The sequence below is a fragment of the Girardinichthys multiradiatus genome, chromosome 4 (genome assembly GCF_021462225.1).
Source record: "Girardinichthys multiradiatus isolate DD_20200921_A chromosome 4, DD_fGirMul_XY1, whole genome shotgun sequence".
In the NCBI taxonomy this organism is placed as follows: domain Eukaryota; kingdom Metazoa; phylum Chordata; class Actinopteri; order Cyprinodontiformes; family Goodeidae; genus Girardinichthys; species Girardinichthys multiradiatus.
Genome location: NC_061797.1, coordinates 13061589 through 13133407, shown reverse-complemented (window position 1 = coordinate 13133407; position 71819 = coordinate 13061589). Strand labels below are relative to the sequence as shown.

The 71819-nt window shown below is 41.0% G+C and overlaps 3 protein-coding genes across 5 annotated transcripts; all 3 read left to right on the top strand.

Moving 5' to 3' along the window:
* Nucleotides 1-48: 48 nt before the first annotated feature.
* On the top strand, nucleotides 49-14532 carry onecut1 (one cut homeobox 1). 2 transcript variants are annotated; one of them, XM_047363818.1, is made up of 2 exons: nucleotides 49-2318; nucleotides 8129-14532. In XM_047363818.1, the coding sequence occupies exons 1-2, from the start codon at nucleotides 1250-1252 to the stop codon at nucleotides 8416-8418; spliced, it is 1359 nt and encodes a 452-aa protein (XP_047219774.1). In that variant the 5' UTR covers nucleotides 49-1249; the 3' UTR covers nucleotides 8419-14532. The 2 variants fall into 2 exon arrangements, with proteins under 2 accessions (XP_047219774.1, XP_047219772.1); XM_047363816.1 differs by having other exon boundaries at nucleotides 50-2333.
* Nucleotides 14533-20213: 5681 nt separating this feature from the next.
* fam214a (family with sequence similarity 214 member A) lies at nucleotides 20214-60990 on the top strand. 2 transcript variants are annotated; one of them, XM_047363174.1, is made up of 12 exons: nucleotides 20214-20321; nucleotides 46763-46947; nucleotides 47722-47918; nucleotides 49905-50030; nucleotides 51096-52941; nucleotides 53102-53227; nucleotides 54404-54492; nucleotides 56559-56655; nucleotides 56788-56946; nucleotides 57117-57185; nucleotides 59507-59706; nucleotides 59798-60990. In XM_047363174.1, exons 1-12 carry the CDS (start codon nucleotides 20291-20293, stop codon nucleotides 59949-59951), a joined length of 3279 nt encoding a protein of 1092 aa, XP_047219130.1. In that variant the 5' UTR covers nucleotides 20214-20290; the 3' UTR covers nucleotides 59952-60990. The 2 variants fall into 2 exon arrangements, with proteins under 2 accessions (XP_047219130.1, XP_047219132.1); XM_047363176.1 differs by lacking the exon at nucleotides 57117-57185.
* A 4006-nt stretch (nucleotides 60991-64996) lies between these two features.
* LOC124867648 (cAMP-regulated phosphoprotein 19-like) lies at nucleotides 64997-70854 on the top strand. The gene is made up of 3 exons (XM_047364198.1): nucleotides 64997-65232; nucleotides 67646-67768; nucleotides 69406-70854. Exons 1-3 carry the CDS (start codon nucleotides 65176-65178, stop codon nucleotides 69574-69576), a joined length of 351 nt encoding a protein of 116 aa, XP_047220154.1. The 5' UTR covers nucleotides 64997-65175; the 3' UTR covers nucleotides 69577-70854.
* Nucleotides 70855-71819: the final 965 nt, after the last annotated feature.

Genomic DNA, 71819 nt, shown 5'->3' with positions numbered 1-71819 from the left:
ACATGTGAAATTGATTGTCAATCAGTGTTGCTTCCTAAGTGGACAGTTTGATTTCACAGAAGTTTGATTTACTTGGAGTTATATTGTGTTGTTTAAGTTTTCCCTTTATTTTTTTGAGCCGTGGTATATCCAAAATAATAAACAGCTGAACATTAGAGCAGATGTGAGCACTGTTACCTTGCAGCAAGAAGGTTTCTATGTTCTCCCGATGTAAGTGTGGGCTCTCGCTGGGTACTGAGGCTACCTACCATGGTCCAAAAACATTACAAAATTGCACTTAGTTATTGGTGCCTGTGTGCACAATTGTCTGACCTGTACGTCACTGTGTCACCCTGTGATAGATTGACAAACTCTCATTTCAAATATATTATCCTATAGTTACTAGTGATAACTCTCATTTCAGACATCCGAAATAAAATAAAAAACAGAATTTCAGATGTTACTTATTTACTGTAACTTAGGACATCGAATAACTTTCAGATATCTGTTTAATGAGTAGCAACAGTAATAATTGGTATACCTGAAATGTTGATTGCTTATAGGTAGAGTGCTATTCTAGATATCTGAAATGTATTTTTTTGTGGCTATAGGAACACTTTATTCATGAAAATCTTCCAATATCTTTGTAATGTATCTATTAAATGTTAAAAGGGTTTGCCATGTGTGCGGAACGGCGTTTGATGCTTCCCTTCCTTAATAAGGAGCGCGACGTCACAGCAGTGGGGAGGTGTGTGTGTTTGTGTGTTTGTGAGAGGGGGGGGAGCATGGGAGGAGATCGGTGTGCACAATGCGCATGTGCAGACGGTGAGATCTGTGCTGCGCTGGAGCAAGGACTGGACACACCGCTAGAGAGATGGCGCGGCACCCGACCGGAGTGCAAGGACAGCTGGTTGGCGACGGGGGGCTTGAATTACAAAGAGAAGCAAATATACGGTTTTAAAAGCAAAACCAAAAAAAAAAAAAAAAAAATATATATATATATATATATATATATATATATATATATATATATATATAAAGAAGAAAAAATAACCGATTTTGAGGAGAAGTTTCATTCCGGAAAGCGACGGCAAAGAGGTAGGAGAGTAATCAAATATTGTGACACAGAAGAGGTGGTAGAGGCGGCTGCTGCAAGGAGGACACCAAAAGCAACAAAAGAAAATTTAACTTTACTGGACGTGTGGACTTCTGGACATCAGCTTAGAGCAGTAGGTCAGATAGATGGTTTGTCCACAGAGCTGCGCGGATCATGAACGCACAGCTGTCGATGGAGAACATAGGCGACCTGCATGGAGTGAGCCATGACTCCATCACTGGTCACGGAGAGCTGCTGAACGGCCACAGTCCGCACTCCCGTCCGAGCCCCCGGGGTCTCAGCCACCGCGCTATGGGCATGGCGACCCTGCTGGACAGCGGAGACTATCACCCCAGCCATCCCGGGCACTTGCATCCAGCCATCAGCATGTGCGACGCGCCCCCTGGCATGAGTGCCAGCACCACTTACACCACTCTTACCCCCCTGCAGCCCCTGCCTCCCATTTCCACCGTGTCCGACAAGTTTTCTCCCCATCATCACCACCACCATCCCCACCATCCGCACCCCCACCCCCACCAAAGGATCCCTGGAAACGTCAGCGGCAGCTTCACGTTGATGCGAGAGGACCGGAGTTTGGCGCCTATGAACAGTTTGTATCCCGCGTATCATCACAAAGATCCCTGCATGGGCCAAAGCCTCTCCCCGCTATCTGGTTCTGGGCTGGCCAGCATACACACGTCTCAGGCCGGCATCCCTCCATATGCTCATCCCGGCGCCGCCATGCCCGGCGAAAAGATGCTCACACCCAGCGGGTTCGAGGCTCACCATCCGGCAATGCTTAGCAGACACGCTGAGCAGCACATGAGCTCCTCCGCGGGCATGGTGCAAATCAACGGGCTCCACCATCACCCGCACGCCCACCTCGGCGCACAAGGGCACGGCCAGGGGCTGGGGAACAGCCGGGAGCAGGCTTCCGGGCCTGGGCACCAAGGGGGCGGAGGCGGGGGTGGAGGTGGTGGTGGTAGTGTTTCTGGGGGACAGATGGAGGAGGTGAATACCAAAGAGGTGGCGCAGAGAATCACCACGGAGCTGAAGCGCTACAGCATCCCTCAGGCCATCTTTGCCCAGCGGGTCTTGTGCAGGTCCCAGGGGACCCTGTCCGACTTGCTGAGGAACCCCAAGCCCTGGTCAAAGCTCAAGTCCGGCAGAGAGACCTTCCGTCGCATGTGGAAGTGGCTGCAGGAGCCTGAGTTCCAGCGCATGAGTGCGCTCAGGCTCGCAGGTGAGCGAAGCCTCGGTAAAGCACCTCTTTTTTATTTTTCATTGTTTTGCTTTCATCCTCTGAATTAGCCGCAGAGAAAATCAATATGTAACCGAATATTTGCTCCTATGCTGAACAATTTGCAACTCATGTGGGTTGTGAGGTAACATTCACGTTGTTTTAATGGAAAACTACCTGTCTGTTAATTCGCAGAGGGGTCATATTCAATACAAACGTTCCCTCCAGGCTGACTGTTCCTCATAAAATGAAGAGATGATCTAAACTTCAATCTTGTGTGCAGAAATTAAAGGTTATGAGTGTAAAGCTAAAAAATGTCAACATTAGTTGAAAGATTATTATTATTATTATTATTATTATTATTATTATTATTATTATTATTGAAGCGAGGAGTGTTTTGATCTCATCAAGCATGCAATGATTCATCATAAGGAATTTAAAACTCGTGTGCTTCATCATTGCAGAAAACCTTTGCCGAGGGATGAGTTCGAGCCCTCTTTTTACTGTTTCTAGACTAATTTGGGGCTTGTGTGAAACAAGTGCTCATGTCATTTTACCTCCAAAATATCGATCGTAGCACTGTGTTCGTAAACTGATCTGTCTCCCAAGTCGTTATAAGGACGTGTTTATTTTGGTGTCGATGCAACTGATCAGCTCCTTTTTTGTTGTTGTTGACCGTCTACTTGCAAATGGACACAGATGAAATAGTGTGTGTGCTTTTGCGTTCACGTATTTCTGAGAGTGGGTGATAAACTAGATTTAAATGTCAACTGGAGTTGATGTCATGCATAATTTAGCAGGTGAAGATTGCTTTGGCCCTGGCTTCAAATAATAGACAAACCCCGTTTAGACAAGAAAAAAAAAGCGTCTTAGTACAGAATTCAATAGCCGGGTTCATGCTGCGCTCAAGAACTGAATCTGACTTCACTGAAGTTTGTGTAATTAACAGATGGACCTGTGCTTTAATTTGCCTTTCAGGTATAGGTACAAGTCCATTAAAGGTGAGGCCCAAAAATTATGCGTGGGTTCACAGACAACATTTTTCTATAGCCCATAGCCATACAAGCAGTATATATATATATATATATATTGCCTATATGTATGTATACATATATATGTGTTCGTGTGTGCTCGCCTTTGTAAGCGAGTGCAATCGCAAAGTGAGATAGGTTGCATTTCATTATTATTATTTTATTATTGTATTATTATTATTATTATTATGTAAAGGCTGTTTTTATATTTGACGCAAATTTCACAGTTTAAGTTATCAGTCTATAATTCGATCAAAATCATCGTGTAGATTATCGATTTTGATGTAAGCGTTCTTTCAAAGCTTGGATTATTATTGTTTAGCAGTAGAGGAAAATCAGAAGCTCTTTTGCGCCTATTCTTAATTCTTTCGGGCTGCGATGCTTTATTATAGCCTGAATACAAAAATTGTTAGTTAAATTTTTTTTTTTTTATATTTAAAACAAAAAATGTATTAGCATAATATAATGTTAGCTAGGATATAAAAATGGAGTTAATGTATTATATCAAATAATATGTTTAAAAAATATATCTAGAAAAAACGAGGAAAATATATAACACATAATTTCAAGATAATAGACAATGAGCTAGGCCCATGTTATTGATCCGGCCGTTGTCAGGAGAATCTGTTAGTGTGCTGAAGTAGATATGATGTACTTTTTGATTTTAGGCTTCTGAATTCAACCTCGGGTCGTTTCTGGTTTCCCCACGTAAGCAGTAATATGCGACGTCAGAGTAGAATACAATAGAATAGGATTAATTCTAATAATGGAATTATCTGTTGTATTTAAAAAGATTAATAAATTGTTATTCCAGTTCATTTGAAAGCACAGATAGACTATGCTGTACATTTGCAGCATTTTTCTGCACACAGGTCTGTTTGTTGTGTACAGGCCCAGTGTGTTTTCAGTGTGTGGAGTTATCTACGTGTTTGTAATGATTAGCTGGGAGCAGCAGTGGTGCTGTTTGAGTCTGTCCGTGTGTGATTAGGCTGATAATGAGGCCGTTGTTAGGTCCCCCAATGTCCTGGGAAAACTATCTCTCTCTGTCCCTCTTTCTCTCGGCCAGGCCTCCTCCTTGCACAGTGGCCGTGGCCGCTCCGTGCTGGCTCCTGCTGCTGTCTGAGTGGCCTTCACTCCTGCTGATTTATAGCGGCCCTTAACACAAGGGGCTCCGACTCTCTGTTAATATTTACCAGCGCTGGAGACACCGGGCTACTCATACACACCATTATACCTCTCTTTATGGTCATGCCAATAGGCGGCTGTGCTGCACTTTAGCACGCACTGACGCTGCCAAAGGAAAGGAGGTGTTAACTTTCACAAAATTCACTTAGTTTAGACTTCATTTAAAGAAAAATGCTGACAAACATCATATTAAAAATAAAGTATGAACGCCTGAAGTTTTAAGGAAAACTCTATACTGATTTTAGCATTCTCCGCTCAATGTAGCTAATCTCTCTGTATGTGAATCGCTTATTTAGTTGTTATTTAGTTAAAGGTTTACTAATGAAAGTCTTTAATCAGTACTTCAATTAATTAGTGCTGCTTTAAAGAATGTTTTGTGATAAGAACTTTGCCATTCATTAATTTCCCCCCGGTGAGTGCTTGTTGGCTTCCGCCCTGTCCCTTTAGCAGCCCGCGTCTGCCCCCTGTTGGTGTTACCCTATTGGTGCGCTTCAGTTTACCTGGCTGTGCTGTAGCTGACTGAGTAAAACGAAAACAAAACTCAGAAAGTTAAACAGCAGCAGAATTGGAACAATATATTTGCTTTATATTTTAAATAAATGTTCTCTTGTCGCTTAGATGAGATGTTTCAGTCGTATCTTAGGCCTGCCGGCGTCCTTGCTTTTAGCACCATGGACAGCGTTCATCATTCCCTGGCTCAGGGGCCTTCTATTTCAGGCAGAGCCCACAGGGCTGATGTGTTTATATGTGTTGGATTATAAACGACTATTTAAACTTAGTAAGAGGTGAGGACTGTCACAAAACCTTTTGAGAAAGTTTATTTGTTGAAGCAAAACTTAAGGTTTTTGTCCATCTTTAACTATTTTAGCCACAAACGTAAAGTCAAACTTGGTGGCAAGCTAAGCTACCTAACCTAAAGCAGTCATTGGCAATAAAAGGCACATCATAGCTGTGGTTGAGTTGAAAAAAGTTTGTCTATAACTATTTCCGTAAGTTTTTATGACTTAATTTAAACTGTATTTATTTAGATTTTTTTTAAATGGAGGGCAAACCAGATTGTTAAAAACGACAGGAGTTGGTTAGTCAGGATTTTACCACCAAGAAGGACCTACCACAGGAAGATGTATAAAACGTATTTTTGTGCACTACTGACTGTAATTGGGAAACTGTATTCATATTAGTCAGGTGTATGTGATATTGATCTGAGCTCGTGAGTTTTAAATTAAGGAAGTTCTTTCTGGATTGCAAAGGTTTTGTCCTTTCATTTGATTAATAAAATGTAAATAAGAACTGACAGATAGTTCTTGTTTTCTTAAAAATCTAAGCTAATATTAAACAGAGCAGTTAAAACCTAACTGAGTAATTGAAGAAATTTATCTTATTTTTTGTGAGAATTTAACAGCCCTTTTTAAAAACCTAACTCATTGATATAAATGCCTTTAACTGTTAAACTTATATATTTTTCAAATACAATGTATGCAAATGTATTTAGTTTTATTAGCTACAGAGGTTGGACAATGAAACTTAAACACCTGTCATTTTAGTGTGGGAGGTTTCATGGCTAAATTGAACCAGCCTGGTAGCCAGTCTTTATTGATTGCACATTGCACCAGTAAGAGCAGAGTGTGAAGGTTCAATTAGCAGGGTAAGAGCTCAGTTTTGCTCAAAATATTGAAATGCACACAACATTATGGGTGACATACCAGAGTTCAAAAGAGGACAAATTGTTGGTGCAGGTCTTGCTGGCGCATCTGTGACCAAGACAGCAAGTCTTTGTGATGTATCAATAGCCACGGTATCCAGGGTAATGTCAGCATACCACCAAGAAGGACGAACCACATCCAACAGGATTAACTGTGGACGCAAGAGGAAGCTGTCTGAAAGGGATGTTCAGGTGCTAACCCGGATTGTATCCAAAAAACATAAAACCACGGCTGCCCAAATCACAGCAGAATTAAATGTGCACCTCAACTCTCCTGTTTCCACCAGAACTGTCCATTGGGAGCTCCACGGGGTCAATATACACGGCCGGGCTGCTATAGCCAAACCTTTGGTCACTCATGCCAATGCCAAACGTCGGTTTCAATGGTGCAAGGAGTACAAATCTTGGGCTGTGGACAATGTGAAACATGTATTGTTCTCTGATGAGTCCACCTTTACTGTTTTCCCCACATCCGGGAGAGTTACGGTGTGGAGAAGCCCCAAAGAAGTGAACCACCCAGACTGTTGCATGCCCAGAGTGAAGCATAGGGGTGGATCAGTGATGGTTTGGGCTGCCATATCATGGCATTCCCTTGGCCCAATACTTGTGCTAGATGGGTGCGTCACTGCCAAGGACTACCGAACCATTCTTGAGGACCATGTGCATCCAGTGGTTCAAACATTGTATCCTGAAGGCGGTGCCGTGTATCAGGATGACAATGCACCAATACACACAGCAAGACTGGTGAAACATTGGTTTGATGAACATGAAAGTGAAGTTGAACATCTCCCATGGCCTGCACAGTCACCAGATCTAAATATTATTGAGCCACTTTGGGGTGTTTTGGAGGAGCGAGTCGGGAAACGTTTTCCTCCACCAGTATCATGCAGTGACCTGGCCCTACACCATACTAATAAATTATTGTGGTCTAAAACCAGGTGTTTCAGTTTCATTGTCCAGCCCCTGTAGATCTGGACTTTGGCTAGGCCATTCTAACACATGAAGATGCTTTGGTCTAGACCCGCTCTGGCTGGATGTTTAGAGTCCTCCAGAATGGTGAACCTACACCCCAGTGTCATGTCTTTAACTGCCTCAGGCAGATTTATTTCCAGTATTGCCCTGTATTTAGCTCCAACCCCTGTACATTGTAACTGTTTATCTTATCAGTGGGTGTTGTCTTCACCAGGACCAGGTGCTGCTGTCTACATTGCTCTGAGAAAAATGAAAGAAAGTGAAAAATCCCTCTGTGATTTCATATTTCTCTCAATAATTGCTGTGTTAGAAAAAAAGCAGCACAGCTTCCAGCGTTCAGACAGCTGCAGGATTCCTTTCGGTTGTTAAATGTCAAAGAGAGCCCTCAGAGGCATAAAGATCAGCTTGTCAGTATGTGTGGTCTTTTAGAGATCGTTGAGCATTGTGATTCTTGGAGTGTCCTTTGTTTTTCAGGAGTATAGCCACATAACATATGAAACCCCTGATCAGCTGATCACTGAGCACTTTCTGTTTACATCAAACACTGCAGCACTGCAATTCACACATGTTAGACTTATTAATCAAATCGGCAAATGCAGGTCTTGTCTGGCTTGTCCAGACACATTAGAGGTCAACCACTTGTCAAAACCAATCTGAGAAAAAAAACAGAAGTGCAATGCATTTCTAACATAACCTAAAAAAAAAAAAAGAGTAAATGGTAACAATGGTAATATTGGAAATCTTTTTGCATTCAGCTGCTATTTGGCTTTTATTATTAAATTAATGTGACTGAAGTGTAATCTGCAGACATTTAAGCTTACACAAGCCAGTTCGCTAACAGCATTCTGACCTGATTCCTGTTTTCTTTCCATCATATGTGCTTCTCTCACTGCTGCTGTTTTGTCTGTTTTCGTTCTTCGCAGCCTGTAAGCGCAAGGAGCAGGACCACGGCAGAAGTGAGCGAGGGAATGTGACCAAGAAGCCCCGGCTGGTGTTCACAGACGTACAGCGGCGGACGCTCCACGCCATCTTCAAGGAGAACAAGCGTCCGTCCAAGGAGCTCCAGCTCACCATTGCTCAGCAGCTGGGCCTCGAGCTGGCCACGGTCAGCAACTTCTTCATGAACGCTCGGCGCCGGAGCCTAGACAAGTGGGTGGACGATGGCTCTGGTCACGCAGCCAACACGGGGCCCAACGCCTGTACCAAAGCCTGAAGTCGGACTGACCGACCAACTCATGGACTGACTCAACCTCGGTGGAAAAGCTTTAAAACCTTCTGAGAAACAAAGAAAACTTAAAGACCTTGCAGCAACGTTTTGCCCTTAAACCTGTACTATATTGATATTTATAGTATCCAAAGATGAAAAACAAACCAAAGACTTCTTGTTTGACCTGCTTTACAATGTTTGTTTCAGCAACACATTTTTGTGTAACATACTGCAAAAAGACTTCACTCCCTTTCACACTCATACATACACACACACACACACACACACACACACACACACATACACACACACACAGGTCTTTAGCTTTACGACACCTCCTCACCTCCCTACTGTGTATCAGTTTATCATTTGCCATCCTTATCTCTAATCTGATTGGTTGGTTTTAATGATGGGTCCCTAAGTGGAGGTTTAATCAGCCTATTGGCAGTCTGGTCTGCAGCTGTCCACAGCCTGAAAAAAAAAAATGTTAAAAAAGAAAGAAAATAGGGATGAATGGGAGTTCCAGCGGGATTGGCCAATCAACTCTAAGGGAAAAAAAATCATCCTGCAGGAGCGACTGGATTGTTCTGCAACTTTGTTTGGACCAGTGGCTTTGACTGTCTGACTCCCTGTATGTCTGTTTTTCTGTTGGTCTGTCATTCTATCAAGCATTCCAGACAGACGGGGACAGGAAATGTCCATTGGTAGACTGCTAACCCAAACCCAAACAGCCTAGACCAAATCAAAATGGAGAAAACCCAGAGCTCAGACCATGTAGTGGTGCTTTCATCCAACATAGTGAAGCATTGACTTATGAAAATAAGAGAAACCTATGCCCTCTTCAGTCTCAAGCTTCTTCTGTGGTGCAGAAATAGTTAACAAAAATCTTTACTTACCAACAGAAATCAGCAACACCAATAACCGACCCATGCCTAATTATAATATGCTTAAATTTTTTCCTGCGTTACTCCCTGAAAAAACCTGTCATTCCTGTACCCCAAGCATAAGAGTGTGAATGCTTATTATTGACAAAATTTCCCAATTACAGAAATATGACCAAAACCTGAATACTGCTGCCTTGTTGCTATCCCATTTTCAACTTCTCACTTAGTCAAAGCATTCAAGTGTGCAACATTGTGAGATGAATCTGTGGCTGTACATGTTCAGCGCTACTTTATCTCTTTAACTGTGTTTTCTGTGCCGACGTGAAAGCACAAACTGCTGGCTCTGTGTGTGACAGATAGCCTCTGATAGTTTTTTTAAGGACAAATTATGTCACCACTTTGATAATCAGGACTGAGTGTCACTCCATCATCCCCTCCTGCTTAACGTGGATTTGATTTTATCTCCTCATCAAAGATGTACGGCAGAGGAGATGATATCAATAATCGAATCACTTTCAGGCACTTACACAGCAATGTCAACTCTTCACCTGAATACAAAGCATACCCCCGGCTCTTTACGGAAGTTTGCTGCCAAGTTCCCCCTCCCTCTCCCTCCCTCCTCCTGGGAAGTTATGCATTTCAGCACTCAGACGAAAGCACCACATGGGCCTGGCTCTGGGTGGCGCAGCATTAAATGTATTAAGCTGCGCCCCTCCTCTTGACTGGGGTTAGCAGATCTACATTCATCACAACAAAGCTTTGAAGGAGAGGCCAGCAGAAGCTGCTTCTTCTTCTTCTCTGAGAGAAAAACCAAAAATATGACAAGAGACAAAAAAATGTTTCAAGACCTGGTGATGTTTTTTTTTTCTTAGTGTGAACCAAAGATGCTACCTCACTCAAGTTCCATATGTGATTTCTATCACTTTTGATGATACCAAAGATAACCAAAGATTTTTTCTAATTGCACGGCCTCTGTGAGTGGTGTTCAAAGAAGTGTGATGTATGTGTCCTGCCCCCCTTTTATTTCCCCCTGCGTCTTCGCACCTGTCCTGTCCTTCTCCCTGTTCCAGACCCTCCAACCTGCAATCAGCCCTTGCATCCTCTTTTTACACGTGCTTTTGCTTAATTTGTGCTCTTATTACAGCTCTATAGATAGCCCTGCTGATGGAAGTAAAGGCAGACATGCTGATCCAGGCCGTTGATGCACACAACTGTCCCTGCAGCTGCCTGCAGAGTAGACTTGTAGTAACATGATCTTTGTTAGAGAAGTAATGCATTTATGCCTACTGCTTTTTTTGACATAAAGGCCAGTTAAACTGTAAAAGAAATGCATTAAGTTAAATTTGTAGCTTGATTTATCACTTTTTTTTTAGTAACATGTGGATTTAACTACATTGTTGTGAACATTTATTTACCCCCTTCCTGTTTTCTTCTGTTTTTGCTTTTTTGTCACTCTTAAATGTTTCAGATCATCAAACAAATTTACAATCAAAGGTAATTAAATATCAAACAAAGATAACGTGAATAAATACAAATGCAGTTTTCAAATTAGGATTAATTAGGGGAAAAGCTATCCAAACCTACCTGGCCCTGTGTGGAAAATAATTGCTCATTAAACCTTATAGCTGGTTATCCTAAGAAGTTAAATAGAAGAAAAATTGACATTTTCTCATTTCCTTTTTTTAAGCACTGGATTGTCATGTACTGGATGTCTGAGAAGCTACACCAGCCTAATAGCTTGTTGTGCCACCCTTGGCAACAACAACTGCTATCAAGCATTAGTGATAGCTTGCGAAGAGTCTTTTATATCGCTATGGAGGAATTTTGAACCTCTCCTTTTTGCTGAATTATCCTAATTCAGCAATGGGATTTAAGTCCAGACTTCAAAAATCTTCATTTGTTTTGTTTTAGTACAAAAGAACGCTATTGGTACTATGTTCTCTTGTGTAATGTTGTGTTAGTTTTGTACCAAATTTTAGAGGACACACACCTCCCCAAAGGTTTCACTGTTGTCTTCTCAGTCCACAGAATGTCTACCCAAAAGTCTCAGAGTTCACCAAGATGTTTTTATCTGAAACGTGAGGGGGCGTCTGTGCTCTTTTTTTTTTGTTTCTTATCGTTTGTTGAATGTCGTCAGATCAGGACATGATGAGTTGCTCTTTGAGATCTTTTAGCCATACCACATTTTGAGTCTTTTTTTACATGATTTCTGGATTTTACAGGTATATTTTTGCATAAGCCTGGATGGTTTGGATATCTATTTTTCATTAATAAAGCATTTTATATTTACGTAGCTTATATTTGTTTGATGTAAAAATGTTTTTAATTATCTAAAACATTTCAGTGTGACCGAAAAGCAATAAGAGCGGTGAGGTGAATAGTTTTTCACATTACTGTTGGTTATTTTCTTTCTACTGGCCCTGCCTTTTATGGTTGCATAACAAACAAATAAATCAAACATCTTCACATGACAACACGCAGACAGCCTGACATAGACATGTGCAGAATTATTGATTCAACTATAGGCAAATATGTTCCTGAAAGTAGAAGCAGATGTGTTGCAATCTTTCTAAAACAAAAAAAAAAAAAAACTCCCAGGACGAGTGCCTTGCTTGAACCAAAGTGTTAAACCGCTGTTGACCTCTCACTTTTGACTCTGTGAATACCTCAGCCTGTAGAAGGGCCACAACTGAAGAGACAAGGAGTTTTTTTTTCTTTCTTCCTTTTATTTGACGTTCTTTGAATCACACCGTGGTGCTTTTGCCAGCGCAACCATGCAATGAAAACATACCAAAGGACTTTCTGTTGTCCACTTCTACAGATCAAACCAAAGGTCTTTGTTTCTCGCCCCCCCCCCCCCCCCCCCCCCCCCCCCCCCCCCTCCCTCCATCCCTCCGTCTCTCTCTGCTGTGTGTAGGAAGGTCCAGCACTCTGGCCGTGCATGTCTTTTACCAGTGTCTCTGAATACCTCATAGTAATAATTCCTTTGAGTTCTGCATTGAGACGTCTTATCTGTGAGTAAGGTAGAACTCCACCTGTCTGGTGTTTGATGTTGTTACGTCAAAAATCTGTATGATTATCTATTTTCGAGCTGTTATTAGCTGGTTTTCTTATTTTATTTTTAATTAACAGAGCAGAAGTGCTCTGTTTCAAAATACGGAGGACAAAGTTTCAGGGTTGATGCGAAACTTAAGGGATGGAAGATGGAGAAGAGTATTTTTTATCAGACATTGGGGTTTATGCCAATATTATGATGTAGATGATTACTTTTACAGGGTAAAACCAACTGCTGTGATGTTGTGTTCCTACTTTCTCTTCTACCTACTACTGTGTTGTGATTTTAATTTAATTGCATTTTTGTATGGGTTCTTTAATTTATGGATTTGTAGAAGCTCTAGATTTGTACATAGTAGGGTTGTTTTGGGAGGGGAAAAAATGAAACAAAAAAGACATTTTATGTTTTATGTTACAGCCTTATTTCCAATGTTTAGATCTAACAGAGGAGTAGTTTTTGTTGGATTTTTTTAAACTACTTCCTAGTCAACATTTCAATGTGTGTTTTGAACACTGCCAAAAATCCAGATGGTCCTTTTGCCGGTGCCGACAAAGTCAAATAGAGCCTACTTTGTTGGATGGCTGGCAAATAAGCAGTGTGTGTGTGTGTGTGTGTGGATTTTAAGTTTCCTTTGAATGTTTTGAGAGAAAAAAAAACCAGTTACTTTATGGGTAATACTGCACATCCAAAGATTTTTAAAACGAACCAAAAATTGGAGAAAAAATATGTATAATGGAAAAAAATAGAAAAAGCACTGGCATTTCTGAGGTAGATTTGTTGAGTTTTTCTCTGCCATTCTCACGGGTATAGAATGTAGAAGGCGTAGGGCTATGTAGGCAAGCTTACTCTACCGTGTGGGAAATCTCCTGTTAAATGTACAATCTGAAAACATTTTTGAAACCAGGGCTGCAAGCCCTGCTCACTTTGCTGTCTTGTGCACGGAGTGAGGTGGAGCGTGGGCTGGGGCAGCCGGTCTGCCAGGGGCTGTGCCACGGAGCTGGGTCTGTTTTTATTTGCCGTGGCTCACCGCCATGCTCCACCAAGTATCGTGCTCGTGAGCAAAGTCTAATAAAACGGTAAAGAACCTTACCAAAGCAATTTCTGTGTGAGTGTGTATGAAGGCTGACACTTAGATTGACTGGGCAACTGAGATTTCAGATACTGCAGAGGTGTGCAAGCTTGGATGCATGCATCTCTTGGTGGGATGTTTTTTTCTGTCTATCTTGTGTGTTTGCACTGCATATAGTCAGACTGTTTCTGAAGTGCTTGCATATGTGTGGCTGATCACTGCGGCTCAGACCAGAGGATTCACTATTAGTGATGTTTCCTCGCCTCATCCTCAGACAACGCAGAATCTAAAAGCACTGAATGTAGGAAGAGGTGAAATCAGAATGTTTTGGAGCCATTACATCACAGGATGGGAATTATTGCATCAGCAAAGTACAAGCAGTGAGGTTTTACTCAAAAAGGAGTGTATTTATATTGAAACCGTTTGATGCAATGTTTACCTATTCTTTTCTTACTTTATATCTTATTAGTTTTGTCCCAATGGAGCTCCCATATGATGGATAGCTTGACTACAAGTCTCATAACAATACTGCAGCGCCTAAGACAATCATCTGGATCTTTTTACGCTGGTGAACTAGTTTCTCACCCACGGAGGGGTGTCCTCGAGCTATTCATAATCAAAGATGCTTGAAGTGTTTTGATAAACAATCTATTTGTTCTTGCATCCATATAGGATCAGATTACAGTCACAGTCCATTTCTGCACTTGCATTTCAAAATGAAATCCTAATCGATCTGCTCGACCTTGTTCTCCTTTTTTATTTTGCCCTCCCCCCCCATACACAGCGTTTTTTTTTTTTTTTTCCGTCTCTGAGTGTGTGTGAGTGTGAGTGTGCACGTGTGCCAGAGAGGCAATACTGTCAGTGTTACTCTCACATGTATAACTCCGTGTCCCATGACTTGATTTGTCATTGCCGTTTCCCCGAGCTTTGCTACTGCTTTCTCAGTGCCGTGCAATATCATCTGTTGTGATTGCTAAGCAAAATAATTTTGAAAAAAAAGAAGAAAGAAAATCGACAAGCAAGTGATGATGTCATCCAGCTTTTTCAGTGTTCAGATGTTTCAACATTTCTGTAGTCACAAAAGGTAGAAAATAAACTGTTGGTATTTCCAACGTCTGAGGCTGCGGCTCTTTTATTACTTTTTCTTTCTTATTTGATTTTAGCTGATTGTGTTCTGTCTTTTTTCTGCTCAGACAGATAAATTGAATCAATAAAGCTCCAAATCAGATAAGAAAAAGCAGAAGATAAGGCATGCAAGTATATGAGTCTGTCTTGGATGGGAATTGAATAACTTTTTTCAAACAGTGTCTTGCTAAAGTTTTCATACCCCTTGAGCTTTTTCACATTTTGTCACATGTAAAGGAGAAGGGAAATTATACATGGCTCTTAAAACCAAGACTTTGCTGCCCACCAAAACTGACAGGCTGGGCAAGGAAAGCTATGATCAGAGAATCAGTCAAGAGGCCCTGGGTAACTCTGGAGGAGCTGCAGAGATCCTCAGCTCAGGCAGAGGGGTCTGTTGACATGACAACCATAAGTCATGTGCTCCACCGATCTGGCCTCTATAGAAGAGCTTTAAGACATAAGCCACTGTTGGAGAGATCGTGGGAAGATGAATGATATCAAATACAGGGCAGTGCTGGAAGAAAACCTCTTAGAGGTTGCCCAATACTTGGTGATATGGTGGCTTTATTGCAGAGGTTCACCTTCCTGAAGGACAGTGATCCCAAATGTACAACCAGACACGCAATGGAATGGTGTAGATCAAAGTAAATTAGAATGGCCCGGTCAAAGTTAAGGCATAAAGTCAATTAAGATTCTGTGGCAAGTCTCGGCAACTGATGTTCACAGATTCAACCCAACTGAGCTTGAGCTATTTTGCAAAGATAAATGCAAAACGTTTAGTCTCTAGATTTTCAAAGCTGGTAGAAAAATAGCCCAAAGACTTGAGGCTTAATTGCATTAGGCAGATTAGGGTGTTTTTTTATTTGCATTAAAAAAATGAAAAGCATGTATTATTTTCCTATCACTTCACAACTATGCACTGATTTGTGTTAGTCATAATCCCATTGAAATACAATGACGTTTGTGGTTGTAATGTGACAAAATGTGGAAATTCTTACCGTGGTATCAAGAGTTTTGCAAAGAATAATAAATGCTTCGTGGGGAACATGCTGCTCCATCCATTCCCTTATTTTTTCCATTTATCCCTAGGTTTAAAGAGGTCTTCATGTCCAAGAATGTAAATAACTGTGTCCTTAACCAGAAATTATCAGTGCATTCCTATTTCTGTAAATATTTCACATACGAGCTTGAAGACTTTATCCTGAATTTCATCCACCTCTTTACATACTGCTGAGTCAATAAATACAGTAACTAACTTTAAGCTTCAAAGTGCAACGAAAGCATCCACCAGCCTATAAAATATGGAAAGCATTCAGGGCTCTGGAAGCTCTAATTTATTAACTTAGAATAGTTAATGTTCCAGCAAATGGGGATCAAGGTGTGAGTGCCAATATGCAGACAGAACATACCATGAGTCCAAAATTCAGCTAAACTTTTTGGATGAGCAATTTAGCCTTAGCATGTGTGCCATTTGGTTGCTGTTAATCGTTTTAGTCATGGGAGTACAGTACAGTGCCTTTTATTCTGCTACTCCTTGTTTTAATGTTCTTATGCTTCTATCCTGTCACTAGATGGGGCTGTAACGTCTAGTTTCCCAACCAAAAGCCTTTGGTGGCATTTCTGAAGAAACAGCTGAATGTTTTTTCCCACAATGCATGTAAATGAGCTGAATGTATAAGGTATTTAATCGATGTGTGGGTCAATTCAACTGGATGAGTAGTTATTGGATTTTATTAAATGTTTTTGATCTAATTACACTAGTTAGAAATAACCGATTTTGAGTCTGTTTATCATCTTACATTTTTAATACTTATAAATGTAACCTAAGGAAGTTATCTCTGCATAACAGAAAGTTATGAGGTACAATCTGGAACAAATGTCAAACTTTGGATTTTTCACCAATACCCAAGAGACATTTTTGTTATTTTAAGACACAACACTGTTCTCATCTTAACACCTAATTAGCAAACAACATATTTGAAGCATTAATTTTCCATCTAGTTTAAGCAAATCAGATTCAGAGTAATAACAAAATGAATATGCACAGTATCTTGCAAAAGTATTCACACCCTTTGAACATTGTTCACATGTCACATTGCAACCACAAACCTTATTGTATTTTATTGAAAATCTGAAAAGCATGTTGTGCACTTGCATTCAGTCCCCCCGAGTTTATATTTTGTAGAACTACCTTTCAGTGTAATTATAGCAGCAAGTCTTTAAGGGTATGTCTCTACCACAATGGCATCTTTAGCAACAAAATTGCTACCTACTGTTTGTAATTCAATTCAATTCAATTCAAAGATACTTCATTGATCCCCGAGGGGAAATTAGAATTCCAGTACAACCCATCCAAACATACATCATGACACAAGACAAGGGGGGGACAGGTCACCGAGGCTTTGCTGCCCACTCACAGGCGCTGCCCTTAGATGAGAAAAGAGGCCACATTAGGAAAGTAGAGGGAAAAAAATCATATTTCACACTTTATCCTTAGCAGGATACAGTTTGAGATTGCAAAAAACCTCAGCACAAAGAAGCAACAAGTTTACAAAACAACCTCATGCCGGGAACGGTGAAGGTGGTGTGAGGGGTGCATAAGAAGACAAGACAGAGCTGAAGCAGGGCAGATATGGGAGTGGTGCGGGAGACAGAGAAAAAGCGTCCTCCTCCACCGAGAGCAGAAAGCATAGCTTAAGCTCTGTCAGATTGGATGGACAGCATCTGTAAACAGCAATTTCTAAGCCACAGATTACCTATTGGATTTAGGTCTGGACTTTGACTGGGCCATCGCAAAACATGTTTATGGTTTGATTTAAACCATTCCATTGTAGCTGAGGTTGTGGTGAACCTTGGCCCCAGTTTTTTGAAGCCTCTAACATATTTTTCCCCAGCATTGCCCAGGATTTACCTCCAATCACTTTTAAAATTAATTCTTACCAGTTTCTCTGTCGCTGCTCAAGGAAAGCATTCCCACAACATGATGCACCACCATGTTTCATCTGGTGCTATTAACATATCAAGTCAGGTAATCATAAAGCGTTACACAATAGACTGTAACAGGATCGCACTGACGTTTTAGCAGTCAGACACTGTGTTATCTGTGCCTCTGTTAAGGTTGTTTAAAGCTGTTAAGTATTGTGGATGAATGAACCTTTGATTCAATCAATATTTAGTTTTACCCAGCCACGTCTTTCTTAAACTTTGTCCTTCTGTCAAATAACAGTCCACACTGAGCTGGTAGGTGTTTGCATTCTTTTGGACTTTATGACCCACATTCACAGGCTTGTTTTTGCTGGAATAACAAAGCACATGCAAGTCAATTTGCAATTTATCATGCCAGGCCATTTCTCTTATTTTAAAATTGTGTAGCAGTTTATGCTTTCATGTGAACAGCATATATTTGGAAAGTAGGTACTCTTGTCCTCATTGTGTCCTTGGTAGTTGTTCTGAGGCATTTAATGAAAGAAGAGATTAAATCAAAAAGCTTTTCTTCTGTTTGTTTCTAGTTCTACCAAAATTGCAATATACCATCCATGTGTAGTGAAAGCACACTGGCTCAAGGTATTGTTTCAAATAGGAATTTAAGTAAAGTTGAGTTTTAAACTGATTGGTGGATCTTTTTTGTGCTGCAAGAAATCAGTTTAAATAATCTGACATTTTTAAGGTTAAGTGACTATTGTATTGTTAAGATGCTCTTCTTTTTGTTAAAGGAAAATTAAACACTAATAATACCCATATCAATTTAAATATAACGTAGATGGCTCAAGGTACTAAAGATATGTGTGGATGTTTGGGGCCTCTTGGGAGCTCTAAGAGCATTTAAGATTTCACAGAATTTAAATTAGCTAGTTCTAAAAACACAATGCAAACATGAAAGCAGTTTAACTGATACATGTTCTTCTGCTGTTGTTTCAAGATGTTAGAAGTCTGCTTTATATTTGCTTAGTTTATTCTTTTCATAGCAAATAAAATCACTAAGAGAGTTATCTACCACAGGTAAGATATTAACTGCTCATGACTTTTCAACAGTACCCCAGTTAAAAAAAATCTGAACTATCCTTTTAAAGAAATTACTGTTGGCTTACAGGTAAATCTAAAACAAGTTGTGATAAAAGCAAACTACAAACAAACAATCAACCACAAACAGCATAAAATAGATATTGGTAAAGTGGCTATTGGACACCTAAGCTAAATTGGGTCCCCAAATCAAATTCTGCCTGGGGCCCTGTAAAATCTCTGATCGGCTCTGAGATCTACGACCATTAAAGATAAGTTTAGTGGATTTCAAAGTCTCTCAGCCAAATGGTACAGGGTTGGCTACTATTTAACAGCTTGACCTTAGACTTATGCCCCTGTTGGACGCCTAGGCATATGAAGCCAGAACAAAATGTTCACGACGGAAAAAGACGAACCTTCACGTGAGCACGTGAACGCAAACCGAATTGGACTGACCAATCAGCTTACAGAGAGTGGCCCATCTGTTTTCATCATGGGTTTTTCTCCTGAAACTCCAACTTTCACAGATGTCACAGATTTGCAAAATGATTATTTCATGAGAGGCTTTTCATTTCTAAATCTGCTCCCATCAAAGGCGGTGTGGGTCTTGCCAGACAAGTTTTGGTACCACTTCTAAGTTGGTGGTTGCTATGGCTACAAGTTCTGGCTGGGCCCAGGAGGGAAGTGACGAGCGGGCCTGTTGTTGGGACACGTGACTGAAGCTGTGCTGATCTATTTTGACAAGCAGCAGGGAGGGAAGTGAGGCAGCGGAGGCAGATAGTAGTATCACGACTAGCAGGACTCGCTGTTCCTTTAATCCGCCTCAATATTCGTCTCAATTTCATCAGATCGTTGTCTCGCGCAGGAGTCTGGTGACCCAGCTCGCGCTGAAATTCCGAGAGCTGCTTGGTGTGCGCTCGCGGCAGACGTTGGCGTCATCACTGAAGCGTTCGGCCGGAGTCGGGTTGTTTGTTGTCGGTTTGCAAAAGTTTTGATGAAGAGCACAAAGGAAGTCAACGCAGCTGGCGTTTACAGCAAGAAGTGAATGGCGAAGGCTCGACCTCGAAAGTGGACCAAATTCGTTTGATAGCATTTTGTGACTATAATGATAGGATAAACGTTGTATTGCCGTGGCTCCCCCCGAATGGAAAAAAAAAAAATACAGAGACCGTTTGTAGCTGGGCTAAGCTATGCTATAGGAGCTGAGATGTCTGGACGATAGAGCCAACATTATCGAAAAGGTTAGTTGGTCGAGTTTGCTGTGGTGCTAGCAGCACTGCTGAGTTAGCAAGCCTCTGTAGCGGCGGTATCAACGTTTCACACGCGGGGACTGCGAAATGAATCCCGACTTAACTATGATCCAGGTGGCGGAATCCGAGACAAGCTGAGAGAGAAGCCAGCTTGCTAGTTAGATTACTAGTTAACAGATTGGTTACTCGCTAGCAAGCAGCTTGACAACTCGTTTACGCAACGCCTCGAGTATCAGCGGTCTTTGTGTGAGTTGGACAATACAGTGCGACTCCATGGAAGCGTACAGGAGCATGCTAACAAAGCAAGGCTTTGTTGTTGGATAGGGGGCAGTTGGCACTGACACGCAGGCTTTACAGCTGATATCGTCGTTTAGCTAATACGGCGGGTCTTAGGGGCCAGAGGGGGGTTTTAGGGGGCGGGTTGGGGGTTCCAGGCACCGCCGTGTTGCTGTCAAAGCTGCGTGTGACACAGAAAGAAGACCCTAAAGCCAACCAGATGACACTGGACAACATGAAGTCCGAGCGAGGTATGTGAGCAAGCGGAAACACACACACACACACACATCTGTGCGGGCAAGCTGTGTATAACCAGCTTTACACGACTGATTGTATCCATTGCCCCCCAGAGAGAGGACAAGAAACAGGCCAAAGAATTATGTAACAGCTGGTCAGGCTGGTTACACGAATTAACAAAGCCTGACCTGAGAAGATTAGGATGTGCATACAAAATACATTTGCTGATCTAGTTTAACTCCAAGTGTCAGCTGTTTCCTTTCCCTATTTTTCATCCACATATAACCTCCTCGCTGCTCCCAAGCCACATAATACTGTTCCTTCGAGTAGCTCATGGTTGACAGTATGCCTGCACAGGGCTGCTGCAAAATGTTCTTGACACCCACCCTGTTGTGGAAATAAGGCTCCTGCCTTATGCTCTGCAACCTGTTTATAGCTTGCTGTGTCTGCACCAAAACCTAGACAAGGAACAGAGGAGACAGCCTTGTTTGTTTCAGTGTAATTCCACTAATTACGTCAGGGCATGAATATGCAATAGGATCTTAGTGGCATAAGCTTTTTTCTGAGACAATTACCATTAGGGTTTGTAGAACTCCTTGGGATAACGAGCTAAGCCATTTATGAACTGTTTGTGCTTAGTTGTTTTGTTGTCACATCTTCTGGCGACTTGGGTTAGTCCACCAGAATTGCACCATACTAGGAGGCAGTGAGGGACCAGTGTTTTGTCATGATCAGATTAACTGCAGTCAATCAGCGATCAGCTGTGTGTTTACATATGTTATGAAACTGCTGCTAGGTTGCTGGCTGGTCTGAGTGAGCCCTTCCTTTTCTGATAATGAGACTCCTGAACACACAGTAATCATATGCCCCAGGTGGGCTCTGGATTTAACCCATGGCTTTTTCTTGGCCGGCTTTATAGGATGCTTTATATGGAAACACTAACTCAGACAGGCTGTGGGATCTGACTGGCCAAGGTTGGGAGCTCAGAGAGAGACACAGTATGGTTTAACTTTAGCCTAACAATGCAGCAGAGCATGCAACATCAAAAACAACCTTGTTATCAATCTACAGGTCATGTGTGTATTCCTACCTTGAACTAGTGAGAGGATTAAGAACTGTTCATCTAAGACTGGTGTCGAACCAACAAATCCTCAGTTGACCACAATCCGATGATTTTCAGCAGCTCTTTTTCCTGTAGGTGAATGCAAAGTGCAAGTCTTACCACGTCATGCTGACAAAGCAATACTTTTCCATGTGGAAGTTGTAACTGCAGGAAAAACACTAATAGGTTGCTATTTTCAGTGTTTAAAATAAGAGAAGGCGCAGAGATGTAAGAAGCCAGTTACCAAAAAACAAACTCTGGAGACATGTCAAATGTTCATTCAGGCTGCTGCAACAGAGTAATTTTAGTTTTGGTCATTTGTGCCTGACTCTTTGGGGCCCAAAAAGAAGCCTTCTGACACAGGATGTCAATCCCTATCTGCCTTAAGGAATTAGGCTGAGAGTTGACCTGAGCCAAATTCAGTAGATAACAGGAAGGCTGAACAGAGTACAGTGATTTTTATCAATTTAAGCTTACAACCTCCATCTGTCATGGAGTGTGATTTTTACATTTATTAATGCTAGCTACGCTATTGCGCTAATTGCTAATATAAGATGCTAAAGACCCTTTAAAATGCAAATTCAAAATCTTTTTTTTTATTGAATGAAACAGTTTTACTGTGGCTGTTAAAACTCATTACCATCCTTTTTCTGTTTGTCATCTTTTACGATTTATTAGCTGTCCGGCTCACTGTCATGCAAATTTTATAAACCTGTTTCTGCAGGAGCTGCTTCACATCAGTAGCTCCTTGTTTGACAGGGAGTCACTGTTGTTCTATTGTTCCTTTAAACATACTGTACCATCCCCCTGCGCCAAAAGGCAGACTGCCTGTAGCCCAGATATTTTCTTGCCTTTTTTCCACTGGCTCGATTTGGCCCTACTCAACTCCCATCGGCTCGCTTTGTGAGCGTTTTCATTACTGTTTTTTCCGTACCGGTACCTAGTATTTTTGGTCCCCGCTCCTAAGCAGGTATGACCGGGTAGGGACTACATGTGATGTGAACAGACTCTTCGTGGGCCATGGGTCCAGGGGAAATGAGAAGGTTTCCTAAGAGGTAGTACAGGGGCGCTGTATTTAATAACATCCTAAACCAGGTGATCACACATAAAATCAGCTGTTCAGACGCATAAACATTTCCACCTAAAAAACACACAAAATAATACCACCATGAATCGTGTTTGGTTCGGACATTTATTGACGGTCCTGAAGCGAACCAGCGTCTGTAGGAGGAGGGAGCAGGCAGACCGCAGCTGCCTGTAATCAGACTACTTTCATTGGATCAAACAGGAGGAAGATGACGTTGAATCCCTGAAGCACGAAGGTCCAGTTTCAAGTCTAAAACTCCTTGTTTTGCGCTTGTCCTCATTATTGCCATGGCTGAGACAAAAACGTCCTCATATAGCCCAAAATTGTGACTTTAGGCAAATTTTGGTGCCTCACATGTCATCCCCCCACATCAGAACCATTGGGCCTTACTATATAAGTTCTAGCTTGGCTGTGTTCCACATAATTGGAACACAGTGAATTATTTTATACATGAAAGAAACATTAATAAAACATTCTTGCATAAACAGTAGTACAAACATTATTTGTATTTTGGTTATGTATGCATTTATTTTCTATTTAATTATTTAACGTTTTACCGTTTCACTCAGATTCCTTTAATGTGACAAGGTCACACAGTACTGTTAACAGCAGCACTACACTGACATCTGGAGGCAGGGCTTCAAGACTTTCTTCCAACTGTCAGTGGTTCAGTGGAAATACACCAGGTTCTGTGCTGAGCAGAGCGAGACCAAGTGCAGTAGAACCGCGCTGTCTAAAAAGAGCCAGTGGTAAAGGAGCATCTGTCTTTTGCCCAAGCCTACTCCCTGCTCCCAGGGAGAGGGACTGCAAGGCTCAGGGGAACCAGGTTAAGAGGTCTGGTCCTGGGACTGCTTAGCTGTGTTAATTCTGAAGGAGGTAGCTGGACATGTCCAGACATGCAAACCCAGGATGTAAATATGAGAAGGAGACTCAACTCTTGATTAGCTGGGTGTAAAACGTCATCAATTTATCATGCCAGGCCACTCACCAGTGACCAGGATGACCTGGTCACTGGTGAGTGACCAGGTCATCATTAAAGGGCTCTGTTAACCTTGTGTTTTTCACTTCTCTTTTTACAAAAGTGAGAAAAAAATACTGGAAGCAACCACAGTCAAATATAATGTCGTAGATACACAGTTTTGCTGATTTGCTCTTTTTCAGTATTGCTCTAGTGTTTGAAGAATAAATATACGCCATTCTGGTTGTGACCTGAATGAACAAGCAAGGCCATTCTGAATTTAACAGTGTGTCCAGGTAATCTCCGTAAAAACATTTAAAAAAAACAATTTACAATGGTGAGAAAACAAATGTTCATAAGTTCAGTTCCTGTTCAATGTAACTTTTGCAACATAAACCAAATAGTTTATTGTAAAATTTGTAAAACAGCATTAATCTCAATTTGGACCTTAAAGTCTTAAACTTTACAGCTCCTGCTAACAAGAGGGCATATAGAGGTGTTTCCCTTTAAGTTTATGCAGCATCGCTGTGGAGCATCAGGTGAACCATTTGTTTTGTTGTGAAGGGAGTAAAAATGTTCTGCTCTGGGGCCTAACCAGAGTCATCTGATCTCCTTGTTTTTCTGTGAGTTTGGTTATGAGTCAGGACACAGTGTGTGTGAGGAGAAAGTGAGTCTGGCACAGAGTAAGTGTGCAACAGATTGCTGTTGGCCCTAATAAGCGCTGTACGATTGAACCATGTAGATCAACTGACGGCTTTTCCAGGTCTCATAACGTACAGCTCTAGAGAAATTCTGGGCCCGGTTTAGAGCAGTTGGAGAAAACATACCATGTTGTATTCTGGGTTTTGGTTTTTTTGGCTGATGTGAGTCTACATCTGGCTCTACTTCTCTGCACAAAGAGAGATTTTTGTGCTGTCTCCACTTAAAGCATGATTCAAAACCACTTTCGAACAGTTTACAGCTCAAAATCTGCCGTTTGTGCTCGTCTGTGGTCCTTCACCCACAAGAATATTAGATGTTGTGAAATGAACCAGTAACAACTGATGATCTTTTGTGCCCTTGGTCGTGAGTTTCTTTCTGTCATGTTTTCATGTCCTACTATAAAGGAGTCCTACTGACTCAGTCAGTTCTGTTTCTGCTCTCTGTAACAATATTGGTTAAGCAGTGCTTCCTGTTGTGAAGTCCTCGAATCCAGCTGAGATGTGTGTGTCCCAAACAACTGCTGGTGGATCAATGTTTTATGCTTTTGTTGATTAGTACATTCAGTGCCTAACAAAAGTATTCACTCCCCTCGAACTTGTCCACACTTTGTCAGATTACAACCACAAATTCTCAGTATTCTGTTGCATTTTTTAAGTAGATAAACACAATTGACATGATTGTCAAGTAAAAGGAAAACATGGGTTTTGAATAGTTTTGCAAATAAACACCTGAAAGTGTGGCATGCATTTGCATTTAGCCCACAGAGTCACTACTTGATGCAACAGTACTGCCACTTTAATGTCTCTTGGAGGGCAGGGACAGCACCAGGAAACTGACAGGCTGGTGGTGGGACTGGTAGTCGCACCTCGGATTTAGGAGGAGCAATGTGGCTTTTGTCCTTGTTGTGGAACGGCGGCCCACATCTGGATCATGACCGAAATATATCATTTCAACCTCCTGGATACAGGAAGTTGAAATGATCTTCATTTGCAGGGAAGCAGAACTCAGAGTAGAGCCGTTCCTCCTTCGCACCAAAGGGAGTCAATTTAGCTGGTTTAGGTATCTGTTGAGGATATACAGGTCCTTCTCAAAATATTAGCATATTGTGATAAAGTTCATTATTTTCCATAATGTCATGATGAAAATTTAACATTCATATATTTTAGATTCATTGCACACTAACTGAAATATTTCAGGTCTTTTATTGTCTTAATACGGATTATTTTGGCATACAGCTCATGAAAACCCAAAATTCCTATCTCACAAAATTAGCATATTTCATCCGACCAACAAAAGAAAAGTGTTTTTAATACAAAAAACGTCAACCTTCAAATAATCATGTACAGTTATGCACTCAATACTTGGTCGGGAATCCTTTGGCAGAAATGACTGCTTCAATGCGGCGTGGCATGGAGGCAATCAGCCTGTGGCACTGCTGAGGTCTTATGGAGGCCCAGGATGCTTCGATAGCGGCCTTTAGCTCATCCAGAGTGTTGGGTCTTGAGTCTCTCAACGTTCTCTTCACAATATCCCACAGATTCTCTATGGGGTTCAAGTCAGGAGAGTTGGCAGGCTAATTGAGCACAGTGATACCATGGTCAGTAAACCATTTACCAGTGGTTTTGGCACTGTGAGCAGATGCCAGGCCGTGCTGAAAAATGAAATCTTCATCTCCATAAAGCTTTTCAGCAGATGGAAGCATGAAGTGCTCCAAAATCTCCTGATATCTAGCTGCATTGACCCTGCCCTTGATAAAACACAGTGGACCAACACCAGCAGCTGACACGGCACCCCAGACCATCACTGACTGTGGGTACTTGACACTGGACTTCTGGCATTTTGGCATTTCCTTTTCCCCAGTCTTCCTCCAGACTCTGGCACCTTGATTTCCGAATGACATGCAGAATTTGCTTTCATCCGAAAAAAGTACTTTGGACCACTGAGCAACAGTCCAGTGCTGCTTCTCTGTAGCCCAGGTCTGGGGAATGCGGCACCTGTAGCCCATTTCCTGCACACGCCTGTGCACGGTGGCTCTGGATGTTTCTACTCCAGACTCAGTCCACTGCTTCCGCAGGTCCCCCAAGGTCTGGAATCGGCCCTTCTCCACAATCTTCCTCAGGGTCCGGTCACCTCTTCTCGTTGTGCAGCGTTTTCTGCCACACTTTTTCCTTCCCACAGACTTCCCACTGAGGTGCCTTGATACAGCACTCTGGGAACAGCCTATTCGTTCAGAAATTTCTTTCTGTGTCTTACCCTCTTGCTTGAGGGTGTCAATAGTGGCCTTCTGGACAGCAGTCAGGTCGGCAGTCTTACCCATGATTGGGGTTTTGAGTGATGAACCAAGCTGGGAGTTTTAAAGGCCTCAGGAATCTTTTGCAGGTGTTTAGAGTTAACTCGTTGATTCAGATGATTAGGTTCATAGCTCGTTTAGAGACCCTTTTAATGATATGCTAATTTTGGGTTTTCATGAGCTGTATGCCAAAATCATCCGTATTAAGACAATAAAAGACCTGAAATATTTCAGTTAGTGTGCAATGAATCTAAAATATATGAATGTTAAATTTTCATCATGACATTATGGAAAATAATGAACTTTATCACAATATGCTAATATTTTGAGAAGGACCTGTACATTTACTGCAATAGGATTCCATCTAGCAAGCAGATTTTCTGCAATGCATGGTAAGTGGGAACTCCTCACACATGTGAAAATACCCAACAATTATTTATTTGTTGCATTTTAACAGTCCTTTGCAATGCTATTGCCACAAATTGTTATTGTGGTGACAATATGTGTGATTCAGCCCTAGCTGGACTATAATATTAAAGGTCATTGCCCATCTGGAAGGTGAACATTTTGGCCAATTGTTAACTCTTTTTGGTAACCGGTTTTCTTCCATGATTGCCCTGTATTTAGCTCCATTAACTTCCCATCATCAACTCTGACCAGCTTCCCTGTTTCTGCTGATGAAGAGCATCCCCACAACATAATGCTTCCACCACCATGTCTCAGGCTAAGGATGGTGTGTTCAGACGGAGTGATGTGCAGTTTTAGTTTCCCACCATAAACTGTGTTTTGCAATTTTGTCTGCAATTTTACCAGCTTTCCTAAAGGCACTGTTTCATAAAAGAACTGTTTCCTAAAGGCCCTCGGCAAAGTGTTTGTGGAGTGCACTGTTAACGGTTGTCCTGTCAACAGATTCTCCCTCCTTACCATGGGCTTCTTAGCTGCTCTTGAAACCTGACCTCTCAGTTTATGTAGACAGGTGTGCCTTGGTAGGTTTGCGGTCTTGCCATACTATTCCATTTTTGGCTGATGAATTGAACAGTGGTCCATGAGATGTTCAAAGCTTAGGATGTTGTTCATCACAATTTCATCCCTAGCCTGTCTGGTATGTTTCTTGGTCTTTATGTTTTTTCTTTACAGAACATCTATATTTATCCCAAGATTAAATTATGCCCAGGTGACCTCTGAAGGCAATTGCTTGGACTTGGTTTTGTTTAGGGTTATCCTAGGAATTTCCTTCCACTTCACAATTATGCACTACTTTATTTTGGTTTTCCACATAAAATCCCAATTAAAATATACAGAGGCTTGTGTTTGTAGAGTGACAAAATGCTGAAATGTTTAAAGGTTGTGAATACTCGGGAGGGGCTGTATAACAGACCAGATTGCACCCTTTATCTAGCCCTTGTCCACCTGTCCAGTCTCCTTCCATTGTGCATCTCCTCAGCCACCACAGAGGTTGTTTTGCTCCTCTCACACAGTTGGGAGTCCATCTGTATGTTAGAACCATTTTCTCTTCTGAGTCACATAGTTCTTCACCCTCTGTTCACGCTGTCCCTTTTAGTTGTTATCACAACAATTGCCTGTTTGTTAAACTGAAATCTTATTTTTCTCACCTTGTTGCTGTCAGTCATTTGTTTCCAAACCGCCACTGGTTTACGTTGTCTTAAAGTATTTCCCTGTTACGGTTGTGGTATTAAGCTTTTAAGATGGCTTCATCAATGTATCTCTAAATGGACATTACATTACAGACAACTCTGTCACTTGCACTGCGTTCAGCTGTGAATTACCATTCCTGCAGCTAATCTGCCTAAATCGATGCTACTGGTATAGGTTTGTCTTAAAGTAGCTTCATCCAGCTGGGTGTGGTTTGGCACTCAGTCATCCAGGTCCAGTACTGCTGTAGCTTTTTATTATAGGTCACGTAAGTCATACTGCAGTTGCATGGGGATTGAAAAGCCGGTGGATACATGGAGTGCTGCAGCTATTTATTACAGCTCACTGTTATGGACACCGAAATAGTACGGCCCAGACTTGGTGCTGGACCACTGGGTCATATTTCCTCTGCCAAAGGTGCACCAAGTGATATAATAGCTTTTTACATCCTTCCACCCCTGTGGCCCTTCCTACCCAGCCAGCAGTGAGCCCTGCAGGAACAGGAAGAGCCATCTGTGCATGGTGATTTTTCTTGGAGGGGATCATGTCTGCATTTCAGGTTTTGTGTCTTTATTTTTGTCCAGCTTTGACTTCTTTTGATTGCCCCATGTTTTTACTTTGAGTATAAAAGACTCAAATAAAATTGAGATCTTGACTTTTTCTTGAAGGTTTTAAGTATAGAGATGCAAAACAAGCCAGGCGTCGGTACACAGGTTCTACATTTCCATGAATAATCAATTCCAGGTATCATCTGTGCTCGATCTGTCCTCCCACTCGAACTTTTAATCCCTGATGTGACATAACAAGATTGCCGTTAAGCTGCAAATTCTGGAGGCCCGGTACAGTTTGATCTGAAAGTGCCCTGTAAGAAGTAATACAGGCATCCATGCTTGTTACGTCACTGGGTTACCAAGAGGACAGCTTAGTTGTGTTTTTAATAATGTTTAGATGCAAAAATGCATATTTAAGAATTTCCTGGTGTCACTGATGTTGTTTTAACGTTTCTACCTCCTTCCCCTCCTCATTTTGCATCTCCTCTGTGTCACATCACACAGGCCTCAGCTGCTGTCACACCTCAGCACTTCACACCTCCACCACAGATTATATCTATAGAACAACACTGTTGGAAATAGAGCTAGGCCGGATTAACTTTCCATATTCCAACAAAAAAATCAAAAAGGTTACGCAACAAATTTGTCCGACATTGATCCCTCTAGACCAGCTTTTTATTTAAAAGGCAAACTTATGAACATTTAAAGCTGTCTTTAATACATTAGTGGTTATTGCCGTGTTACTAAAGTGTAAACAACACTGAGTTTTTTTCTCTGTTGAGATGGTAGACCCCTACCTTAGCAATGAGATTTCAAAAAGGCTTCAGATATTTCTAAATCGAGCGTGTTCCACATCAGACGAAAATAGACGCCTGAAACAGAAAAAACAGCATCTCTGCTGGAATATGCTTAGTTTCTCTGGTATCTGGTGGCATTTTTCTCCAGGTTGAAGTGAAGAGGAAGCCTGAATGAGGACCTTCCATACTGTTTATGCCAGCTTTTGTGCTTCTCCTGACTTCATTTTTAAACACCTCATTGATCCTGAAGTTAGCTTTCCTAGAATTAGATTTCGCCTTGGAATACTCTCTGAGGACTGTTATTGTCAGTGTGCCCCGTTAGCACCTACATATGGTGCATTCACTGACCAGAAAAATATATAGTGTAATTAGTTTCCAAGCAGTCAATAACTGGTGTGAGCCGATCAAGCGGAAAATAATCCAACAGAAGGTTGCTATATACCAACACTTTAATGTGTTAATCCTAGTCACATGTGAATGATGCACTCTATACTCGGGTTCGTTTGATGTTGTAAATGTTGCTAGATCCATTCAAAGACCTGTGCAGAGTTTTTATATGAACAATAAATAAAAATCCATGCCAGGTATTTGTGATTCCCTTCTATAAGCCGTTAACTCTTTATGACCGGCGGGAGCGCCGGCACTCCCATTTGCGTTTCTATTTTTAAACGCCTGTAGAATTGCGACCACATAAGCTAGAACAATACTTTTTTTTTTTGCAAATGAAACCAGAGAGTTCAACTTAAATATTCTACTCACCACGTGTCCCAGAGCACGGTTTTTATTTTCCAGAAACTCTTGCAGAAATCCAATAAAAACAATCGCAAAAAACAAACATTAAAATCCAGACCGCAGTGTACTTCCTACATCGGAATATGCACGATGACATTGGTGGATGAACTATCAAATGGTCTTCTTTCACGCCAGACCAAAGCACAGATTCCCACTGGTCTAATGTCCATTCCTTGTGTTCTTTAGCCCAAACAAGTCTCTTCTGCTTGTTGCCTGTCCTCAGCATTGGTTTTCTAGCAGCTATTTTACCATGAAGGCCTGATTCACACAGTCTCCTCTTAACAGTTGTTCTAGAGATGTGTCTGCTGCTAGAACTCTGTGTGGCATTGACCTGTTCTCTAATCTGAGCTGCTGTTAACCTGCGATTTCTGAGGCTGGTGACTCGGATGAACTTGTCTTGGTCTTCCTCTCCTGGGGCGGTCCTCATGTGAGCCAGTTTCTTTGTAGCGCTTGATGGTTTTTGCGACTGCACTTGGGGACACTTTCAAAGTTTTCCCAATTGTTCGGACTGACTGACCTTCATTTTTTAAAGTAATGATGGCCACTGGTTTTTCTTTACTTAGCTCTTTTTTTCTTGCCATAATACAAATTCTAACAGTCTATTCAGTAGGACTATCAGCTGTGTACTGTATCCACCTCCTGCACAACACATGGTCCCAACCCCATTTATAAGGCTTGAAATCCCCCTTATTAAACCTGACAGGGCACACCTGTGAAGTGAAAACCATTTCAGGTGACTACCTCTTGAAGCTCATCAACAGAATACCAAGAGTGCGTGGAGCAGTAATCAAAGCAAAAGGTGGCTACTTTGAAGAACCTAGAATATAAGACATATTTTCAGTTGTTTCACACTATTTTGTTCAGTATATAATTCTACATGTGTTAATTCATAGTTTTGATGCCTTCAGTGTGAAGCTACAATATTCATAGTCATGAAAATAAAGAAAACTCTTTGAATGAGAAGGTGTGTCCAAACCTTTGGTCTGTGCTGTATGTGTGCTCATAGGTATCTGGCACACTTTGAGATTTAATTACACTTCTTTAAATAGTTTATTTTGATGTACACATTATCTTTTCTCAAACTGTTCACATTGTACATTTCATCTTCGTTTTTGTCTGTGTTCATAAAAAATTGTGTATTTCAAAAATGAAGTTATGGACACACCAAATAAATTTCCTGTGATTTGAAAGAGGTTTGTGCAACTTCTTTATATTGCAATTTTTGAGGGATACAGCTATGATATTTCTGTATTTAGGAAAATATGTCCCAAAAAACGATTTTAATTATTCTGGTGGTTAATTGCACTTTTTAGCAATTTACTTAGTTAATATGGAGTTATTATATACAAAATATTAAAATATAGGCTGTAAGGGTTGTATTGATGTATAGCAAATCGAACTGCTCGAAAAAATGGCTGAATTCTTTCAGGTTTGAAGGTCTTTCACCAGACCCCACAAATCTTGCAGTGCATAGGCTGTTACGCAAGCAGCTTTTTAATCAGCCTGGTACAGATCTCAGCCGTGCCTGTGCGCCGTATTGATGGTGGGATGTTCATGTTTGGGACTGAAAGACACCTAAAAGATAATTCAAGTTTAAAAATAAAAGGCAAACATTATTTTAAATTAAGTTAGGCTGGAAAAAAAATCACTAAAGCTATTGTTGATGGTAATGAACTACACACACACACACACACACCCCCTCAGTCTGAGTTAACGGAGAGCTCCTTGGGGGCACATTGTAGAAGCGTTAAGCACATTGCTTATTAACAGCAGTAAGGGGTTAAGTTAATTTCAGACTCATCACAGCTATCCCCTTTTCTTCTCTCTGTTGTCTCATTTTATCCCTTTTGGACCAACAGCCTGTCCTAATAGTGAATCAGGTGATTTGTTAATTACCCTCACCTCCAATCATGGCAGTCAGTCTGTCCTGTTAAATTAAAGTGCACAATATTTTGAGATATTGATTTTATTCATTGCCAAAATAAACAACAGCTCTGTACTAATTTTATGTTTAAAAAGTAGTCTTAATGAACAGCCCCGTAGAAGATGGTTTCCTTTCTAGAAAACCTTTGTGCCTTTTGTGCTTCCTGTGACTTTATTTTCAAAAAACAGAATCTTCTTCACTCAGCAGCAACTTCCACACCAAAGCCCGTTATCTATGTGACTCGCTAGCGCTTGTGCAGCGTTTTGGATTTTTACTGTCAGCATAAAATCATTTGCTTCTGGTTACGAATAGATTTCTTGGAGCGTATCAAGTTATAATGCAATGTTGGTTAATGTAGATGAGTTAGTGGTTCTGTAAGGTATAACCATGTCGTAGCACATTAATTATTTGATAGTTTTCTACTATTAAAAGAAAACCTAGCTGAAGGTTTTCTGTTGCCAAGTATAGAATTCAGTGCTCTGTTTCTCCGTGTCTTGCTGCACTGAGTCCATGTTGAATATGACACAGCTGACACACTTTTCAGGCAACATTTGGAGCTGGTGCAGCTCATGTTGCTCAGGTCTGACTCCCCTTGCAAGAAGTTGGCAGCTGTAGCAGTGGATAGGTCAAAGGCGTGTGCATTCATGTCAGAGAGGGTGGCTCTGATGACAGAGAGGGGTTGTCCTACTGCCCCACTATCCTGCAGTTACCAGCGCTCTGCTCACTGAAACCGTAAAATGTTGGAGTAAAGTGCTTTGTACCATTAAACATGGCTTCCCTCTTTCTTATTGATAAATAAGACAATGTGCACTGGTTTACATGTTCCAGTACTAAGGTTTACATTTTATCTTGAATAATGGGGTCATAGCCATTCCCACTTTGCCCATCTTGTTAATTACTCCTTTGCTCACTCCACACCAATTTCTGTTATATAACTGGCATTAGTTTGGAAATTACTTTGTAAAGGACTGCTCTGAAAAGCCCTGAATAAGAAGGGCTCTGTTGGTGGGGGGTGGGGGGCATGGCTGACATGTATGTCAAAAGGGTCAAACTGAGCAAAGTGGAAGGCAAACCAATGCTTTGAAGATAACGTTACTAGTATTTCAGGATGGATGAGAGGGATTAGGAGAGGAAGGTGTGAGGAACAGTTATGAACAGGCAAACCACACAAGTCAGTGTTATATGTTGTAGCCCTCTCACCCATCCCTCCTTACCACAACGTCCCTTGCTCAAGGCTTAGACCTGTGTCTTGTTTTAGGAAGGTTTTATCAGCTATAGTCATTCCTCTGCTTTCTGGTGCACCTGGAAGCTGATCACTGAAACCAGTCTTCAGTGCTTAGCCTTTGAGCAACTCATTTGAATAATCAGGGATTTAAGTACCCTGCTCAAGGACTACAGTTGCTATGGTTGTTGAAGATGAAGAGACCATACTGAATCTCTTTTCTTACCCAGAATTTTACAGCAGGACCGGGGCTTCTGTCTCCACCCTTTGAGCTCAGTAGCTAGTCAACAATTTGTTTCTTTTGTCTACATCAGAAAGGTTGTTTTAGCAGAGTTTGTCAAACTTTACGCAGAATGTCGAATAAAACATAAAAAAACTTCAGAAAATTAATTTTAATATCTCCTGGGTTTGCAAAAACTACTTTTTTTTTTTAGAACAGTTACAGTGGTTTCACTGTGAAATGACACCACAAGAGACATCTATGCAGAAGGTGACATTTCTGCTGACATTTTACTGCTGCTGCCGCTGAATAATAAATGAACATGTATAACTGTCTTATGTCTGTCTTGAGTGCAGGTTCGAGCTGTTTTCAAACTGTTGATCAACAAAGTTAACAAATATCACATCTAGTACTGGTTATTAAATGAGAGATATATTAACAGCTGAAGATCCTTTTTATTGAACTTCAAAATATGAGATTTGAAGTTCAGAGCACATTATGAGGTTGGAAACGAAACTCAGGGTTTCTTGTTGAGCTCCCACAACAGATGGTTTTCTTATAGTTCTGATCGATAATCCGACTTCCCGGTACGAAGTCAATGTACCATCTGCTGTGTTTATGGTTTTGAGAAAACCAATAATTTTTAAACTGCCTCACGCCGAAATCCCTTTTAATATTATTGGCAGTTTTGCTGTATAACTAGACCTCCTACCACAATGCAGCTGATCCAGTAAGTTTCTAGGTGGTGACAAGTTAAACAAACCACTCATGTTCTGTGTTTTCTTCTTGTCTGTCGTACACAAAGAAAAAATAGAGGTGTACACACTTTTTGTGGCCAATGCAGATTTTTGGTTTTGTTCGAGGTCTGACCTTTTGTTTCCAGTTTGACTGATTACGATTTTTCTTTTTCCCCCAAATACAAAAACGTATAAAAGAGAAAACACTTGTGTAGATTTAAATATAACAGAAAATTAAAGAACTTATTTCTATTTATGCATCAAAGCCTGTGCCCCAACCTTTAGCAATTTTTAATAAACACAATAAAGTTGCATTGAAATATGTTGTCGATTGATGCATTTGTAGAGTGAAGAAGGTGGTAGTTCAATGTTTTGATTTAATTTAATGAAAAAAAAGGATTATTAAGCATTCGACCTGCTGATCACTGATCAAAGAAAAAATGTCTGTTTCCAATCTTTGACCAAGTCATTGGTGAAACTTTCCTGACTTTGAGCAGAAAAGGATGTGTTAAATGTTAGATGCACCAGTTAAACCAATCAAAAAAACATTGCACTTAACATTTTCGCCAGTAAGTCACCCTTTGGAACCCTGGTTTGTTTACACAAACAAGTTTTAATTGCATGCGTAGACATGGAGTCACGACAAATGACTACATAAATAGCTTTTGATAATGTTGTGGAATCCAAAATTCAACTTTTTGTTGAAGAAAACGCTCCCCAAAGTATTTCTTTTTCTCAAAAGCTTAGAGCTTGTTTGCCAAATGACTTCAGTTATATGTGATTTGCCCAGCTGGTAAACAGCAGCTCAGTTTTTCACATAAGGCACTAGAAGCGGAAGAGGGGTCAAGGTGGCGTATCAGTCTGGGTCGAGTTAGTGTTTTTCTGCTTCTGGCAAAGGAAATTTAATGAAAGCGGAGTTAGAAACGGAGGAAAGGTTCTCCTTAGCTGGACCGGTAACACCCCCTCAGCAAATCAGCGCTTGTTGCTATGTGTGCTCTGAATCTGCTCCTTTGTGTTTAAAACAGTGTGGGACACAAATACACATCACTCACACACGTGTCACTGAGTTCAAAGTTTTGAAGTAGCATTTAACTACACATGAGAAGAAAAAAGCTGAAAACTTTCAACAAATGTAGACTTGTAAACTAAGGCTGCGAAAGACACTTGTAGAGTTAAGTAGTTGGTAACAAACTAAGTTTATTGGCAACATGGATCTGTGTGTTTCTGTTTTATTTTTTTGTTCACCAGTGCTCATTACCAACCCTCACGGTCTCTGGCAGAAACTGTTTTCATGGCAGACTTTACCATCATTTCCAAGGTCCCATAACACAAGGCAGACAAAGACAGGAAAGGTGAGCTGGAAACCCAGCTTGACCCTCTTGTTGCATTTGAGGTCACTGCCAAACCTCTGCTGTTCCACCCAAAGCTGGGAACAAAAGCAGCGTTGTAATAAAGAGTGACATGAACACACAGACACATGGATGCCACTCAATACACACAAAACAAGCATGATTACATAAACAGATGAACAGAGCAGTTATTGTGTACAAAGCCAGGACATGGTATAGAACAGAGTGGTGCAAATACACAGTACACATCACTGCCCACTCACATGCACAGGAGGAGCTTCAATTGTCTTCAACGTCAAGTTGAAACTCTGTCACAGACACAAACAAATAATTGAAGGGGAGCTGATTCCCACACACAAACACACTTCAGTCACCCTGACGGGAATGTTTGAACACGTCGTCCCTGTTGCCATGGTAACGCTTGTTCTTCCACCCAGTCTTCCCTGGTCACCCGTGGTAATCATGGATCACGGAGTCCATCAGGAGGAGAGAAAACAGTGATGTCATGTATCTGTTTCCCATTCGCAACAGCTCCTTTAAAAACAGGAAGAGAAACCGCAGCTGTTTATTGCTATTACTTTGCTAATGTTGAATTGTAAGTAGGCATGGGCCACTATAAGAGTCATTATATAATAACCATTACTAAACATCCCAGTTTCAAGGTAAAAGTTAAAACAAACATTTCCAACAGCTGAACTGAAAAGTAACTATATCATTGCAGTTATAATAATGTGTATAAAAAGGTTACTTGGGCTGCGCAATGTATTGCAAATGTATCATCATTATCATTGTGACCAATTTTAATACAGCAAAGAACTGTTTGGAATGCAATCCTTGCTGACTGACATATTCTAAGTGACATGAATGAGCATTTTACATGCAAATAATATACTCCTGTCTCACTGCTGTGAATGTCCATGTCTGAGTCAAGACTACATGTCCACAATGCTAAAGCTAGCAGAGATTGCTGTAGCCCTCCAGAGAAACCAGGGAGTGACCAAAATGTGGATTTATCACCAATATTACCATAGCAATATTTATCAGTAATATCACTATTGCGTTATTTCTTTATTTTGTAATATTGTTCGGCCCTAACACATAGGCATCAGTAAATATATAAAAAAAGGGCGCTAAGTTGTGTAATAAATAACTTAAATCCAGTTGTCTAATGGCTGAACACATTTTCAACACAGTAAGTTCAGAACTCAAGGCACTTGTAGTCGCAGCACTGTAAGTGACAACAAATGTAGCCTCCCTCTACAGAGACATGTTTTAGGTCTTGTCAGAAATCTGACAGATTAGATCCATCAGCTTTTCAACATCAGTTTGGGTTTGAACATGAAAATCTTTGACAGCAGCAGTACTTTTCTAAAAACTCTAGAAGTTGTTGGCAATGAGTCAGACTTGGGACATTGGCTCTTTAGGTAATACTAGAAATCAGGAGTACAGCCGTACTCTGTTGGCTCTTACTATACTTTAGGAATCTGGTCTGAGTGCCTGATGTGGTTTAATCACACGTTGCTGCACCAACTGTGTGGCGCTGCATCAGGTGGCAAAGAATGCAGGATTCAGCTAGGCAAGAGGTCATAATCTGCCAATTTCCCTTTAATGAGTGATTGATAGGGAGTTTTTTGTTGTTTTTTTTTACCAATGTGTTGATAGTCCTTTAAAAAGAAATTGTGAATCAGTCAAAATTTAAATCAGCAGGTTGGGCCTTAAAAAAAAAAAAAAACCTAAATTAGTTACAGATATGAAAAGCATGATTGGTGCTGTTGTAGGTTTAGTTCTTAGTGGCTAGCTCAATGTAAAAAGTAGCACAAAAGCTATTTTTGAGAGTTAGTCTGTAGTTGGTAAACATCCTCCAAATCAATGTTTGCATAGTCATTGCAAGTTTGGAATGCTGATGGTTAGGATTTTGGATCATGGTTTTCCAAAAATATGTTTGCAGGAGCGGGCATGTTTACATGCTGATTACCTGCATTTGTCTGTGTACTTGTTTTTATTTAGTGAAGCATTTGTAGGTAGGCAGTATTTGAAAACAACTTGTTTTTCATTATTTAACTGAAGTGACATAATTTGGCCCCGAGGAGCATCTGGGCTCTAAAAATACTCTCATGCTGCCGAACTGATCACAGGGCAGAAAAGACGTCACAGCAAACAATTCACATGGCGGCAGAACTGCTGACACATCAGATCTGGCACCTGCTTTGCCATTAGTACATTTGAGTTCTTTGAACGTGGATGGGTGCTTTTTATAGTCTTATGAGATCAAATCTAGTCCAGGTTTTCATAAAGAAATAATCAGACATGACTCATGCATTATATGAAATTTTAAGTACCAACTACAATAAAAATTACAACTGAAAAAATATTTACAATATCAAGTAAAAAGAGGAGAAGAAGCCAAAAAGAGAGAGCACAATGATTCTGACAGTTATAGAAAAGTTTCATAAAAGCTAAATAGCAAAGCGCTTATTATGCCGAAGTAAGCAAATTGAGTTAGAAGCCACAAAACACATACAGTTTTAGAAACTGTATAATGTTTCACTAGATGGGACACATTTAATTGATAGCAGAAAACTACATCAGGCTATGGAGGCACGATTTCCCTAACCAACTAACTCCATTTAAGAACAGTCCAACGCCCTGCTTTGTGGTGAATTTTAGCATCTCTGGAATAGTAAATTAGCTGACTGGGCTGTGTATGTGTATGACAGAGTTAGGTTTTAATAACCATAATGCAGAAAGTCTCACCAGTGTCAGCATATTACTGTAGGACGTAACTTGTGTTCATTTAAACTATTTTCTTACTTTCACACATATAACATGTGCTGCATGAACTTAAGGCTTTCCTCTAAGCCTTTAACTTGGGCTGCTGGAAGACATTGTCAAAATTCAGAGAAAGAAAAGGTAGCATGAAAGAACAGTCAGTGTAATCTCACTTTCTACATATTTCAAATAATGGGTGCCATGAAAAAAAGTATAATAATAACCGGAAACAGACAAATCTGTGCCTGAATCCGGCGCTACCAGGCCACACTGATGACGACGCTCTGTGAAGGCAGATACTGAATGAAGAATGCTCTTTTCAAATAAAGTCAGAAGAAGCACAGTTATATTTATTAAAAGGAACATATATTTTTTACAACGTGATAGGACATGTCTGCAGTTCAGGCTGCGACAGAGAGAGAGACTTTCAGCAGATAATATGAAGACTGATAAAGTACGGCAAAGTTTCTCTGCTTCATACTTTTGATCATTCAACCTCTGCCATGTAACATGCTGGATTTAAAAATGTTGGCAGGCTTTTGGAAATCTCAGTTAAAGTAAGAATCAACCTTCTCCACACGTTAACACTAAGACCACTGCCTTTGAAATGCTGGCCATGCTAACTGCATCTTTAAAATGGTAAAACCCTGGTTTACAGCTACTACCCTTTCACTTGCTCCCCATGTTGTTGCGTCACATCCTGTTAATAATTATTATCACTAATTAAGTTCCTTAATAATTAGTGAACAATCATGAAGGGAAGGCTAGAGAAAAACATTTTTCAATGCTCTTCTCATCAAAAATCTCAAAATTTTTTTTGCCTTGAATAAAACGTTAATGATAAAAAAAACACAAACTAACATGTCATCAGCATGGATTTTATGTTTCTACGTTAAAGATGGACCCTTTTAACCAAGACAGCAAAAAACATTTCAAAACTTTATAAAATGTTTAATTTCTTTATTTAATAGGCTTAGCAAATACAGTGTTAAAAAAAAATGACAAAAAGAAGGAAAAAAGAAACAGAAAATAAATATGATGACATAATGTATACAATCAGTGTACATATTCATAGGGTAGGGAGAAGTATGAAGTTATAGTGACACACTCTCACACTGATTTGTTCCCAGTTACATGAAGAAAACATCTTAATAATGTGCTACAAAATATATTTACAAAGAATATTATACATTATATTTACATAAAAGCAGCAGTACTACAACCAATAAACCAGTGTTGACGAAGCCTGTTATTGGAGGATAAAAATAGTGTTGTGTAACCTTCGATTTGATGAGGGGAAAGGTTTTCACTGCGGTAGTTGGGAGAAGTTTTCATTATAAAAATGTTAAGACATTTGAGAAAATACAGAAAAAGTGTTTTCAGTGCATAGAAGTCCTTGAATTATTTGGGAAAATAATTATTTTGAGCTGCATAAAGAACATCTGTCACCAGCTTTGATCAAAATAATTTGCACCAACATTTAACCTTCTCAACTCGGTTCTGCTCAAAGACCGCTGATGTCATTGTGTGTGTGTAAAGTTGACACACTTCATCGAGCCCAGCAGACTGCTGCCTGGAGATTGCCTTTAATACGCAGCCTTTCAGCTGGCTGGTTATCTAAAGCCAGCAGCCCGCCCAAGAAATCAAATGTCCTACTCATATCAGCTTAGGACTTCAAGATTTCACACAAGCTATGAATCTTAAGCCTGTAAAGCACTCTTTCTTAAGAAAATAAGTTGCAGCTATTTGTTCTCGGTTTAATTATTTATTCTTAGGGGAAAGAAATCACCAGAGCACTTAAAGCTTTAATGTGTTGCTCAAGTGGAGCTCACCCATCGAGTTATTCATTTTCTTGTTTTTCAGTCAGTTTGGACACAGTAGATCAGAGTGCAGCTCAAAAGCACTTTGAATATTGCTTAATTTTTTTTCGTATTAGTTTTGGAACTGGGTGCTTTAGATAATAACAGGTCAAGATGTTTTGCTAGTTCACAAATTTAAATAGTTTAGTTTGTATGTTGGTGACATCTGGAAGATTTATGGAGAATTAACTTGTGTCCATAAAAACAGCTTCAAGTTTCAATGTAATGCAAAGGAAACACTGGCAGTTATGTTACTGTGACATCTATCTAATATTTTGGCAACTTTTATACTAAAATTACAATTTCTTTAGACTTTCCATTGTGGCTGCATTGAAATAATATTTGGTTGGGGCAGTGTACTTTGGTTGGATAGCCTCACTTTACATATTTAGTCATTGTGGCCAAACAGCTCACTCCAGAAACCATTTCTTCAGTAACATTAGACTTGGTGGGCACCTGTGGGCATTCCACGGTAATGTTATAATCTCTTCATTGTGAAAAGTGACACTGTTGTTCCAGCATCTCCCAGTTTATGATTGTCTTCAGTCTTGGTGGTTCCTGGTTTGTTATTGAACATCTTGAACGATTTGTTCGTTCATTAGATGGGTCTGTTGGGGGTCAGATGGTTGACATAGGAATGCAGTTGTGTGGTTTTAGGAGAACAATGACCTCAAACACACATCAAAATTAGTTTTGGGACGGCCTCTAGAGTGGCAACTAACCTCAAACCTTTTGAAAGGTTATGGACTATGCTGAGAATCTGAGTCCGTGGGAGGAAACCAAACAATTTGAATGAGTTTAATCGGGAACAGTGGTCAAATATCTCACCAGAATTTAGCCAAAACCTCGTTGATGGCTACAAAAAACATTTGGTGGTGCAACTTATTTAAGGGACATATTAGGGGTGTATGTATATATTTGTAGCAGTATGTATTATTGTGACTATGTGGGTTAGAGGAATTCCATAATAAATTCAAACTTCCTATTTCATGTTCTAGAAATAGTTTTTTTTTGTTATATCTTAACTCTAGTAAAAGAATGGTTCAGATGCATCAAATATTATCTTGTTCATTTTAATTAGGAGCTTCGGTGGACATTGTTGTTCAAAAGAGTCAAATCTTTAAAAGAGGTTGTTTAATAGATGGTGTACAATTATGAATTTTCAGTAAACCTATTTGGTTCTTATCTATGAGGACCTAATGTATTCAGGCCAGTCATAGGGATGTTTAATGAACACATGAGGCAAAGCATTTGTAGATCTATGAAGTCTTTGTCATTCTGCCATTTTATTAATAAAACTGGCAACTGATGAATACAGATTTTCATTAAAGCAAGGATAGTTGTTGAATATTGAAAGCAATCATTAAAACGTAATGCGGTAAAAATAACTGAGAGCACTTTGTGCTGGCTGTGCTGGCTGAACGTAGGACAAAAGGAGATGGGAGTGGTGACCATATGGATACTTACACTGCATTTAAATTAGCTTCCAGAGAGTGGATGAGAACATTTGTATGTGTGGAAAATACAGCAACCTTTGCCACAGAAAAATGAGCAAACAGGCAATGGTTGTGTGGCCACAGTGCTGGGATTAATGGGTCATCATATCTGAATGTGTGTGACTCCATTACCTCCTTCTGTCTTCCCATCTGTCCCCCTGTTAAAGCAGCAACACTCCCTGATATTAGGTGTAACAACATATCCCAGCTACATGCATTCAGTGAAAGATGATCACTGTCATGCTCAAGAATCTCTTCACGAGTATCTGGGAGTTTAATGGGGAGTGCAGCACACGATTTAGTTCGATTGACTTTATTGATACGGTGCCAAATCGCAACAAATGTCACCACAGGGCACTGTACATGAAAATAAATAAATCCAATTAAAAATGGTCCAAACAGTTAGTTTCAGGCCAGTAAGTAAAACATGGTCCATCCAAGGAAACCAGCAGGTTGCATGAAGAGGAGTTTGAGAGGACAGGAATGAGACAGGTCGGGAAATAATACCTGCCAAAAGAAAATGAAAGCTGTAGTTCTTAACCGTAACTTCAAGAATGAAGAAAATATCAAGAGAAAATGTGCTCATTGGACTCAGCCCTCCAACAGTATAGGCTAGTAGCAGCATACCTACAGGTATGGCTCACCTAAAATCTGAAATAAAGGTCCTGAAAGTTAACTCCCTATTTGAAACTTTAAGCTGGTTCCATAGGAAAGGAACATGGGGACTGGAGGTTATGCCTTCCATTATAAACTCTAGGAACCACAAGTAAACCCGCTGTTTGAGACCAAAGCGCTTTGTTAGGGTCTTGGTTGAACATAGAACATATAGAACTATTTGCTCTTCAATAAAAGATAGATCTCGGTCATTTGGAACATCATAAATAACAAGAAAATGATTAAAATAAATTGTATTTTGTATTATAACAGTCAGTAAAATGGAGAAATATGATCTCACCTTTTCATTTTCATCAGAACATTACCTGCTGAGTTTTGGATCAACTGAAGTATTGTAATAGTCCAGCGTAGAAGTTACAGATGGATTTATCACTTTTTCCTGCATTACTCTGAGACAATTTTTTAATTTTGGGAATAATACATAATGAAAGAAAAAGATCTTAGAAAATTGTTTGATGTGAGACACATAGTAAAGAGAAGTGGTCCAAGCACCAGACTGTGTGGAACTCCATAATAATAATTACATACAGCATACAGCTACTGTCTTAATCCCCTACAACATGTTCAAAACTCTGTAGAAGCACATTATGATCCATTGTATCCACTGTAGCACTAAGATCTTACAGGCACAAGTCCATTATCTGAGGCTATGAGAATATCCCTTGCAGCCAAGGCACTAACATGTCAGACTGTTTTATTTGCCAATCTAATGGTTGTGAGCAGGGAGGAATCATGTAAACATGAGTGTCTGAATGTTTACTTTGAAGAATGAGCTTGTTTAGCTATCAAGGCTGACCTCTCTGCCTCTACCCTGGAGGCCTTTTTCCATCCCACATGACTCTGTGCTGATCTTTTAGCTCAAGGACGCATAGGCAGGCGCATGCACGACTTTTCTGCTCGGCTGGCTGATGTTTAGAACTTCAGCTGTACTTAGTAGCACGTCCACACAGGTTCAAATATAAGATACCGGAGTATGAATCTGATTTGTTACCTAATGTATGACAAGAAAAGAGCGCATGCACATAGAAAGAGGAGTGGGATAAGGATTTGCATGGTGTGTTCATGCGTTGTGGCTTAGATCTGTTCTATACTGTACACATTAGCTAAGCTTCTTATTTTAGTTTCTATGGTGTGAAGGCTGTAGATCAGTGGAATGGGGGGAAAATGGACTGAATGTCGTCACGTTGAAACAGAAAATGCTCAAACACAGGGAAGATGATGAGGATTAATATTACTTGTTTCTAGGTATGAGGTGTTAAAGCAAACATTTTAAATGAACATGTATATATGATATATTTACCTTTTTATAAAACAGAAAAGCAACAATAATTCTTGCTGCTGTAAAAAATATTACATGTTGGTTATTAAATTTATAATAGTTTTGACAACATTTCTTCATTGTGATTTTGATGGACTGAAGCGTCAGTGTTGAATAAATACTGGTTCAGTTTAGCAAACATGCTTGTTGCACAGAATTGTATACCTGTGATTAGCTGGTTAATTATTTGGACTAAATGCTGCAGTAGAAAGCCTGCAGTCAGCTGCTTAACAGACACGCAGCTGTAGTTTAAAACAGCATTGCTTTAAATGAGAATGATGGATGGTGTACAAACCAGTGATAAATAACAACCTGTACAAGCCTTGATGTTTATCTAAGAATGCAGAATAATACAGCGAAGAGAAATCGTACCGCTTAGTTGTGGATGCTGCAGAAATGCAGATTTGTTCCATCTTCTCATTGTTGTGGTGTTCCACATCATGGTCTCCTGTAGACCTCATTGAGGTTGTGTCTTTGTGTTTGGTGTATGTGGCCCACATATAGGAATGTTATGTGCAGGCACAATGCCTTAATGAACGGCAGCTCTGATCTGAGGGTACTGGGCCCCTTAACTAAAGCCAGCACCAGGAGACCTGAGTCCACCACTGCATGTGTATGTTTCAGTCTGTTTTTTTCCCCTTTGATGTTGACTTCCAGCTATGTGCTGGTATTTGATGGGAGAGCATGTGTGTTTTTGCCATGTGAGCTTTGGAGTTGTATGTATTGCTTTCTAAGCAATCTGACACCCACTGTTCACATATGAGTTGAGGCTCTGTGTACGTTTTTCATCAGAGGGTATGGTTTGCGTTTCAGCCCTCGGAGGCTGTTTGCCTCAGAAGCTGAGAAAAACGGCTCCTGCATGAAACCTTAGCGGTTTATAACGGTGTCAGAGCAAGCTCACTGTCATGTAAAGGTAATGTACTGTGACCTTGGAAGCTGACCGTTGTCATATATTGCTCCCTCGCTCCTTTCTCTCTGGCTCTCTGGCTCCTTTTGTTTGGAACTTTCAGATTTCAGCCCATGAAGAAAAGGGGATTGTCTCAGGATATAGTCTCTGTCTCTCTCTCTGTTTCTCTCTCTTCTTTTCATCCTGCATTTATTTAGCCTACAGCTGGCTAACAGACCCCTTTACCCCCCTCCTTCTTCTCCAGTCCCTCCTTCCTTCATGTTTTGTATTGGACTGTCTCACTCCACATGCAGCAGCAGCAGCTCAGAGCCTTGTAGGAGGAGTTCCCTGAGAGGGATGTCCGTGACTGGCTGGCTGAGAGAGATACTTGTGTACACTTCTGCAGAGCCAGCTGAGGGAGATTCTGTTTTAGCAAGCCCAGCTCCTATGGAGTGTGTGCATGTGTGTGTGTACTCTGCACCTCTGTCCTTGTGCTGACCTGGGAAAAAAGGAAAAAAAAGAGAAATTAACTTCAGTTCAGGTTGACACTGAATCAAATATTTAGAACCTTCAAGGTTACAAGCAGCGAGCCTCTGCACATCAGTGTGTTGCCAAGAGAGAAAGCAGTGATTTTCCTGTGCTGCTGTGAATCACCAGACCTGATGTGGGATTTAGGGAGTTTTCTCTGGAGGAGTAAAGGAAGTGGAATGCAAAAATGGCCCCTGTAATTGTCTAAATTACTTACCCAGAATCTATGCATCAGTTATACTGCACATAACAGGATTTGCTTATATTTGTACAGATACACTGATCAGATATTTATGACTGATATTCAGTCTTTGGTTTTATAAAGCTTTCATCTGAGGGCACAAATTTTAGCCCAATTGATATGACATGACATCAGGTGTGTGAGGGTATAGTCAATGTACGTGACTAAGCAAATGCAGTGATTATGGAGTCCTTTTTATCTTATTTTGCTCAATAGCATGGTCAGTGCATATAGTACTACAAAAACAGCAGTGTTCATGTCTGAGAATGCAGACTATAATATTAACTGAGATGTCCAAGAGACATCTCCATAACACACATAGGCTGAAAGCTCAAATAGAAACAGAACAGCTTAGCTGTACTGCATCAACCTTCCTGTTGTCTGCTGAAAGTCTTGCTCTCTCTCATCCTGATGAGCCTCTGACATGTTGTGGTATCTCATAGAAAATATAGCTTGTTTTTCAAAAGCTTCAGACATCTCAGAGCCTCTTTCATTTTGAAACACCTTACCGATACTAAAGATGGCTAACTGAGTATTCTTCACCTGGTAACAGCTTCTACCCTAAAGAGGGTTTTCAGTCTGGTAGTACCTCAGTATGGTTGTTGAACTGATCAGATCAGAAGATGTGTTTTTTTTTTTGTTTCCAACCATTTGTCTTGTGACCTTTTTAATGCATCCAGTCACTAGCGCATGTATTGTAAGATACAGCCAGTTGATTATTCCTGTTATTGGCTGTTAGTCTTGGCTGTTATTTTAACCAAGCTGTAGGGAACCAGACCCTTCTTCCATGGAAAGCCTTATTCCGTCTGATCAGCCCCACCACGTTCAGCAGCGGGGTGGTGTACCACACCCTCTTTTATTCTCTCCCGCACTGTGGTTTTGTATCTGGTGTTTTGTGAATGCCGTCCGATGGGTATGAATGAAGTCATTATCGGTTCTACTTGTTCTTGTGTGTTTGTTCCTTCTCCGTGTCAGAGAAGAAATGATGTGCGGTTTCTCCCCACAAGTCAGCTGACACAAAGCGTCTTAACATGTTCCTTTGAAGCGGACAAACTGGAAAAGTTGTCATGCTATCCATTCCCCCAAACAAGACTCTTCAGCCACAGTTAAATGATCCCATCCATCTCAGCAAAAATAAAATACAAGTGGATGACTGTTGTTGCTAGGGAAATTTTTAATACCCTAGAATCACTCATTGAATATGCTAACATTTATCTACTTTCCTCCAGCTGTTTCTTTAATGTTTGCTTCTTTGTAATTATGCTAACCTTCTGCTTCTCTTTCTTCTATTTGTCTCAGATGCGACAGAGGAGTTTTTCGAGTATGACGCAGAGGAATTCCTGGTGTTCCTGACCTTGCTCATCACAGAGGGAAGGACACCAGAATATTCAGTAAAAGGCAGGACCGAGGGGCTGCACTGTCCCCCAGCTCAGTCGGGCATGCCTCCTCTTCACAAGCATGACTGCAGTGACAAACTGCCTCAGGTACCAAACCAACACATACACCAGCTGCATATTTGGCCAATTATTTTAACTTTGAAAAGCCATCCAGCTTGTTTTAGGAGGGTTCCTACGCAGTCTGGAAAAGTAGATGGTTTGATTTCAGTATTTTCCTGGTCTGAATAGTAAGGAAAAACTCTATAGTTTCCAAACTCTATTCCCTATAACATGTATACCAGTTTTCTTTCCTTTTATGCCTCCTACTTTCTTTCATTGTTCTCTTTCTTGTGTCCACACTTCTTTTCCTCTTTGTCTTTTCTTCCGTCCTTCCTTGTATCCATACCTCCTTTCCCTCTTTCTTCTTTTACTTTCTTCATTCCTGTTATTCCATCCTGTCCTTCATTTCTTTTCCATCCATCCATCCATCCTTACTTCCTTCCTTGTTCCATATTTAAAGCCTGCCCAATATAGAAATATCTGCCATAAATTCAAAGTAAACTGTACAATTTTGTATTTTAAACTGAACATAAATGACTGAGAGCTCTGGAAAGTGTCAAATGTTTAAATAAATAAATCTAAATAAAAGCTAATAGGAGGCCTGAAAAAAATCCAGTACTACCAGAAAACCAGCATAGCCATTATGTTGCCCTGGAACAGTGTTGCTGAATGCAAAACTGTGGAACTTTATTATCCTAACGATTTCTATCAGGTATCAATAAATCTCCAAAGAGCCTCCATCTGCTTGCCGCCCAAACTTGTCATACATCGTTTACAGTTCCTGATGAGCATTAACCTTCCTCCTGTGATGTGTGTCCCCAGTGCCGGCAAGCCAGGCGAACCCGTTCAGAGGTGATTTTGCTTTGGAAAAACAACATCCCTATCATGATCGAGGTCATGCTGTTGCCAGACTGTTGCTATGGTGACGAGTGTCCCCCTAGTGACCCCATCAGTGACCCAGTCATCAAACAAGATGCTTTGCTGTTGGAGAGGTGGACCCTACAAGCTGTTCCAAGACAGTAAGACACACACACACACAGTTGTATCTGTTGATGGACAATGCAAGAAAAGCCCTACATACTGTGTTGCATCTCCTAACTTTATTTATGTCTTGATTTTAGCTCAAACTGTCTTTTTCTGTTTCCTTAACTTTTGACATTTTTGATCGCTCAATATAATTTCAGTTACATCAAGGTTTTTGTTGATTCAGATCAAATGTTTCTTCTTCCTAAAGTTCTAACAACTATTTTCTATTTTCTTGGCAGTAGAAAATGGAAAAATACACTGCAACACATCAAGCAAAAGCAGTTTCTACTGAAATATGGAAAAAAAAGTCAGATTTAATTCTGACTTTTTTTAAATACAACTTAAAACATAACTCAGGCTAAAGAAATGTTACCCAGTATACAACACTGGTGCAATGTTTAAATTATGTTCAATTCACAGACTGAATTGTAATTATAATAGGCGGATGTCATTTTAATAATTGCTAAATACTTTTTTTTACGTAAACATAAATACGACCCAAAGATTCTTCAGTATTTTGATAAATTAGTGTTTAGATGTATCAGTGTTTTACCTGTGGCTAAATTACAATATCTATGTTATGCATATAAAATACTTTTTATTTTTACTGTTAAATAGCTGTTGTCGTTTTTTTTTTTTAGGATTTACTTTCACCAAACCTTTTAAGTAATCGCCGATCACGATCATTTAACATTCTTTCCCAACCACATTTCTTCTGCAAAGATGATGGTTCCCCACTATCCTTTCAGTTTTTAGTAATGTGTTAAACAATTCCTCAGTCCAGCAATCTCCTTAGATGTTTTGTTTGCTTGATGCGTGCATAAAAATCAGATCCTTTTGAAACAGATTAACACCTTTTCCACGACCACAGGATGCATCTTTCGCCGTAGTTGTTGAGCAGCTGCTCACTGCGTGCGTTAGGTTTAAATAACTTGTTGCCGGCTGGAACATAGGCATCCAAGACTCTCATTTATCCAATGAGAGGCTCTTACCTATTTGCTTTATTACATCTGGGTGGTGACTCTATTTTTTGGACAGGCAGTGTACAATGGAATGGTTTAGATCAGAGTATAGTCACTTGGCCCAGTCAAAGTCCAGAACCAGATCCAACGGAAAGTCTGTGGCAACACTTGAAAATTGATTTTATCAGACGAGCTTCAGCCAGTTTGACTGAGTTTGAGCTTATTTGTGAAGGAAAATTGGCAGAAATGTGAAGTCTCTAGGTGTACAGAGCTGGCAGTAACAGACGCCAAAAGGTTTGCAGCTGGAACTGGGGAAGTTGCTCCCTCAGGATCTGCTACAGTGGGCTGAATATCAGCTCCTCTTCAGATTTTTTTGTTTAATGTTGAAGACAATATACTATAAATAAAGTCCTCTTCTGAAATGAAAGCGGCGCTGACTGTGTATTCCTTTTAAAGCAGGACTCAGGGGTGTCATTTGGTTACTGCCACTGGGGAATCGGAAGCACATCCTCTGGGTCGTTTGTGCTGCATGGATGGGACTCATTCCTGCACATCCCACGGATATTTGATTGGACTGGGAGCTGGGGAATTAGGAGGCAGAACGACAGCCTTTATGTTGTCCTCCTGAAGTCATCCTTGAGCAGTTTTTGTGGCATGGTGGAGCACTCATTACTGCTGTTAGAGGTTTCTGCTGTTATTGTAGGTGTTATGTCTGCAGCAGTTGGAGATATGGCCCAGAAAGTGAACACTCAGAAACCTTTTGAGTTTTTTGAGATATCTTTCAGCACAAAAAGCTTTAAAAAAAAAAGGAATTCGTAATTTTCCCATTTTGGCACGTGTGGGAGTCAAGGGGTGGGATAATTGGCCTTACTGATTGTCCCACTTTCCTACTAACACTTTTAAACAGGGGACGTTCTTCTTAAAGGGAAGAAAACACACATCCCCTGACCATTTTCTCATTAACCTGATATACTGGCACACTTCCAACTCTATTTAACTGTGTTTTTTTTTTTATAGAAGCGGTGATCGTTTCATTGAGGAGAAAACCCTGCTATTGGCTGTACGCTCCTACGTCTTCTTCTCCCAGCTCAGCGCCTGGCTCAGCGCCTCCCATGGCATTGTCCCCAGAAACATCCTGTACAGGTCAGACTTCACACTCGCTGACACTGCTGGAACGAGGGCCTTTCAGTCAAACTACCTTGCTAAGGCTGAAGGAAATGAGCTAGGGCTATGTTTGATATTAAAAAGCAGGACTGCATTTTTCCACAGATCAATTTTAAGAACTTAATGTAGACTTTTACAGCTTCAGGTCTGTCTCAATAAAGCAGAATATCATTGGTTATATCACTAATATAGCTTAGAGTGAAACTCCTTCATTACACGGAGTGATATGTTAACTTTCAATATTATGGCTTACAGCTGATTAAAATCCCATTATTTAGTTTCTCTGTGCTGCATAAGATTGGTGAAAAATAATTTTTAATGTTATGCTGTGGCCTACATAATCACAGGGAAGAACGGTGCCAGTTGTCCGGCAAACAGTCAATGATGCCTCTACATGAAGGGCAGCTCACAAAGAAGCTGTGTGATCATAGTGCTGTGTCCAAGCATATTAATGAAAAGTTGAGTGGAAGGCAAAAATTTGGTTGGAAAAAGGCCAAAGCAACCAGAATAACCGCAGCCTCGATATGATTGTGAAGCCAAGCTAATTCTAGAGTGGGCAATGAAGAGATTAACAAGGTATGAACTAGAGCTGGAGTCAGTGCTTCAAGGGCAACTGCTTACAGACGTATCCTACACAGCTATAGGTTGCTCGGTGGTCTAAAGTGTACTTCTCAGATAAATTCAGATTTCACATTTCAATTAGAAATTCTTAGTAATTCATGTAAGAGAAGCCCCCAAGCAAGTATTAGAGTGCATATACTGTATGAAGCATGGACATACTGCTTTTTACTGGTCCTGGGATATGTAATATGTGTCAAGTTGTGTTGATGAATAACTCATTTGTGCGAAACTGAAATTTGGGTTCCCTATTAACAAAATAGTAGCCATATTCATCAAATTAACTGAAATAAATTACTCTGTTATGAAACTGTATGACATGAGTTGCAATTTGTGAATTGACTTACTGAAAAAAATAGATGTTGTAGTTCAGTGACCTGTAGCTGTAGTTTAACACAAACGTTCACATTTCCCTCTGCTCAACAGGATCAGTGCTGCTGATGAAGATTTGGTGTGGCAGTTTTCCCAGCCACCATCAGAGCACATTTTTCCTGTCCCCAATGTATCCCAGAGCGTTGCCCTGCAGGTCCGTGTCCAGTCGCTCCCCCGCCAGCCCACCTATCCCACCTTGGCTTGTAGCATCCACACCGGCCTGCCTCCGATTTACAGCAAGACCCCCAGCCTCAATCCAAACCTCAGTAGCCATGGTGGCCTGCCCACCCTGAAAAAGACCCAGGAGCCCAGCAGAGACAGCCTCCATCCCAACTCAAACATGTATGGCAAGAGCTCCAACTCCCCGTCAAGCCTTCTACTCAACGGGTTACCCATCCCTAATCTGCCCATCAACAACATCCCGATTAACAGCCTTCCTCACACTACTGTGTCACATCAATACAGCAAGAAGAGCCAGGAGCCCAGTGAAAACCTCATGTATCACAACGGAGAGCTCCCACAGGTCAACATCCCCCAGCGTCAGGGCTCCCCACTGTTCTACAGACCCTCTCACTCCCCCACACCCTCACGCTCCAACTCCCCCTCTCCGCTTCCCTCAAGTAAAGCAGGGAAGTGGTTGTACTCAGCCCTCAATGGTTCATCTGATCCCACCCAAGTGGAAGACTACAGTTCTGGTACCAGCAACACTGACCAGTCAAAGGCTCCCATCCTAGAGCCTCTAAGAAGTTTCAAGAATATATCCATGGCTGAGTTGTCTCGGTGCCCTTCCCCAAGGCCTTCTGGAAATGAAACAAATCCCCTGATTGGCTCCCTGCTGCAGGAGAGACAGGAAGTTATAGCTCGAATTGCACAAAGGCTCAATTTTTGCGACCCGACAGCACCGCCAATCCCCCCTGGTTTGTTTGCCTCTGACAACCCTCAGAAAGCCATGTGGGGCAGTAACCACGATGACAAAGCTGCCAGTAAGACCAAAGAACCTGAGATGCACCCGTATGAGTCTGTGGGACGCGTGAAGCCCGCCCTCTTCAACACTCCTGTGACAGAAACTTGTTTTGTCAAACGGGAGAGCTCCTCCCCCAAACCTGCAGCCTGCAGAAAGCTGAGAATGACTGAGGCAGCAGACAGAGTGGAGGAGAGGAATGGAGATCTGACGGACAGAGAGAAGGAGAGTGATAGGGACAGCTCCCTCATCGCTCAGGCAGTGCAAGACATCACCAGGCTCATTCGGGAGAGACTGTCTGTCCCGTCTTTGTCCCCCAGGCACAGCCGGAGCACCAGCCCGCTGCACCAAGTGCACACAACCACAGTCACACACACCGTGCGCACATACTCACACCCCCCACAAGCATCACACCCTGCCAGCAATGGCTACATCAACGGCCACGTACCCAGCCATGAACCTCAAAGAGGCAACACGCACAACGCTGCCTCACACCTGCCCGTTTGCACAGAAAAGTCCCAAGCTGGACCGAGGACCGAATGTCATTCTTCCCGGGCCCAAAATGGTGCTCAGTTTACAATTGAAGAAGCTTCACTCAACGGCCAGGCCGACACCCAGCCCGGCCGGCGTTTACGGGCTTCCCCGCAGGAGAAGCTCCGAATCAGGACACCCAGCAGCCATGAAACCCCGCCTGTCTCCCCCGTCCCGGAAAACAGTCCAAGGAATACCCAGATATTCAGCTGGAATAACCACGATGCCAGCCCAGCTACAAACTGTTACAGAATCCATGACAACAGCAAGCCTCAGACTCGATCTCAGTCACAGGCACAGAGCAGTGTGCCAGCTCAGGCTTCTGCTCTCCAGGATGAGAACCAGGCACCCTCAGAGTTTGGGTCCTTCACATCCAGTCCAGAAATGACTCCATCACCTTCAGTCCTCGTAAGCTGTTTTTTATTTAGTTCTTTTATGGAATAATCCTGTAGTCACCCTAACCTAATCCAGATTGCCGACCTTACCTTAGCTGTATCATTCTAAACCTGCAGATCATTGTCCTTCACTTAAAGAGCTGCATTCATTTCTCCTCTTTGCTGTCCTGCAGCGTCCTCACAGCCCCTCCCCCCTGCGTCCCTGCAACAGCTGGAAGAAACAGAATCGCCACTCTCTGGATGCCACGGCAACAAAGGCCTTCCACCCCTGCACTGGCCTGCCTCTGCTCTCTAGCCCCGTAAGAAACACGCTGCTGCCCACTCATGTACAGTAAATATCACAGCAGTCTCATGCAGGCATGCAGAGCAGTCAGTGTGGGAGTCCATGCAGTTGTTTTTGTTATAACAGCACAGTCACTGCTCTTTCTGACTAGCTAAATAAAGCATGACTCCCTGGACATCCACCCATAGAAATACAATGAATGTTTGTCATTAAGAGACCAGAAAAATCTGCAAGCTGTCTTTTTTTTTAGTTAATATGTACACTAAGCATGGGTTGGTAAACAAGTTAAACTTTTAAAACCACTAAATCTTTCCATCATACAATTCATTAAGTCCTCTCAGGCTGCTTAAAACATAGAGTAACGCAGTGCTGCCCTCTTCCCTTCTCATTGCTGTGCACTGCCAGTGGGCTGACTTTAAGAAGCCACATTGTCCCTCTCCTCAGTTAACTGTTACGACCACAATCATTATAATTTGTGTGTGTGTTGTATGTGTGTGTTCATTTGGCCCTATGAGGTGGGTGGGGTGGTTGTTGACATGCAGTAAGAACTTGTAAGATGTACAATGCTTTTAAAAACTGCAGTTGGAAAGCAAGGAGCAGCATGACTGTCAAGCAGACACCTGTGGGCTAGCTACAGGAGCAGATAGCCTGAATAATTAAGCTGAACAGCAAAATGGTCGAATATTCTGTTTGACTTAAAAACTATTCCTAAATGTGGTGGGTGATTATGTGCAATTATCATGTTATTTAGGGAAGGAAACCATTGTGTGACAAGAATTGCAAATCATGCAATACAAATAATTCAATAAATGCTGCATTTATGTTAAGTATAGTAGCCCTAATTAATGTGCTGTTGGGTAAAGGCATACGTTTTATTTTAATAAATAGATTTTACATAGAGAAAATATTTAAAATCTATATTGCCCATCCCAGGTGTTTGCTCATGTCTGTGTATTAAAAAACCCAAATAAATAAATGTTATGGAGAACATGATTATACTTTTACTAGTAAATATGTTCATTATTTTCTAAAGTAGTTTGGACTCAGGTATCGCTGCTACTTTTTCTCAACACATCCCGACTATAGATCACGTTCACTATTTTAGAATGAAAATGTAATATTTAACTAGCCGTTGCTTCAAGGAAGGAAACGTGCTGCTCTGTTTGAATCGTGTTCTGTGTGTCTGCTGCAGGTTCCTCAGAGGAAGAATCAAACAGGTTACTTTGACCTAGACACCTCTCTGGCTGGCTGTAAGGGTTTGCCTTGGGCCTCTGGGAAAAGGTACTTATTTTCTCACCTGGGATCTCTCTTAATGCAGTCGCAAAGCTCAGTTTGTCCACCGGGCCAAGGTCAAATAAGCCGTACGTCACTGATTCAGTACATAAGCAATAATAGCTGCTATCCACCTCATCTGTTAGCTTTCATGCAGTCTGCAACTAGCTATTCTTTGTATCTCAGATTTAAAACCCACTTTGTTTCAAATCATTCTCAAAGCAGTTATATTGGATTCTTTTGTTTATGCTTTAAAAAACATTGCTCCTAAGAAGACCTGCTGCTGTTAGCCACATGGAACAATGTAGTGACAGTAGTCTTGCAGGGAAGCCCTAACATCCACCGTCAGGCAGTGTTGGGGACAGAAAAAGATAGAGTGGGTGGAAGAAGTGAATCGTAATAATTAAAAGCTTTATTATTATTATAAAATGACCCATTTTAATTGAACCAACAGTCCTGTTTCATAATTGCAAACATAACCCATCTCTTCTCCAGAGATCCATATATGCGTTAATGCGACTGCCACGTACCAAACGTAAACTGTGAGCTATTTCAGCAAAAAGACAGCAGTCTGATTAAACTCATCTAAAATGTTTTTACTTCTTTGTGCTGGGGTATTTATGCAGGGCTGAAAACATTTAAACCTGAATAAGCATAGTGTTTTATTTTTTTCATTTTTTCTAATGTGGCCTCATTATACAACACAGAAATTCAGTGAACTTTAAAAACAAGAATTGGTTGTGCAAGTTTGAATTTATTGTGGGTTTTCCAGATATACATACAGCCTCAGATATATAGATAGAGATACATACATATATGGAGAAGCCAAGAGTGTTCTAGTTAGTAATATGGCCTGAGAAGACCCAGATTGAGTTGGTTGGCAGCAATGACTAAAAGTATGTTTGGGTGAGTCAAAATAAGGTGTTTAAACCGAACAACAATGTACCAACTGTAAAGTATGGTGGTGGCAGCATCATGCTGAGGGTCTATTTTGCTGCATGTGGTACTGGTGTGACACACCAAGTGAATGACATAATGAAATAACTACCTCCCAATTCTTAACTTTATTTCAAATTAACAGCTAGCATGAATCTTGGGACACAGCTGGGTTTTTTAACACGACACTGAACCCAAACACATTCAAGCTGTTACTGAGGGTAAATCAGGTTGGCATGAAGCTTCTGGAATGGCCACATCTGTGCCCAGAAACAAACCAATTTCAATTTATTTCTGATGGGGAGAGTAACTAATGTGTGGGCTCTCTGGAACTTGATAGGGAACATTTGGTTGTATGTGTATATTTGAGGTTGCCTGTACTTTTTGACCCTTTGAGGAGCAGAGTAGATCCACAACTAATTCAACCTTTGCACCCAGTTCTTGTTTTTAAAATTCAGTGAAGTTTGAACAGAGCAAAAAGAGAACTGTTCAAATGAATCATTTCAAGTCCCAAACTAAAATTATGTTCTTACCAGTGAGTGTGTATAAATCTCTGACTTGCTCTGTTTATTTTACATCTTATGTCGATGAACAACCAAAGCACCAAGTCTGCCCTTGGTAAGAACATTATAGTGTGGGTGTCCTCCGTGTGTCTGGATGTAAGGAGAAGCTAATTAGTCCTTACTTCACAATAAGTTAAGCTCTGCTCCACTGTGGCTGAAGCTACAACCTCACACATTTATCTCTAAATGGCAGTCAGAACTAAGCTGGCTTTATCTACACAGGGATTCATTCCTCAGCCTACACATAGCAGATGTGGGTGGGAGCTCAGTGCTGTTGTTTTGAAAGCAGATGTTTCAGGAGTTTAGAATTCTGGGCTGAAGGTTCATTTTAACCATCAAATCCTGTCTGATCACCTGCTTAGAAATAAATGCTATTTAAAGATCTGAGTGGGACTAGTTGGCCTTGTTCTTCTGGTGGATAATGCTGCTGTTTGCTAACAAGTAGGTGAGCCTGAGGTAATATTTCAGGTATGTTCGGACCTACCAGGAACGTTTGTCATGCAAAGCACAATAAGAGGCTGTTACATCAGACTTTAAGAACAAGTTGATCTAGCATGTGTGCTTTTAACCCTTTAGGGTGTGTCCAAAGGGAGATGAGGGCACCGATGAGTCACATCAGCTGTTCAGCACCAGCGCTCCTCCTGCCAGTCTAAGCCTGCTGGGGAACTTTGAGGTAAAACACATCATCAGTCTTCTTCTGTTCACCAGCTCACATTCAACAATCTCTAGAATCCAGTGTTGATAAATATGATTTTGTTTAATTTTTGGTTACATTTTTATTATTTGATATTTAACTGTTCTTTAGGAGTGTGTGTTGAACTATCGACTTGAGCCTTTAGGGACAGTAGAAGGTTTCACAGCAGAAGTGGGAGCCAGCGGCTCTTTCTGCCCAAGTCACCTGACCCTACCAGTAGATGTGTCATTCTACAGTGTCTCTGATGACAACGCTCCCTCACCATACATGGTGAGCTATATTTTCACCTGAATCAAAGCTCTATTTTTTAACCCCGCATGGCTGAGCCTAAAGATGAAACTGTCTGTAGAGTGTGTTTCTGTACGTGTGTGTGTGTGTGTGTGTGAGCTCCTTTGGTATGGCGGCTGGTGACACCGTGATTGTCGTATGTTCTCTCACAGGGTGTGATAAACCTGGAGTCCCTGGGGAAAAGGGGCTACCGTGTACCTCCGTCAGGAACCATCCAAGTGGTTAGGAATTTTTTTTCACAGTTTTAGAAATGTCAAAATATTTATATCCGTGCAACATTTCCATTGCAGCACACACATTGGCAATGAATAAAGGGCAGATTAAGACAAGCCACTAAACAGAAATTGGAGTCATCTAGTGGCCATCAGGGAAACTTCACCCTGTAAGATCCAGGTTCTAGAGCACTGCAAAGGCTTTGGTGGTTTTCAGTTCACATTTGGCATCTAGATTTCTGTATTTAAAAGGTATGTTTATCTATATACTCTAGTTACAGTTTTTGAAAGATAAGCACAATGTGTCACCACTGACATAGAGAGTAGAAGCCACATAGTGAAACCAGTACATCTGCACATATAGCCAGCCAACACATTGAGAGTGGCAAAATCATCTTGGGAATAATATAAGTATGCTTTTGGTCTCGTCTCGTCGTCTTCCGCTTATCCGGGACCGGGTCGCGGGGGCAGCAGACTCAGCAGAGACGCCCAGACGTCCCTCTCCCCAGACACCTCCTCCAGTTCCTCCAGGGGGAGCCCAAGGCGTTCCCAGGCCAGCCGAGAGACATAGTCCCTCCAACGTGTCCTGGGCCGTCCCCTGGGCCTCCTCCCGGTGGGACGTGCCTGGAACACCTCCCGAAGAAGGCGTCCAGGAGGCATCCAGTATAGATGCCCGAGCCACCTCAACTGGCTCCTCTCGATGTGGAGGAGCAGCGGCTCTACTCCGAGCTCCTCCCGGATGGCCGAGCTCCTCACCCTATCTCTAAGGGAGTGCCCGGCCACCCTACGGAGGAAGCTCATTTCAGCCGCTTGTATCCGGGATCTCGTTCTTTCGGTCATGACCCAAAGTTCATGGCCATAGGTGAGGGTAGGAACGTAGACCGACCGGTAAATTGAGAGCTTTGCTTTTCGGCTCAGCTCTCTCTTCACCACAACGGACTGGCACAGCGCCCCCATTACTGCGGCAGCCGTACCGATCCGTCTGTCGATCTCCCGCTCCATTCTTCCCTCACTCGTGAACAAGACCCCGAGATACTTAAACTCCTCCACTTGAGGCAGGAACTCCCCTCCAACCTGAAGAGGACAAGCCACCCTTTTCCGGTCGAGTACCATGGCCTCGGACTTGGAGGAGCTGATCCTCATCCCAGCCGCTTCACACTCGGCTGCGAACCGCCACAGCGCGTGCTGTAGGTCTTGGGGGCCAGCAGGACCACGTCATCTGCAAAAAGAAGAGACAAAATCCTCTGGTCCCCAAACCAGACCCCCTCCGGCCCTTGGCTGCATCTAGAAATTCTGTCCATAAAAGTTATGAACAGGACCGGTGACAAAGGGCAGCCCTGCCAGAGTCCAACATGCACCGGGAACAGGTCCGACTTAGTGCCGGCAATGCGAACCAAACTCCTGCTCCGCTCGTACAGGGACCGGATGGCCCCTAATAAAGGGCCCCCGATTCCATACTCCTGGAGCACCCCCCACAGGGCATATACGAGGGACACAATCGAATGCTTTCTCCAGATCCACAAAACACATGTGAACCGGTTGGGCAAACTCCCATGAACCCTCGAGTACCCTGTAGAGGGTATAGAACTGGTCCAGTGTTCCACGGCCGGGACGAAAACCACACTGCTCATCCTGAAGCTGAGGTTCGACTATCGGTCGGACTCTCCTCTCTAATACCCTGGCGTAGGCCTTACCAGGGAGGCTGAGGAGTGTGATCCCCCTGTAGTTGGAACACACCCTCCGGTCCCCCTTCTTATGAAGGGGGACCACTACCCCAGTCTGCCTGTCCAGAGGCAGTGTCCCCGACCGCCACACAATGTTGAAGAGGCGTGTCAACCATGACAGCCCCACAACATCCACTGAACTGGGTTTTCTAATTGAAAGTCATTTGTTACATAAATTTTATAAATCATTGCTGTATTCAACAACATATAATTATTTTAGTATCAGTCTTAATGGCCACTGAGACAAAATCTGCAAATCAAAATGAGACAGAACAGACGATATGAATCACTTAAATATGCCCTAATTTACCACTGGCAAAAAGTATGCTGAACCACTTTAATTCAGTTTATGATGTAAAAAATTTCCACTATTTTGATTTGTCAAGAAATTTTTCATTTAGGTGTGGATAACTCTGTTTCTTTCATATTATTATTATTATTATTTATAAGATTGGTCATGGGTCATGTCATGAGCATTCTAGTGTCCAGCGTCTATTCTTCTATGTCTATGATGTTGCCTTTTATTGTTTATATTAAAATCTGATCTTCATAAGATCCCAAGAAGTCTATTTAAACCTTGCCACCCTGTCTGGTTTCATCCCTCAGACCTTATTCAACCCCAACAAGACAGTGGTGAAAATGTTTGTTGTGATGTACAACCTAAGAGCCATGCCAGCTGGACACCAGACCTTCCTTCGCCAGAGAACCTTTTCTGTTCCCGTTCGCCGCGACGCCAACAATCAGATCAACAGGAAGCCCCTCACCCCAGGCCAAGGCCGCACCCTGCGCTACCTCATCCATCTGAGGTAAAATGGCTGTTTCTCTCAGGGATGTGTAACCAGCTTTGTTGGTTTTTTTTTTTCCTATGCTCATCTTCTCCTGTCCCGTCACCACCAGGTTCCAGAGCTCAAAGTCTGGAAAGCTCTACCTTCATAGAGATATCCGCCTGTTGTTCTCCAGGAAGTCCATGGAGGTGGACAGTGGTGCTGCCTATGAGCTCCAGTCCTTCACAGAGTCTCCCATTGACCCTCCATTTTCTTCTCGCTGCTGAAGCCCAATGCCTCGTCCCTCCATCCAACAGGCCATTACTGAAACTTCAGATGCACCTCGAAGCCAGCATTAGACTCTAAGTCGCTCCATTAGACTCCATTGTGTGAATTTGTTTTTTTGACAGATGAGGTCTGAGGACGGCGGTTAACAAGTCCTGTTGACCTTCGTCCAAAGACTTGGGTTCCACACAAAAAAATTAAAATGGGGTCGAAAAAGAGCCTGAGAGACTTGTCATAGAAACACTTTGTTGTTTGTGAATTGCACAACCTTGGGACTGAGGGATTTGCTGAGAAGTTAGCTATAGGAGGAGTTTTTGCTCCTGTTTAAAATGTTTCTGCCATATTTGAATTGTTTTTCCTGGCATTTGATGCATCCCCTCTAAGTGTCTGGCTCTGACGTCTGTAAAGACGGAGAAATGTAATCAAAGAAGTTCAGGTTGTTTTCCTTTGCCAGCACAAATCAAAATGTTATTTTCCTCTCAGAATAGTTACATTTCTGTTAATATAGTTTCTAAATTCCTTCTGATTCAACGCAATGCCCGTTATTGGTAAGATTCGTATTTTGTGTTAACATTAGATTGATTCTGGGGTCATGTGATTCCTGAGCTTGGTGTGACTGTTTAGAAGGAAGCGGGTGAAATCCGGCTGTGGTGCAATGCGTACAACGGACCATCAAGGAACATGCAATCACAATAATGTACCTGAAAGCACCGCAGCAGAACATCAAACATGCACTGTGGATTTTTTATTTGGATCTTCGTTATAACTGGAAATGGAACAGAAAATAGTCATATTCTAATACTTTTGTACTGTTACAAAAACCACTTTATTGGAACTGTTGCAATAGAATGAGTAACCTTAGTTTAGTGTTTACACGTTCACTTTTCAATTTACTTGCCATCAGTTTATTTAATATTTAAATAATATTTCAGTTACTGTTTGACGTCTGTCATGCTAAGATGATGTAGTGCAAAGTGTATATCATAGTGTGTATTTTTGACATTAATATTCAAATCTGAAAAAATATATATCTTAAAGCAATCTTGATACTCTGTGGTCTCCTTGTTTTCAGTTACTTCTGAGGGATTCTTCATCTTTAATATTTAATGAAATCTGTATGATTCGATTGAACTGATTTTATAAAGTGCCTTGAGACAACATGTGAGTTGGCACTATTTAAGTAAACTGAATTAAATCTTCACATGCATCTAACGCAACATTCAGAGGTCTTACAGCCACGGCCCTTTAAAATATCTGCTATACCTTGATACCATTAACAGGCCATGCCCAGCTGCGACACATGTTGCAAATAAATGAATATTCTGAGAGCAAAGACTCTAAAATAAACCGATAAGTGGTTAATAAGCACAATTCTTTACATTAGCATGTTGCAAAAAAGCAGTGTGGGAGTGTGAGGAGTTGTTTTTTTAACAGATGGAATGTGTTTGAACCCAGGCCAACAATCACACTCACTGGAGTTGGAACAGAACACATGAAATACTTGCATTTTTCATCCACTATTAATGAATCCATTGTCATACACAAAGTCAGTGTACAATTAGTAAACGTCTTTCAGTTTTACAGTTTTGATAAAAGATGGTGGTCCTTAGGACCTAAAATTGGCTAAATGTATGAACATTAGCACATAATACATTGCCTTCATTTACGAACCAAACAGCTCAAATGTTAACAGGACCTTTTACACTTAATCTGGATTAAATTTAATTTATTCACACTTCTGAGATGAAATACAGTACATTTGAAGTGCTTTTTATAAAGTGGGAGAAGATGATTCTCTGTAAGTCATAATTAAAATTCCTTTTATACATAAAACATTTCTCTGACAAATATAAGTAAATTCACTATTTTATTCATTGATTTAATTACTTCCTGTGCAGCAGTGCACTGTAAAATAATTCAAACTGTCACAGTGGGACTTCATTTGTACCTTCAGCGTCTGATTGGTTAACCTTCCCAGCAAGCGCACTTCAGACCAATCCTAATCTGAAACAGAATTCTTAATCAAAGACGAAAACTGTGATCACGTAGTAAAAATGTACATCATAAAAATATACAGTACAGACCAAAAGTTTGGACACACCTTCTCATTCAAAGAGTTTTCTTTATTTTCATGACTATGAATATTGTAGCTTCACACTGAAGGCATCAAAACTATGAATTAACACATGTGGAATTATATACTGAACAAAAAAGTGTGAAAAAACTGAAAATATGTCTTATATTCTAGGTTCTTCAAAGTAGCCACCTTTTACTTTGATTACTGCTCCGCACACTCTTGGCATTCTGTTGATGAGCTTCAAGAGGTGGTCACCTGAAATGGTTTTCACTTCACAGGTGTGCCCTGTCAGGTTTAATAAGTGGGATTTCAAGCCTGATAAATGGGGTTGGGACCATCAGTTGTGTTGTGCAGGAGGTGGATACAGTACACAGCTGATAGTCCTACTGAATAGACTGTTAGAATTTGTATTATGGCAAGAAAAAAAGAGCTAAGTAAAGAAAAACGAGTGGCCATCATTACTTTAAGAAATGAAGGTCAGTCAGTCCGAACAATTGGGAAAACTTTGAAAGTGTCCCCAAGTGCAGTTGCAAAAACCATCAAGCGCTACAAAGAAACTGGCTCGCATGAGGACCGCCCCAGGAGAGGAAGACCAAGAGTCACCTCTGCTGCGGACAATAAGTTCATCAGAGTCACCAGCCTCAGAAATTGCAGGTTAACAGCAGCTCAGATTAGAGAACACGTCAATGCCACACAGAGTTCTAGCAGCAGACACATCTCTAGAACAACTGTTAAGAGGAGACTGTGTGAACTAGGCCTTCATGGTAAAATAGCTGCTAGGAAACCACTGCTGAGGACAGGCAACAAGCAGAAGAGACTTGTTTGGGCTAAAGAACACAAGGAATGGACATTAGACCAGTGGAAATCTGTGCTTTGGTCTGATGAGTCCAAGTTTGAGATCTTTGGTTCCAACCACCGTGTCTTTGTGCGACGGAGAAGAGGTGAACGGATGGACGCTACATGCCTGGTTCCCACCGTGAAGCATGGAGGAGGAGGTGTGATGGTGTGGGGGTGCTTTGCTGGTGACACTGTTGGGGATTTATTCAAAATTGAAGGCATACTGAACCAGCATGGCTACCACAGCATCTTGCAGCAGCATGCTATTCCATCCGGTTTGCGTTTAGTTGGACCATCATTTATTTTTCAACAGGACATTCAATTCAATTCAATTCAAAGATACTTCATTGATCCCCGAGGGGAAATTAGAATTCCAGTACAACCCATCCAAACATTCATCATGACACAAGACAAGGGGGGGACGGGTCACCGAGGCTTTGCTGCCCACTCACAGGTGCTGCCCTTGCTAGGTGAGAAAAGAGGCCACATTAGGAAAGTAGAGGGAAAAAAATAATATTTCACACTTTATCCTTAGCAGGATACAGTTTGAGATTGCAAAAAACCTCAGCACAAAGAAGCAACAAGTTTACAAAACAACATCATGACGGGAACGGTGAAGGTGGTGTGAGGGGGTGCATATGTTTATCTTGAGCATGTGAGTGTGTGCAAGTAAGTCCATGAAGCACTGTCACAGAGGCCATTGTCCTTGATGGTACGTTGGAATGTTCATCAACCGGCCACAAAGTTCTGAGCAGGTCCACAGATGTCCTCAGGGAAGGGAGGGGGCAGTGGGAGCAGAGCGTCATGTTTACATAACTTCCAGGAGAAGTTGAAAATAGCCAGCCATCAAGGCCGCGCAGGGGAGCCAGATTCAGAAAAACAACAATTATTTGGGTTAGGCTGACTCTTAATTTTCCGTCAGCCTTGAGAGTCTCGCTGGTGCTTCTCAAAGGCGAATCCAAACAATGACCCCAACACACCTCCAGGCTGTGTAAGGGCTATTTGACCAAGAAGGAGAGTGATGGGGTGCTGCACCAGATGACCTGGCCTCCACAGTCACCGGACCTGAACCCAATCGAGATGGTTTGGGGTGAGCTGGACCGCAGAGTGAAGGCAAAAGGGCCAACAGGTGCTAAGCATCTCTGGGAACTCCTTCAAGACTGTTGGAAAACCATTTCAGGTGACTACCTCTTGAAGCTCATCAACAGAATGCCAAGAGTGTGCGGAGCAGTAATCAAAGCAAAAGGTGGCTACTTTGAAGAACCTAGAATATAAGACATATTTTCAGTTGTTTCACACTTTTTTTTCTGAAAATAAAGACAACTCTTTGAATGAGAAGGTGTGTCCAAACTTTTGGTCTGTACTGTATATTAAATAGAAATTAAACTTTTGGTAAAGAGTTAGTCTAAATAAGAGAAAGCAGGGTGTGCTGGACAGATTTAACAGAAAAAACACTAAATATCAAATAATTCTCTTTTAGGAGTAGTGTTGGCTCCATAGACTATTTTCTGTGGAAGAAAATAGAAATGAATGTGCTGTGGAGCACGATCATTAAGTATTTATCAAGCTCTAAGATAATTGTGATTTTTATCGATAAAATATTTTTTATTTGTGATATAGACACTTCATGTTAAACACAGAGGTGGAGGAATGATCATTTGAGAAACAGGATCTGAACATTTTGCTGATGTTGACTTGACCATGAGCTTCTCTGGATGGAAACATTCTAGAGTCCAAAGCCCACAGCAATCCAAGGACCGGCTGATTTGCTGTGGCAATGCCTTCAGAGAGCAAAAACCTCAGTGAATTACCCAGAACTCCGCCACAACACTGGGACCGATTAAACTGGTTTTAGGCTAGTGAAGAATTAATCCGTGTAAGAATAACTTAAAAAAATTATTGATGTTACATTATTTTGACGAGAAAATAGAATTTACATGTATTCAGGGTACATGTATGTAGAATATGAAAAAGCGTGGAAAAGAAGCTGCACCGCATCCTCCGTGTCTGTGGATTAGTGACGGGATTTGGTGACAGGCACAGCACATGGCCCTAACAGCTGATGGGGTCTATGTTACGCAATGTCAATTGGAATTGAGACTGGCGTGCGTGTGCACGGCATGAGCAACCGAACGGAGCGGGAGCGCGCGTGGTGTCCCCGCCGCATGTGACGTAAATATTTTGTACAGGAGCGATCCTTTTAGCAACAACCCTGTGGTGGCGTGGGAGACAGAAAGTCTGTGCAGCTAATTTCACGATCACTTGTGAACACAGTGGGCAGTGCCTTGGTCGAGCTGAAGGTTGATTTCGAGATGTCGGAGGATAATGACGAAACACAAACCGCAGAGGAGACGCCGGTTGAGGAGACGGTGAGCGTTGGGTTTTAGCAGGATCTTTGGCGCCCCGCCGTTGACTTTACAGCCAGAGCTACTTCTAACGTTTAGCTCCTTCTACCCGCGCTTGTCATTGTTGACATTTTCTGCCAAGCTAACAGTTAAGCCTCAATTGGTTTTGAATATCACATTTTCAAGCCACATTACTTTAAAGTGTAGTCTTTAATACTGCTGTGAATGAATGTGCAACGTACGGTTGCTTTAAATGCCAGAGCGTTAGCTAACGTTAGCTGCTGGCCATCAGAACATTCCCCTACAGGCAAACCAGCTGCTAATGCTAGCTTAGCTAACAGCCTAGCACCATTTTCTCTCTGTTGTTCTGTTTATTAATACGTGGAACACCAGTATTTATGTGTCCCGGTTCTAAAGAACAATAACTAGAACTGTTTCTACAGTCAGCATGAATAGTTTAATGTGTGGTTTATTCGTGACGAGGGAAAGCGCTACACATTTCTTTACCGTCGTTGCTAATTCAGAGCATCTCATTCGGGCTACATCGTGTTTTGTATATATCGCTGTGAAATTAACATAATTAAAGCATTGCTTGTTGTTTTAGTAGTAACTAAGTTATCCCAGTAGAATTTTTAAAAGCGTGTTTGTCAAAAGTAAATGTTAAATAAGTCTCAATAATAAGATATCATGTAGCCCTATGTAGATTAAGAAAGTTGTAGCATTTTAAAATCCAGAATTCTGACTTAAATCTCACGAAAACATGTGAAAAGTTGTGACTAAAAGCTAAAGACAATTAACAAAAATACTACATTTTTTAGATTTTGCCATGCAACCTTCATTGGTTGGAATTTGTTGATAACTTGATTGAGGGCAGCAAAGCCTCGGTGACCCGTCCACCTCTTTTGGATGGGTTGTACTGGAATTCTAATTTCCCCTCGGGGATCAATAAAGTATCTTTGAATTGAATTGAATTAACAATCCCTTTATTCAGCACAAATGTCAGGGTTTTTGATATCCTGGTCAGCAGCAGATAGATAGACAAATGTCTTCCTGCATCTCTAGTCATACATATCTTGATTTGTTGGTTTTTGTTATTTTGGTCTTCAAAGAATCACAGTATAGTGAAAGTTTACCTCAACAGTTGCTAGAGTACACAGTCCAAATAAAGAGATACCGTGTCAATAACAAATGTTTTTATTTGATAAAGCATGAAAATATATCAGGATCTTGTATGTAAGGTTACAGCATTTTAAAAAATCTGAAATTTGGGAGTATATTTTGTCTCTCAGTTTGAATTAAAACGGAAGAATTGTGACCCGAACTGTACAGTATGTTCAGAACAAAATCTGGTAAAATTTGTACTTTTGTTTTAGGTATTACCATGAAATATTCAGCATTGTTGCTGTAGAAAATGATATATTCTCACAATTAAAAGCAACAAGGGAAAACATTGTGGCATGAAACTAATAGGCAGTTTGTTTAAAATCATTTTCAAGGCACACCTTATTGTTAAATTTTTGAATAAACTTGGAAATAATTGTTAATAATTACTAGCATTGCACAGTATTTCGGGATCAATATTGGTATTGGCCGATGTTAGGCATTTTTTGAACATATCGGTATCAGTCTGATATTATCTGGGCCGATATTATCAACCGATGTTTGTTTCCATGTTGTTGCCGGTTCTGGAGAGGAAGCAGGTTGGCCATGTGGTATTTGCCTGGTCATGTTGCAGTTATAGTGATGCAGCGCAGGATTAGCGGGCGTTTAACTGAAGCAGAGAAGCAAGGCCAGTAGTGTGTTTTTTTGTTGTTGTTACTGTGTCAATCAAGTAGGGAAATATATATAATAATTTATATTGGTTATCAGCCATAACAACAGTGTTATTATCGGATATCGATGTCGACCCAAATGTGCATTCCTGTTAATTACCTTAACAGTTGGTGTGAAATGGGTCCAACAAATGTTTGAACTCTTGCATACAGCCCAACTCGTATGACTATTTTCAGAACTTTTCAACATGGACATTTTTGTCTGGGTTAAAAAAGGAGTGGCTCAAATCAGTTAAGTTTTCTCCTAGATTTCCTTGAAAACATTAACTAACTAATCAACTACTAGGCTGATCTAAAAAAAAAAAAAAAAAAAAAAGTCCTGTTGATTTTCAGATAAATCAAGCACAGTTTTCCCAGACCAACATTGTGAGGTTGTTGCTAACGCTTATGTTGCTAACAGGAAGTCAATTAGTTGCTGGGAGTGAAATTCTTTACTGGAACCAAACCAAGTTCCTTTTATCTTTGACAGCTTTCTCACACTCTTTATGAAGAGGACTTTTCATTTCATAATGTCAACAAAAGCAAAACACAGCCCAACCCGGCCAGCTATGAATTCTTCAATACCTAATATTATATAACTGTTTTGTGTTTCTAATGGTTTTCAGGAGTCAGAAGACAAGGTGATCAGTCCAGAGAAGGCAGAAGAGGCTAAACTGAAGGCCAGGTACCCCAACTTGGGACATAAGCCCGGAGGTTCTGATTTGCTACGCAAACGTCTGCAGAAGGGGGTGAGTCAATTTCTTGGATCTTTCTGCAGAACCTGCAGGATTCATTAAGTGATGGTCCTTCACTTTGAGGTTTTAATTTAAGATTCACAGATTAGAGTAAGGTGACACATTTCTGATCTCTGGTTTTTGTGAAGCTTTTGCATTTTGGCCAATTAAGAACTATAATGAGAACATATAGGATATACAGTCATATTGAATAAATTTGAATATTATTGAATATTCCATTGATTTCAGTAATTCAATACACTAAGTGAAAAGTTATATAGATGAACTGCACTCAGACTGAGGTTTTCAAACCTTTTTTCTGTCAATTGTTTTTCTTTATTTTGAAATGCCTTACAAATATTGACAACTACTGGCTTTTAGTCTGCTTCACTTTGTAATGTCATCTACACTGAAGAGTATCGCTTTCAGTGTGACTTGGCAGAACTTAGAGACAGGAACCGGCAGGTCACTCTCGGGGCCAATAAAGCTGAAAATGGGCCGATCCTGGTCACCAGCCAACTTCTAGGTGCATCTCTAGTTTTAATTGTTCTGATTTGTACATTTTTACCATAATTTTAATTTAGGACAGTCAAATACAGAAATTGTACCTAAATACTTTCCAGAGTACATTGTGCTCAATTCTGGATTAGCGCTAGAAAGAGCAGATTAATGTTGGTTTTTCCAAGTACATCTGGGCCTTGACAACTACACTGATTACTGCAGCATATTGGTTTCTTATGAAATGTCATCTGAAGGCTTCAAGCCTGTCCTCATCTAGCTTTAGATTTCACCACCATCCTGTACAGACTGAGATTAACTCGGATCTTTCAGCAGGAGATCAAACTAGTTTGTATTTTTGCATCTAAAGATTTAATTTGAATGTAATTTTTAGATTTTGAGCCAAAGAGCAAACCTGAGTTTGGCACAAAGTTGAGTTAGACTAACAGTACAGAAATAAACCTCTTTTCTTTGGCCCTTACAGAACTAAAACTGCCCATATCAAATATTTGCCTTAGGTACCTCTCTGTTTCCCTTGGTTACAGACCTTTCTTACACAACCCTAACCCTTTCACCAGTCACCTATTCATCTGCTGTTTGTCCCATCTGCAGTCTTCCTTATTGCTACTGAATAGAATAGTTTATTGCAGTGATAGACTATGAACAATGTAATGGAAAAGCCTCCCATCAGCATGAGGATGCCGCCAGTGTTTTTCACCGTGGGGATGGTGTTTTTCGGGTCATGTGCAGTAATAGTTTTCCTTCACAGATTGAATCTTGCCTACCGGCCAAAAAGTTGCATTTTGTTCAGTTCTCCACTAAACCTCTGAGGCTTTCTCAGAACAGCAGTATTTATACTAAAATGAAATGACCCCCATGTGATTTCTGACTGCATTTTATTTAGGTGTATCAAAGCGAAGGGAAATTATACAAATACATGCCATACTTTTCAGATTTTTATTGTTGGTTTGTCACATAAAATCCTGGTAAAACTGACTTATTTTGTTATAACATGAGAAAATGTGGAAAAGGTTGGTGAATATGAATATGTTCACAAGGCCCTGTAATTATGAAATGTTTGTCTTTATTTTTATTGACTGCTTCAACTGATTAGTCTCTTTCCTCATTTTCTTAACTTTTCTGTCTCTCTGCAGCAAAAATACTTTGACTCTGGTGACTACAACATGGCTAAAGCCAAGATCAAGAACAAACAGTTGCCAACAGCTGCACCAGAGAAGACCGAGATCACGGGAGACCACATCCCCACCCCGCAGGACCTGCCCCAAAGGAAACCCTCTCTGGTGGCCAGTAAGCTGGCAGGCTGATCCACATGCATCCTTACGGGCCCCTGCAGCACCTCATGGCCCCATAACCCCACTCCATCCAAGTCTCAGAGCTGTAACATTACCCACCCATGCACCCCACCCTCACTCTTGCCACTCTCTCTGCTGCACCCCACCCTGGACTACCCTAACAGCCAGTCAAGTGGCTGGCTAATGGCTTCTTATCGTTTCTGTTTTTCTTTCAGCCTTTTCTGGTTCAGCCCCTGCTGTCTGCCCCACCTACTCAGCCCCAGGGACTTTTCCTTTTTCCTTCATATTTTTTCTTTTCTTCCATGTAAGATACAATAAGAGTGTGTTGAATGGTCTGTGATGCCCCTTTGTACAGTAAGGCTACTGGTTTAGGATGGGCAAGCAGCAGAAGCAACAACACACACATTTGAAAGGTTTTAGCGTAAAGACAGGGTTCCTCAGATGATTGGAAGAGTTTATGCCTGTAGCTGTATGTGTGTGTATATATATATATAAATATATTTGTCTTTGTTTGGCACAGGGAGGGGAGAGAAGTCAGCCTTTTTAGAACATTTTACATCTAATTAGTGAATTATTGATTTTGTCTGTATGTTTGAGGAATGAAACGCTCTAATGCGAAGGGAAATCTTGGTTTAACATTTTCCTTCCTAATAAAAGCAAACATGTTCCGATGGGAATGTCATATTGAACTACATGCATGGATTCCTTAAAGCAAACTTCACTGTTTCCTCTTGATTTCATCAGAAAAAAGGGCAGGTGTTCAGACAGATGGCGATATGATGGCGTGGTGTACAGATGCACTCAGTTACAGGCCAATGATTCATTCATGACATCTTGGATCGTGTGTTCATGTCAAGACTGAAAGATGACGACGTTCAGATTTGCACCACATTTTTCAGGTGCAGTGCAGTCCTCTGCTGGGGTCACAGTTGTCACCAATGAATCATTGTGCTCAATGAAGGGGAAGCCGGTGGAGGGGGGTGTGATACATTAAAGGTAAAATCCTGTAACTACATGGGGGACCAGTTTGTGTCTGGTGTGGTGTGACAATAAAAAAATGTATTAGGAACAAGTAATGTAATAAGTTTGGGAGGTAGGGGTTTGTAATCATAAGTTGCAGCTGTTTTATCTTAAGTGTTCTCAGCTCTTTGTTATGCTTTTAAAGCATCAGTGATGGGGATGCGGGAGGTCGATGCTAGGGTGACGTCTGTGTGAGCTCTGCATGCATATGGCTGCCCTGCTGTCACCATGTGCCATTTTGTTTTTGTAAATAAAATAGTTTTGCACAAATGTTGCTTTATGTTCTGTAATTTATTTTTTATTTTACATGCAAAAAAAATGAAAATGACAAACTCAGAAGGGTGTAAAGAAATACACTGAGCTGCAAATAGTACCACAGCCTTTACAAAGTGATAAATAAAATATGTTCAAAGGTTAAAAAAATTGTCAATTTCTTTCTTATTAAATAGACAAACCAAAAATGAAGATGTTTGTTAATAAGTCTGAGCTTTGACATGCCTCTCAATATACAAATATATCAGCGAAAAGATCATTTATATCAGTAATTCTGTTCAAAACTAAAGCATAGATTCATTAGTGATATATTTTCAGAGTTTTCATTTGATAATGGTTCAAAGCCAATGAAAGCATGCTTCTCAGCCTCTCCCATAACAATATTACATAAGATTAGAAAAATGCAGAGGCAAGGAGGGAGAAACAACAAAAAGTATGCATGGAAAGTCAGTGAAAGAAAAAACAGTAATAATTTTAGCCTTGATAGAATTGCCCATTTTAGAGTTTAAGGGAGATTCACAAGGTGTTGACTGCAGCTAGAGTTGGTGCTTCAAGAACCACAACACAGAGACATGTCCAGGACATGAACTGAACGTTGTATTTCTGTTGTATTTCTTATATCCCATCAGAACCAGAGACCATGTTGGGCGAAGGAGGTCTTCGTTTCAGTTTGAAGTAAATGTTAGACTTAAAAATAAAAGAATCATAGTCCAAGCTGTGTGAGGTTCAGTGTAAAGATTTCTCAGTCAGTGATATTTTTAGGAGCCATGTTATCTGCTGGTGTTGGTCTGTCATGTTTTATCAAGTCCAACGTCAGCGCAGAATTTAGAGCACCTTATGTTGCCTTTTTTTAGCTTCCCTCTGCTGACAAGTTTCAGGACGATGCTGATATCATTCTCCAGCAGCTACTTGCCACCTGCTCAAACTTCTGAAATGGTCCATATCTGTATAGCATCAGTATA

Bases quoted from the DNA above. Each gene is read 5' to 3' on its own strand.
- onecut1 (XM_047363816.1), top strand. From the start codon at position 1,250: ATGAACGCACAGCTGTCGATGGAGAACATAGGCGACCTGCATGGAGTG. The intron at 2,334-8,128 runs GTAAAGCACCTC...CGTTCTTCGCAG, and splicing joins CGCAGGTGAGCGAAGCCTCG to CCTGTAAGCGCAAGGAGCAG.
- fam214a (XM_047363174.1), top strand. From the start codon at position 20,291: ATGACACTGGACAACATGAAGTCCGAGCGAG. The intron at 56,656-56,787 runs GTAAAACACATC...ACTGTTCTTTAG, and splicing joins GCCTGCTGGGGAACTTTGAG to GAGTGTGTGTTGAACTATCG. The intron at 59,707-59,797 runs GTAAAATGGCTG...CGTCACCACCAG, and splicing joins CGCTACCTCATCCATCTGAG to GTTCCAGAGCTCAAAGTCTG.
- LOC124867648 (XM_047364198.1), top strand. From the start codon at position 65,176: ATGTCGGAGGATAATGACGAAACACAAACCGCAGAGGAGACGCCGGTT. The intron at 65,233-67,645 runs GTGAGCGTTGGG...AATGGTTTTCAG, and splicing joins AGACGCCGGTTGAGGAGACG to GAGTCAGAAGACAAGGTGAT. The intron at 67,769-69,405 runs GTGAGTCAATTT...GTCTCTCTGCAG, and splicing joins GCAAACGTCTGCAGAAGGGG to CAAAAATACTTTGACTCTGG.